The sequence below is a fragment of the Oryx dammah genome, unplaced genomic scaffold (genome assembly GCF_014754425.2).
Source record: "Oryx dammah isolate SB20612 unplaced genomic scaffold, SCBI_Odam_1.1 HiC_scaffold_17, whole genome shotgun sequence".
In the NCBI taxonomy this organism is placed as follows: domain Eukaryota; kingdom Metazoa; phylum Chordata; class Mammalia; order Artiodactyla; family Bovidae; genus Oryx; species Oryx dammah.
In genome coordinates this window covers 47,928,250-48,000,338 of record NW_024070201.1, presented here as the reverse complement: position 1 = coordinate 48,000,338, position 72,089 = coordinate 47,928,250, and the positions used below count along the sequence as shown (strand labels likewise).

Here is a 72,089-nt window from a genome sequence, read left to right as displayed (position 1 = left end):
TAGAAAAATGATACTGATGAACCTATTTACAGGGAAGAAATGGAGACACACATGTAGAAAATGGGCTTGTGGGTACAGTAGGGGAAGAAGAGAGTGGGACAAATGGAGGAAAGCACTGACGTATATACACTACGTATGTAAAACAGATACCCAGTGAGAAGTTGCTGTATAACACAAGGCAGCCTCCAGCCTGGAGCTCTGTGATGATCTAAAATGGTGGGGGAGGGGGAAGGGAGGAAGGCTCAATAGAGAGGGGGTAAGGAACAAGAGACTTTATTGACCTCTCTCCCCTTCCCTTTCTCTTTCCTCTCCTTAACCCTTCCTATCCTTCCCTGTTTTTCTAGTCCCCCGGTCCTGGACACAGGAATCTGGTCGAAGGGCCCTCAGCCTGAGCTGAGGATTGGAGACTGATCACTTCCTCTTGGCAGAGAACTCGAATTCTGGTTCTGGTCTGGTCTGATTTCTGGTAGGGCCGAGTTCCAGTCCTCCCTTCTCTGGAGGCCCAGGGAAAAGTCCCATAATGCCTGGGCATCTGCAGGTGGCAGGAGACGTCTGTAAGGCCACCCCTTTCCCCACCCCCCGCCTCCTCCCCCTTCTTCTTTCAACCTGGCTTCCTTTCCTCCCTTGAAATCTTTGATGTTAGTACTTGGATCTGAAGTTCTGTGTCTCTATAGGAGGTTTTCTGAGAGACTGTATTCTTATATTTAAGGGCTTCCCTGGTGGTGCAGAGGTTAAAGTGTCTGCCTGCAATGTGGGAGACCTGGGTTCAATCCCTGGGTCGGGAAGATCCCCTGGAGAAGGAAATGGCAACCCACTCCAGAATTCTTGCCTGGAGAATCCCATGGACAGAGGAGCTTGATGGGCTACAGTCCACGGGCACAAACAGTCAGACACGACTGAGTGACTTCACTTTCACTGTATGTATGGTTACAGCTGATTTGCATTGTTGCACAGGAGAAACCAACACAACATTGAAAAGCAATTTTTCACCAATTAAAACATAAATTTGAAAAAATAAAATAAAATCTTATACTACCCCATAGGTAATGTAAGAAACTTTTAATAATATAATTTGTTTATCTCACTTTGACCTGGATGTGATTATTGCTGAGTACATATTTCTACCTTTGTTACAAATCTCTCAATGTAGTGTTTTTTTTTTTACTTTAAAAAGTAAATCATCTTTCCTAGCAATTTTTTTTTACCTTAAAAAGTAAATCATCTTTCTCAGCAAATGAGAAAGGAAAAAAATATTTTATGTTTACTCACATATTCACCCCTTTTAATATATGTCGTTCTTTTCTGTTTAATCTAAGTTTCCATCTTGTACTATTTTACATCAGCCTGGAGTGCAAATAATTTTGGAATACTTGGTTAGAAATCTAACAGGAAGTGGCAGAACATGTCTATTTCAAGGCTCGTCTAATCACATTTGCCAAAAATGGGTCAAATTAGTCAAAATCACTGATAAACTATCCTATAGTTTATAAAGTGCCTTCTTAAACATTTGATATTTTGTGTATTATTTTTCCATTTTGTCGATGATTAAATTGAAGTAAAAGGTAGGTGGTATGATCTCAAATTAGAACTCAAATATTTTGATAACAAATAGCCTATTCTTTTGCCTATATTGCTGAGTCTCTGTGACTGACACATATCAAGCATCCTTCATCAGTATGACTTCCAGCATACTTTTAACTTGAGTAGTTTTCTAATTGTGTTTTGCCTCAATTGGTCTCTAGCTCCTATTGGAGTTCCTGGGTACCAAAGACTTAATGTACTATGTCAAACCCTTTCTACTTAAGTTTCCTGGGAGATTACAGAGAGCTGGCTACTTTTTTATTCCACCCAAGGGGCTGCATCCCAGAGGGAAATAGAAGTAGGTGCATCTAGATAAATTAAATGTTAAAGTTGAAATTTGTTGCTCTTGTCATTCAGGGATATACTGAGCATCCAGTATTGGTATGTGCAAGTAGTTAAAACTCTGCTTGAAAACCCTAAGCTAAGGCTTTGTGAAACACTTCATATCTGAAGAATTGACTATGGGGTGGAAGAAGTAGCTTGAGAGAGAGAGAGAGAGAGAGAGAGAGAGACTGTGTGTGTTCGTGTGTGTGTGTGTTTATGTGTGTAAAGGGAGTATGGATGGGGTTGTGTGGTCTGAAGGTTAAAAATAATTTTATTAAATCTGATATTAGCAGGATCCCATTTATTGGATAATATGAAAAGTAATAACAAGCCTTAATGTCAACTGAAAAAATAAAAAAAAACCTTCTTTGGCCAGTCTAGGACTTGATGTGAAGAAGAAATGGTTAGGAAATTTTTGTTGAAATATATAATAGTAGCTGATACTTACTAATATATTCAGTATGCAAAAACTATATCAGACTTTCTAAGATAACTATGTTAGATAGACATGATTGTTTACAATATTTAACAGCAGAGTAAACACCAGAAGCTTACCCAAGTTCACACAGCTGGTAATCTGCAAAGATGAGACATATATCCAGATGTTTCTGTATCAGATTTGAGGATTTATTTACCTTAAAGAATGGAAATTCTAAGAAATCTAGGCAATGTTTGAACTGATGACCATCTCCTTGAAATATTCCATGGGAATATACTATATCTCACTCTCTTAATTTTTCTTCCTGATGTCCGGATATTCTTGAGCAAGACGCTCTCAACAATCTTGCTACTCTTCAGGGTTCAATCTGAGATTTCAATTTTGTATTTTGCACAGTTTCCTAGGGGATCTCATCTACTCCAATGACCGTAGATATCAACTACCAGTTCCATATTTCGGAATTGATGACCAATATTTATGCTGAGCTGTTTTTCCTGACGTTCAGACTCTGTATTCAAAAGCATATTGTATAAGAACAAGTTTACCACTGAAAATGTACATGAATGGACTGAGCATAAATATCCCTTGTTTACCACTACAAAAGAAAGGGAGATGGCACGAAGAAATGCTTCTATGTCTTATATTTCATAATCTAGAAACTATGTTGATGGCAGATATATGAAGACAAATAAAATCCCATCTATACAGTATTTAGCAGTCTGTGTATATGATGGGGGTTTGGTTGGGTAGGTATGCATGAAAATAGTACATTATAAAAGTATAGAAGAGACTATAGTAAAAACTGCACAGCAGAAATATTCCCTGGAAGAGCAAAAGCAACACCTCTTAGCCAAAAACAGCAAAAAAGGAAAGGGTTATGTGCTTTTGGGAAATGAGGACTTCCTCCTGGGGTGGAAGGATCAACATAAAATTTGCTAAATAGGCAAAGTTTGACAGATTACATACAGAATGAGGTTTACAACATTTGAAAATCTACTACCATCTCCAAAATGCACTTTCTTTGGACTTGGCAGGAGGCTTGATGCCATGGTGGGAGATAAATAAGATCTGTCCGACTGCTTAGGGGCTCCAAGTTGGCAGGTGAGGCTCGTTTACAAGCTGACAAAACAGAACTGCATAGAAAATACCCCAAAATGTTGACATATAATATGAACCAAAGGCTGCTGGCTATTTATTACATTTTCTTGGTTATACTCTAAAGAATTACAAAATAAAATATCAATTCACAATCAAACTTCAATTTAGTCAAATTATTTCCAATGTCCCCTATAGTTTCCCTTGGAGACTGATGATTTTTCATCTGTTGCAATTTGAACTTTAAAATAAATTCTCTAATGAAGTTAATGCCTCACATGAACTCTTGACTTCCTTTGTCTCTCTCTTTATTTTTGTGTTTTGCCATTATTTTTGTGCAATTGAAATTATTACTTTAATAAGTTGTATTTACATATGCATGTATTCTTTATGTTTACCAAATACAAATGGGATTTATGATGGTTAGCTTAAACATGTGTATTTCTCTGGTAATTTATATCAATTATCTAACACTGGGATATCTTAAAGCTCAAAAATTTCATAAGCTGCAAGACTATATATTTTACCTTTGAAAACATAATCTGTGAACTCTTTAATGACATTGTTCAGCTGATAAGTTGGGTCTGATTCTTTGCAGTTAGGCTCCCCTGGTATTCACGGTCTCCCAGTCTGTTCAGATTCATGTAAGAGACTTTAACAATAAAATCAAATTTATTTTTTATTTTTTAAAATTTAAATTTATGTATTTTAATTGGAGGCCAATTACTTTATAATATTGTATTTAGTTTAATGCATAGGCGGACTTAAAATTTTTACCTTACATAGGTAAATGTAATGTTTGGGGTATTTTTCATTTTGAATTTCTTTGACTAATTCAGTCATAGAATTTCTTCGACTAATTCAGTCATAGATAAAAATATAAGATAATTGATCAAGAGAAACAACATGAATATGATACTAACGTATGGCTTCAACATTTTCTCTTGAAATAATAATAACTTGAAGTGTGGCCCAAAGGTGTTTGAGCTAGAAACTATCATATTTTGTGTAGGAAAATGAAGGTATTATGGATACATAACTCCCAAGGGAGTATCCATGTTCCATTTTTCCTAGCTTTTCATTTGAAAACCACTATATCATCAATATTAATATATTACAGATACTTGTTCATGATTTTTTGAGCCTAGAGTGGTGTTTATGCTCATGTATAAAATAGAGTAATAAATACCAAGATCACAAATTTAAGAATTAAATTAGTTTATAAATTTACTTTCTAGCATTTGATATTCACCATAGTGTAAATATCTACAGGGATCTCTGTGTAGGAGAACTACTGAAGATCATGTGGAAAAGCTGTAGAAAAGATTCTGAGTATCTGTCAGTAACTCAATCAAAGCAGCTCTGCTTTGACATGAGTTTCATATTTGGCTAGAAATGTTGGAAAACCACCACCTTAGGATAAATTACTGTAAGTAAAATTCCTATGTTAGAGGACACGAACATGTTTAAGGCTTTTTGATAAATGTTGGCAGTTCCTTTTTATTAAATTATGTCAAATATGTGCTTCTGTATATAGTATAAGAAAAACTGCTCATCTTCCTCTGCTCCTCCCCATTCCTGTCCAGCACTGATTTTTATCCAAAAGCGTTACTGCTTTTTGTTTATGTGATTTCAGATCTGGCTAAAGAGTTCATATTTTTACTTCTCATGGCTGTTCTCAATAACTCTGAGGTCCAGCTTTTCCTTCTGATTGGAATTCCAGGATTGGAACATGCCCACGAGTGGATCTCCATTCCCATATGCCTCCTATATCTGGTTGCCATCATGGGCAACAGTACCATTCTCTTTATCATAAAGACAGAGCCCTCACTTCATGAACCCATGTATTATTTTCTTGCCATGTTGGCTATCTCTGACCTGGGCCTGTCCTTCTCCTCTCTCCCTACCATGCTGAGAATCTTCTTGTTCAATGCCATGGAAATTTCACCCAATGCCTGCTTTGCTCAAGAATTTTTCATCCATGGATTCACAGGCATGGAGTCCTCAGTACTGCTGGTCATGTCTTTGGATCGCTTTCTTGCCATTCACAATCCCCTAAGATATAATTCTCTCCTCACTAGCAACAGAGTTGCTAAAATGGGACTGATTTTAGCCACCAGGAGCCTTCTCTTAGTGCTTCCATTTCCTTTCACGCTAAGGAGATTGAAATATTGTCAGAAGAATGTCCTTTCTCACTCATACTGTCTTCATCAGGATACCATGAAGCTGGCCTGCTCTGACAACAAGGTCAATGTTATCTATGGTTTCTTTGTTGCTCTCTGTACTATGCTGGACTTGGCTCTCATTATTCTTTCTTATACACTGATCCTGAAGACTGTACTCAGCATTGCATCTTTGGCAGAGAGACTTAAGACACTTAACACCTGTGTCTCCCATTTCTGTGCTGTACTCATTTTCTATGTGCCCATTATTACACTGGCTGTCATGCACCGCTTTGCCAAGCACAAAAGCCCCCTTGCTATAATCCTTATTGCAGACATATTCTTGTTGTTGCCACCCCTAAGGAACCCCATTGTGTATTGTGTAAAGACTCAACAAATCCGGGAGAAGGTCTTGGGGAAGATATCTAACATATGTAGGAGATAAGATGAGGATGAGATGGTTGGATGGCATCACCAATTCAATGGACATGAACTTAGGCAAACTCCCGGAGATAGTCAGGGAGAGGGAGGCCTGGCGTGCTGCAGTCCGTGTGGTTGCAAAGAGTTGGACACAATTTAGCAACTGACCGACAACAACAAGAGACAAGAACTGAATATTTAGACAATAAACTGTTGACCAGTATTTATTGGCATCTACAATATATTCAGGACTTTCCCTGATGGCTCAACAGGTAAAAGAATTCACCTTCAATGCAGGAGACACAGGAGATGCAAGTTCAATCCCTGGGTCAGGAAGATCCCCTGGAGAAGAAAATGGCAATCCACTCCAGTATTCTTGCCTGAAAAATCCCATGGACAGAGGAGCCGGGCAGGGTAGTGTCTACGGTGTACAAAGAGTTGGACATGGATGAGCAACTAAGCACGCAGAGTGTATTCAATGCCACAGCACTTACTACTTAATGGAAGACTGGGGGCAGAGTGAAAAGCTGTGCAGTATGGAATTTATGATAAAGTCAAGAATACATCATGAATAGAGCACTTAATTTGACAAATAGTGATGGAATATTTATAAGCAGTATGAGTGAACCAGATTTTGGTACTTTTAAATGTCTTCAAAGGAGTCTGAGCCTCAGAATTCTCACAGGAAGGTGCAGTCCATTTCTTCCCTTTTCCCATCATTTCTGGGTTACATACGTTGCAAAGTTTAACAATTACAATATTAGATACAAAGGACTTCATCCTAGGTCCCTCAGAGCATTTTAAACTCTCACAGTTGCCTAAATCAAGGAATCTTTTCTGACAGTGACCTTAAAACATCAGCTTTGCCTAGCATTCCTGTCCCCTGTATTCAATATCAAATTATTGCTTTCTAATTTTCCACTGGTTAATGTTTACTCACTTAGCTTTAGCCATACTGGCACTGGTCTTTTTGGTTTTCCTACAACCTTTCAGTTTTGGGTTTTTTTCCTTTGTCTTTGTTTTTTTTCCCCACCCCAGACCATTGACATTTATTCTGCATTTTTGGAATGCTTTTCCTTTCAATCATTTCATATCTCACATAATTTAGAATTTTATTGAACACCCCCCAACCCCATTTGGTTTCCTTCAGAGCACTTGGTGCTGTCTGAAATGGTTACTCATTGATTTTTCTATTGTCTGTGTCTCTCAGCTCTGTAACAACCTAGAGGGGAGTGATGGGGAAGGAGGTGGAGGGATAGTCAAGAGGGAGGGGACATAGGTATACCTGTGGCTGATTCATGATGATGTTTGGCAGAAACCAACACAAAGCTGTAAAGCAATTATCCTCCAATTAAAAATAAAACAAAAAATTAAATAAACCAAGAACAAAGTCTTTCTTTAATATTTTGCCCACTGTGTTTCTAGGATGCAGACTCTGCCTAGAAAAAAAAACCCACACTCAACAAATACTTGTGGACTGAGGGAATATTCCTTCACACACAGTTTGCGCTTCCCTGGTAGCTCAGCTGGTAAAGAATCCGCTTGCAATGCAGGAGACGCCAGTTCAATTCCCCGGTTGGGAAGATCCTCTGGAGAAGGAAATGGAAACCCACTCCAGTATTCTTACCTGGGAAATCCCATGGGCAGAGGAGCCTGGTGGGGTACAGACCATACGGTCGTGAAGAGTTGGACCCGACTGAATGACTAAGCAAAGCACAGTAAAGCACAGAGTTTTGTCTATTTAAATTCTGCTTGTTCTTTAAGAATCAGCTAGAACATTCCCCTTGGAGATTTTTTCCTTTTTTTTTGGAAGAAAGTGGTTCTCCTTCTCCTCAGGGCTGTTTCAGAGCTTCTTCTCTGACTGATTACACATTTTCCATGGTATGTTTTTTTCTGGGTCATTAGGCTTTGTTTTAGGAATGAAAGTAACTAAAATTTATTTGAAGCTAAAAAACATGCTAAGATTTGTTTTGAAACTTTCATATATATATATATGATACTTGGACTCTACTGACTAGTATATCACAGTAACTCTTTAATTCATTATAAGATATAAGAGAACATGACTCCCACTGAAGGACTGCAATTGCCTGTAGATGGCATACATATTGTTTCCAGATGTGGAGTTGTAATGTATGCTTCAGTATTTGCAGTGGCTTTGTGGTTGTTTTGAAGTTTTGTGGGGGCTTCCTGAGTGAAACTAGTGATAAAGAACCTGCCTGACAATGAGAGAAACACATGAGCAATGGGTTCAATCCATAAACCACTCATGATACTCAAGGACATATTCTATCTGCTGTCTATAAGTGATCTTGGATCTCTCAAGTGATATCATCTAAGGTTCCCACATAGCTGTCATTGAAAACAGGTTTCTTATGCCAGACTGGATGGAGCACTGGTTGGCAGTGGGACATGGTGCATCAAATGTTAAATGCCAAATGTGATAGGTAGCCTTGAATGAGACTAACTTTCAGTGGGAGAGAACAGGCTCCACATAAAGGTCCTAGTAGAGAATTCTATCCTTGGCCCTCTGTCACTCTCTTTCTAGACCCTGAACTAAAACTATGCAGGAACACATCCTCATGCTTCCCTCTAGATGTTCAAAACTACCCTTGGTTGTATCTTATCCAGGCCTGCTGTCCTTGCAAATACCTCCAAGTCAAAATTACAAATACCGTTCTGACAAGTATTATTCAAAAATCCATTTAAAAAAAATACGGAGCAATGTAGTAGCGCTGCAGTGCACAAATAGGAGGGTGTAAGGAATTCTCTCCTTTTAGTTCATTGGCTTATCATGGTAGGGTGACTGCCTCCACCTCAGTCCACTTACCACCACCACCCCCACGTTATCTATTCTACTCTGACTTGCTAGGGAAGAATGATGGCAATAAGAACAACTTCAGATGTTTTCCTGAAGACAGTGTCCTCTCTCTCACCTCTGTGTCAGGTTAGCAAATGCTGTTCTCTCAAGCTGGACCATCACCTTCCAGTTTGCCTGTCTAACTTCAATACATCCCTGAAGGCTGCCTTCTATGCCAACTCAAGGAAACCTTTCATTCCACTTCTTTCCCTAGCTGGAAGAAGATATCTTTCTCTTAGCTTCTATATCAACATTTTTCACTTTAACACAGTTAACATATGGAACACAGTTAACATATGGTTAACAAAGAATCCCAAAAGGTAGTGTCTTAAAAACATACAAACAAACAAACAAACAAACAGGTATTCATTTAACTTACAAATCTGCAATTTGGGCTGGGCTCAGAGTACATTGGTTGTTTCACCAGGTGCAAGTGGGAAAGACAGGAAGGCTGGGTGTTAGAATAATTTGAAGATTCATTGACACTAGTAGTTGATAATGATCCAACCAAGTCTGAGGCCTCAGCTGGGTCTATTGGCTAAAACATCTAAATGTGACCTCTCCATGTGGTTTGAGCTTCTGCTCAGTATGATGGCCAGGTTTCAAAAGCAAGCACTGAGTGAGAGCTATAGATACATATCAAAAGAGAGACAGAAAAAGAGGGAGAGAGAAAGAGAGTGAATATCAATGAGTAACATATCACCTCTTATCACTCAGCCTCAAAAGTCTTATAGCATTGCTACCTCAACAGCCAATCCATTGAGCTGCTGAGTCTGACCCAGTTACGAGGGGAGAAGCTACATACATCCCCTGATGGAAGACTCAAGCATTTCTGGAAGAGAACTGGGGATGAGATGTAACTCTGTGGCCTTATTTGGAAAATACAAGCCACCATGCTATATTGCCATGTATTTCCTTGAAACCACAGTGAAGATTCCATGACAGCTGTGACTTCTTATTTGTTCAGTAAATAAATAACAATCTCTTCCACTTCATGCACATTAGATATTATAAAGAATAGAAGAGTAAGGGTACTTTAACAAAAAACAGTGCCTCCAAGATTAGACCCAGCTAGGAACAAAAGGCGTGGGTCACACGATCACGGATCTGTTTGGTCTTCACACCGTAGACGATTGGATTCATCAGAGGAGGGAAGAGAAGATACACAAAGCCCAGAATCACCTGGACCAGATGAGGTGCCTGCTTCCCAAAGCGGTGGATGACAGACAGGCCAATCATGGGAGTGTAGAAAAGGAGCACAGCACAGATGTGGGAAACACAGGTGTTAAGAGCTTTGAGCCTCTCGGCCCTGGATGCGATGGACAGCACGGTGCACAGGATCAGGGCATAGGAGAAGAGAATGAGCAGTAAGTCTATACCCACTGTAGAAATGATGACAAACATGCCGTAAATGCTGTTGGCTCTGATGTCTGCACAGGCCAACTTCATCACTTCCTGGTGGAGGCAGTAGGAATGTGAGAGGACTGGGGAGCCACAATATGGGAATCTTTTGAGCATAAAAGGTAAAGGAATAATGAGCGCTACACTGCGACCCAAAGAAGCCAGGCCGATCCTGCCAATGACTGTGTTGGTGAGAACGGAAGCATAGTGCAAGGGGCGGCAAATGGCCACAAAGCGGTCAAAGGCCATAGACAGTAGTACAGAGGACTCCAGGAAGGACAAGCAGTGAATGAAAAAGAGCTGGGCAAAACAGGCATCATGGCCAATGTCTCGTGCCCCAACCCAAAAGATGCCTAGCACTGTAGGGAGGGTGCAAAGAGACAGACCCAGGTCAGTCAGAGCCAGCATGGACAGGAAGAGGTACATGGGCTCCTGGAGCGAGGGCTCTGTTTTAATGATAAAGATGATAGTGCAGTTGCCCAGGATGGAGACTATGTATATGAAGCACAGTGGGATGGAGATCCAGGCGTGCATGTGCTCCAGGCCAGGAATGCCACTCAGCAGGAAGGTGGAGGACATGCTGCTGCTGTTCTCCAGGGACCTCAATGGCATTGTGTGTGGAGGGAAGGGGAAGGTTGGGGTTCCTTCAAATTCCTAAAGCTAGTGACTGCACCTAGGAAGATATATATTTTTTTTTTTAAAAAAGAAAGGTTAGAATCAAATAGATTTAACTCCTTTAGAGGTCATTTCCTTCTGGTCCCTGGTTTCCTCTCAACTTTTTTTTTTTTTTTGAAGAGAAAATCTTTTCTTTGAAATTGTTTTGCCTTGCTTCTTCAGGCTAAGAGTTGTGAAACACCTTCACTACAGTGCATATAATTCACTGTAGCAGATATCTAAATTGGTTATACTTAATTTCATTTACCTCTTATGAGTAGGTCTTTAAAGAAACACTTCCTCATATGCCTCTTTCCTGCTGGGGCTCTCACTAATGTTTCAACCTTTCTTCCAACTTCTCTTCTTTTCCTTCTTAGTTCCTTTCCTATTGCATTATCTTTTTTCTTCCTTCCTTCCCTCACTTCCTCCTTCTTTCCTTTTTTCTTCCCTTCTTTCCCTCTTTTTTCCTTCCTTCTTTCTGTTTAATTTCCAGTTGTGTATAATTGGTAAACTTAGATACCTTCTCACTTTCTCCTTTGATCTTCCTACTTTGGAAGCCTAGCCTGATCCAGAAAACACATAAATGATACTCAGCTCACAGAATTCCAGAGAAAACTGGAGGGTACAGGAATGGCTGTCCGTAAAGTTACTCTTGGCTGCTGGGATAAGAAATCAAAGCTCTGATGCTCAAAATAGTCAGAAACTGCCATTCCTTAAAAGTCTATGAATTCAACTACTGTGAACCTAGGTGGGAGGAGACCCTGGCGCACCATCAACCATGGCCATGACCCCAATCACAAGGCAGAGTCCAAGTGCATCCAGAGAACAAAAGGCAACAATGCTAGGGCTTATTCTGTCAATGAGAAGATGAAGAGTTAAAAGAGGATATTACTGGGTGGAAACCATGTGTTAATTTTAGCCTCCCAACTTCCAGGGCATTGATCTTTCCACTACTAATCCCACTACAATGTGAACTCAAAATGAGTGAGGGTTTTGCTTTGTTGACTTCTGTCAAGACAGTGCTTAGAAGGTACCTTAGTACACAGAAAGTGCCCAGCAATTTTTTTTATGAAAGAATAAGAGTTCAATTTTATTTAGCTAGCTGTTACTAACTTCATGCATGTTTTATCTCCTTAAAAAAATCTGTGAATAAAGTTCTATTAACAGTACCATGTTATGGATGAAGAAACAGAGGCTTAGAAAAATCTGACATTTCTAAGATCAAACTAAAAGTAAAATGGCAAAAATGGGATTTGAATCAAGATCTGATTTTCTCTAGATTTCAAGCTCTAAATAATGGCTACATACAACACTGTCAACCATCAGCAACTAGCATGAAATCAAGGCTTAATGGACCTTCAAAAAAAAGTTCTGACTCTTTAGTTGAATTAATAAATAAACTTCCTGGAGAAATACACACAATTGTATACACAGACATTTTCTTTCTTGCTACAAATACCAATGAGCTGAATAGTCAGTGCCATAAACTCACTGTTCACTTGAAGATCAGGTTGACTTTCAGTGTTCCTCAGTTTCTTCTTTGGCCATGATCAGTGCCCAGCACATTATTTATCAAAGTAAATTCAGAAAAGCTGTGGTAAATTTACATGTCATGTAAGCTATGTGGTAACTTACATGGTGGTTAACCATGAAATTCATAAAAGCTAAGGCAGAAAATATTTTGACATGAAAATGAGGTAGGATGGTGAAGAAGAAAGAACACTTTTTTTGGACATCTGCTATATGCCAGCCACTGCACAAAGAACATGGCAAGTGAAATAGCATTTAGACCTTAGAAAAGCTTTGCAAGTTAATATTGTCACCTTGATTGGCAAATAAGGCAAGAGAAGCTTAGAGAATTTGTAATGTGCCTCAAGTCTTATAGCCAATCAGCAGCAGAAATGGGATTCAAGCTTACACGTCTGGAACTCCAAGGCACAGTCTGGAAATTCAGAGGTGTTTAGGTTAACAAATCCAGCCTGAGACAGCCTGGAATGGGTACAGATTAAATGAAAAATGAGAAAGAGAAATATCAAAGGTCTGGGTGCCTACTTCCATTTAGTCAAGACGGACTCTGGAATCAATGCTTGTACTTCAGAATTTAAGGGAGCAGAGCAGAACAGGAATCAGAAAGAGGATTTATGAGGAAAAAAAGGAGCAGGGAACTTGGACACAAAAGAAAATTCAGAATAGTGAAGCCAGGAGATCTCTGCTTGGAAAAGATTGGCTGAAGAGATTTCAATAAGATACCTATGCTAAGTTCTTCTTAAAGTATCTTTAGAGTATTCATCCTCAGGTTTGCTGAGAATTTCATTGTTCCTGACAGGACAAAAGTCAGTTGTCCAGGGTAGAGGTGGGTGGCAGATTCAACAGATGGCCTTTCTGCCCCAGTTGCTCTGCTTGGAGATCATTCCTGGAGGGACTTAAACAATTGTGGTGATTGCTTCTAATTCCATTAGTCATACACTGTGGTCATTCCAGGAAATGTCCTTTTATATCACAGTCTAGCTTTTCTCCAGAGGATCACATTACTTCCTACCACTCTTTGCTTCTTGGAAATAACCTCTGACTCTTGTAACCTTGTGTTGAGGCTAAGAGGTAGATATGGAATCTATAGTAACTTAAACACAGACCTGAGGTTGCCTACTAAATCAGCAAGATCTGATGGCAACAGTCACCCACCTTGGGCAGGAACCCTTGACAGCCTTTCCTGTCACTTTCAGTCCCTTCTTTCCTCTCTATCTCCAAAGCTCAGGCTGAGACTTTGGTGGCCTCTTCTTGGTTCTACAGTTTGGCACCAAACACCTGCTCACTATAATGACTCCTTACCTACCAGAAGCTCCAGGTCTTACAATAGAGCACAAAGCTCTGGGGACATGGTGACATGTCCCCAGGTGGATGCTTAACTTCCTGATTTTTATGAAACTGCCTGAGAGACCCATTGCAAACTTTTTAAGGATATTTAATCTATTTCCTACTAGGACTTGTTCCCTAGCACTCATTATCACATACCCTGGAGATAGAGAGAGAGAGAAGAGTGTGTCCCCTTGAGCTATCTGGATGGGAAGCCCAGAGGATCTTATGCACTGTAACTAATTTTAAAGACCTGGTGAAAATTTTGAACAACCCTCACAACTTCACAGAAGCACAGTGTGTGTAGATGATGGTGCTTTGTTAATGACATATCCTAACTATAGTTTATGCACAACAAATGTGAAGGGTGCGTCTTTAGTTTATTTCAGTCACTCAGTCATGTCATGGACTGCAGCACACCAGACCTCCCTGTCCATCACCAACTCCCAGAGCTTACTCAAACTCACGTCCCGATCCAGTTGGTGATGCCATCCAACTGTCTCATCCTCTGCCATCCCCTTCTCCTCCTGCTTTCAATCTTTCCCAGATCTGGGTCTTTTCAAATGAGTCGGCTCTTCGCATCAGGTGGCTAAAGTATTGGAGCTTCAGCTTCAGCATCAGTCCTTCCAATGAATATTCAGAGTTGGTTTCCTTTAGGATGGACTGGTTGGATTTCCTTGCAGTCGAAGGGACTCTCAAGAGTCTTCTCCAACACCACAGTTCAAAAGCATCAATTCTTCAGCACTCAGCTTTCTTTATAGTTCAACTCTCACATCCATACATGACTACTGGAAAAACCATAGCTTTGACTAGATGGACCTTTGTTGGGAAAGTAATGGCTCTGCTTTTTAATATGCTGTCTAGGTTGCTCATAGCTTTTCTTCCAAGGAGCAAGAGTCTTTTAATTTCATGGTTGCAGTCATCATCTGCAGTGATTTTGGAGCTCAAGAAAATAAAGTCTCTCACTGTTTCCATTGTTTACCCATATATATGCCATGAAGTGATGGGACCAGATGCCATGATCTTTGTTTTCTGAATGCTGAGCTTTAAGCCAACTTTTTCACTCTCCTCTTTCACTTTCATCTAGAGGATCTTTAGTTCTTAAATTTCTGCTGTAAGGGTGGTGGTCATCTGCATATCTGAGGTTATTGATATTTCTCCCAGCAATCTTGATTCCAGCTTGTGTTTCATCCAGCCTGGCATTTTGCATGATGTACTCTGCATACAAGTTAAATAAGCAGGGTGACAATGTACAGCCTTGACATACTCTTTTCCCTATTTGGAACCAGTCTATTGTTCCATGTCCAGTTCTAAAGTATTGCTTCCTAACCTGCCTACAGATTTCTCAAGAGGCAGGTTAGGTGGTCTGGTATTCCCATCTCTTTCAGAATTTTCCACAGTATGTTGTGATCCACGCAGTCAAAGGCTTTGGCATAGTCAATAAAGCAGAAGTAGATGTTTTTCTGGAACTCTCTTGTTTTTTCGATGATCCAACTGTTGTTGGCAATTTGATCTCTGGTTCCTCTGCATTTTCTGTATTCAGCTTGAATATCTGGAAGTTTACAGTTCACATACTGTTGAAGCCTGGCTTAGAGGATTTTGAGTATTACTTTGCTAGCATGAGAGGAGTGCAATTATGTGGTAGTTTGAGCATTCTTTGGCATTGCCTTTCTTTGGGGTTGGAATGAAAACTGACCTTTTCCAGTCCTGTGGCCACTGCTGAGTTTTCCAAATTTGCTGGCATATTGAGTGCAGTACTTTCACAGCATCATCTTTTATTTTATTTTTTTAATTTCATTATCTCATAGTTTATTGGTGGACTTGGTGTGTGAATGTGAACATCAGGTTAATTATACAGTGAATATGTATTATACAGTTCCATGTATTTTATAACTACATGTAAATAATATAGAGAAACTTACAGAAAAAGGACTGATGAACATAGTGGAGCAAGGTTAGATTCACAACACTAACCTATGGTAACAGTTCTACATTTACCCAGGGAAGTTCCATGTCATCTAATTTAAATGAAATATATCTATATTCCCCCAAATTGTGTGTTATATAGAAAGATAACACTGATCTTAAGATTCAAAACTTCCCCAAATTAAATATGCATATAATATACATAATATCACCCTTAATATGGATATCCAGTTCTTTTATTTTTAAACATCTTATGAAAACATTTTTTAAGAATACTATTGAACTGTGAATTATATTCATGATAGAATTTGTTTCTATTGCCCTGAGATAGTTCAGTTCAGTCACTCAGTTGTGTCCGACTCTTTGCAACCCCATGGGCAGCACACTAGGCTTCCCTGTCCATCACCAACTCTTGAAATAGTTCAACTAGAGTTCCATCACCTCTGCTAGCTTTGTTCCTAGTGATGCTTCCTAAGGCCCACTTGACTTTGCATTTCAGGATGTCTGGCTCTAGGTGAGTGATCACACATATCGTGGTTATCTGGGTCATGAAAATTTTTTTTGTATATGTGTGTGCATGTGGGTAAATATAAAACCATATGTAACACTAAATGGGGCTTTTTATTTTAATTTATTCTATTTTTTAGTTAATTTTTATTGGAGTATTGTGTTAGTTTCTGATGTACAGCACAGTGAATCAGCTATACACACACACACACATATCCCACTATTTTTTTTTTTTTAATTTTGTTCCTATTTAAGTCACCACAGAGCATTGAGTAGAGTTCCCTGTGCTAAACAGTGGTTTCTCACTAGGTATCTATTTTATACAGAGCAGTGTAGAGTTATCAATTCCAATTTCCCATTTCATCCCACCTTCTCCTTCCCCTCATTGGTATCCATATGCTTGTTTTCTATGTCTGCGTCTCTATTTCTTTTTTGCAAATAAGTTCATCTGTATCATTTTTCTAGATTCCTCATATAAGTGATAATATACAATATCTGTTTCTCTCCTTCTGACTGACTTTACTCTACTCTGTGTCAGTCCCTAGGTCATCCATGTCTATTCAAATAACACTATTTCATCCCTTTTATTGTTCAGTAATATTCCATTGTATATATGTATCACAGGTTTTTTATCCATTCTTCTGTTGATGGACATTATGTTGCTTCCATGTGCTGATATTGTAAATAGTGCTGCAGTGGATATGTGGGTGCATGTATCTTTCAATTGAATGCTTTTCCTATCACCAAAGGGGAAGAAAGAAGTCTGGGCAAGCAAGTTCTTAGAAATATTACAATTGTGTTGATGCTTATTCTTGGGGTCCCAGGTAACCACATATGCTCCTGACTCCTGCTCACGCTCAGGGACTCCATCTCCTCTTCCTGCCTCTGAATCATCAGTTCTCTCTTGTTCCTAGACATCAAGGAGCTAATTGTAGAAACTAGTCCAGCCTGGTACCTTTGTGGGAACATGAGTTTCTGCAAAGGGTGGTTAAGCTTAAAGAGGAGTTTTATGTGTTAGCATAGGGTTGTAAAGAGTTAATCATCTATTTGGGACTTTTAAAAGCTGATAGAGAAGACATTTAGAGAGAAGAATGGAGGTCATTTCAGTGTTTTTATTACCCACCTAATTAGCATCCACCACATTGGATCTCTTTGGGGACTACAAAGCTATAAACATTAAGGATTGCCCCAGAATCCCCAAACCAATCATTGTGCATTATTCCAATTCATTGGCCTGTCAAGTCCTCTTGGAATATGATGAGATTTTTCTTGTGGCCACATTCCATTAACTTTTCATCAACTACATTGTTGACACATTTTGAGTGTCATGAAGCAGTGTTTTTCAAATTATAATCTCCAGATAATCAGAATCTGAATTACATGTGATGCTTGCTAAAATTCAGATTTCTGGGCTTCCTCTCTGTTTTACAGTTAGAAATGGACATTTATGACAACCAGAGAGGTTTAGGAATTTCATATAGCCATGTCTTTATGATTTGATTTCAACACTGATTCCAATTTTTTCTATTCTTTCTGTAGTTCAAAATCCATCTTCACTTTTAACATTGAATTTATTCCAAAACACAGTTATACCTCTTGTTTTAGTTTTCCAAACTGCCATATCAAAAGACCAGACTGAGTGGTTTTAAAATCAACAATTCATATTGTCACAATTCTGGAGGTTAAAAATCCAAGATCAAGGTGGCAGCAGGTCTGGTTTTTTCTTATTCTTTCCATTTGCAAGTGACATTTCTGTCTGTGTCCTCACTTGACTTCTCCTGCGGACATGAAAATCCTTTGTGTCTCTTTCTTTTCTTGTAAGGGTACCAGGTGTATTGGGTTAAGGACTACCATGAAGGTCTTATTTTAACTTAATTACTTCTTTAAAGGCCTTACCCTTGAATACAATTACATTTTGAGGTACCAGGGATTGGGACTTTAATATGTAAATTATTGGCAGAGGATACAGTTAATTCCATATAGTACTTGTTTGGGCATACATCCCACCGCTCATTTTTTTCATCTAGTTAATAAATATTTTAGAACAGAGATAATGCTCCCCTATACACAAGTAATATTTGTTTATAGCCTCTGAGTCCAAGCACTGAGAAGAGAGAGATAGTATTATTAATGGATGTATATTGGCATAAAATTGGTCTGCATCTCAGGTGTTATGGAGAGAAAGAAAGAGCTAAAGGGAAAGAGAGGGAGAGAGAAGGACTAGATTAATCTTTCAATAGCTTTGATTAGAAGGAACATAGAGTTTGATTATAGTATAGGGAAGACAATACTGTCTGCTGTAAAATCTCAGTTATTCAGCTTCTGCAAAGGAAACACAGGACATGATGTGTTGAGAGACAAAACAAAAGCTCATATTTTCTAGCCCAGAAAAGTGTGTGGAGTTGGGGGAGGTAGAGAGAAAAGAGAAGAGTCAGGTGAACATTTTGTATCCAAAGATCTATCTTAAGGAGAGACAGAACTTAGAGAGATTTCAGGGTACCTAAAGAAGGCAATGGCACCCCACTCCAGTACTCTTGCCTGGAAAATCCCATGGATGGAGGAGCCTGGTTGGCTGCCATCTATGGGGTCGCACAGAGTCGGACATGACTGAAGCGACTTAGCAGCAGCAGCAGCAGCAAAGGGAATGTTATTGGACTGAGACAAACTCATGCTAAATGAGTGCTTTTTAAAATAATTTTTTTAGTTGTTATTGAACAATGAGAAAATAAACAATGAGATTAAAAAATGGGTCAAAGATCTTAATAGGCACTTCACTAAAGAAAACATTTAGAAAGCCAATTAGCATATGATAAAGGTCTCCGTATCATATGTTATCAGGGAAATTCAAGTTAAAACAATGATACACCACTGGGTACCTATTTCAATGGCCAAATCAGAAACAGTGACAACACTAAATTCTGGTAAGGATGCAGAGCAACAAGAACTTTCCTATATCATTGATGGGAATGCAAAAATGGTACAATGACTTCGGAATATAGTTTGACTAAACTGCTCTTAGCATAAGATCCAAAACTTGAAAGCAATCAAAATGTTGCTGAGGAGGTAAATGGATAAACTGTGGTACATGCAGAAAATGTAGGAATAGTTATGCAGATACAGAGAACAGACATGTGAATACAGCAGGTGGGGGGAGGGGAGTGAGGTGAATTGGGAGATTGGCATGTATACACTACTATGTGTAAAATAGACAGCTAGCAGGAACCTGAGCATAACATAGGGGACTCAGCTCTGGGCTCTGTGGTGACCAAGATGGAGGGGATGGGGGAGGAGGGAGGTCCAAGAAGGAGGGGATATATGTATACATATAGCTGATTCACTATTGTACAGCAGAAGCTAACACAGCATTGTAAAGTAACTATACTCCAATTAAAAAAATAAAGTACAACTCCAAAAAAACCTAAACAAACAGGAAAAGACCTGTCAAATCATGAAAACATGTAGAATATTTAAATGCACAATATTATGTGAAAGAAGTCAATCTGGAAAGGCTACATGCTATATGATTCCAAATATATAATGTTCTGGATAAGGCAAAGCTAGAGACAGTAAAAAGCTCAGTGGTTTCCAGAGGATGGGTTGGGGAGAGGGATGAATAGGCAGAGTACAGGGGAATTTTTGAACAGTGAAAATACTTTGTATGATACAATAATAATGGATACATGTCATTACACACTTGTCTAAAGCACAGAATGTGCAACACCAAGAATGATCACTGAGGTACTGTCATGCTGACCACCATATGCAAGATGAGGGTGTAGGAGGTGAGAGGTGGACAATATCCATGCTCAAACCTGAATCCAGTGCCTTTAGGCCATAAATGTAGGTGACAGTTATACCAGAACAGGTCAGGTTTGTGTTATCCTGGTGGATACAGCATCTTAGGAAGAAGGGCAGGGAAAGGATGAGAGTCAGTTTCCTGGCTCCAGGGTCTACCTTTTGGGCTTTGGAAACAATAAACAAAGAGGTCTATCTCAGTGAATGAGAAATTACATCCAGTAGCTAAGGTTGTGGTAAGAACTGAAGACTCCCAAAGGAGAAATTATAAATGAAGAATTGCTGAGTGAAGTGGGCATCTATAACAACATAACAGAGATTAAATCATAATAGCCAGGGCACTAAGGAGGGTAGAAAAGGCCAAACCAAATTCCAGGAATGCCAACAGAGTCAATAATTTATACATGGGTTCACAAAAGTGATAGTCGTACTTAAAAATGCATAACATCATTGAATTGCTTAGGGAAAAGAAAAGATGGGGATGACAAGTTGCTGGTGTTATTCAGTTACTAAGTCAAGTCTGCCTCTGACACTGCATGGACTGCAGCATGCTGGGTTCCTCTGTCCTTCACTATCTCCTGGAGTTTGCTCAAGTTCCTGTCCAGGCATATAATTGCTCTGGAATGACCATTAAAATAGAGGCTATGGGTTATGTGCTGCCAGTCATGGAAGACTCCATGGTTTTGGCTCTGTAGAGAAATCTCAGATCCATTAGCTTATATACATACGCAATATTCTGTCATTACTATCATGAACATTATTAGATACTCCTTCAGAACACATTTTCTGCCCCATTCTGACCACCCTAATTACTCTGATGTTTGTTTTTCTCATCATCTCTTGGTGTGTATTACTATGTGATTATTATCTCCTTTGTAGTCCTAGAATTTGGACTCAGTCTATTTGGGCTGTTGTAACAGACTGGGTTTGAAAAACATTTATTTTTCAAAATTCAGGAGGCTGAGAAGTCCGAGACCAAGGTGCGGGCTGACTGGGTTCTTGCTAAGGGTCCTTGTTCTGGGTGTGTAGAGAGCTTTCGTCTCTCTGTGCCTTCACATGGTGGAGAGAGATCATCTCTCTCATGTCTCTTCTTGTAAGGGCGCTAATCTTATTCATGAGAGCTCCACTCTCATGAGCAAACTTCCTTCCAAAGACCCCATCTCAAAATACCATCACATTGGAGAATAGCCTTCAAAATATGAATTTTGAGGGTTGGGGGTGGGATCACAAAAGGGGCCTCCAAGGTAGCACTGGTGGTGAAGGACCTGCTTGCCAGTGCAGGAGACATAAGAGACATGGGTTCAGTTCCTGGGTTGGGAAGATCATCTGAAGGAGGTCCCTGGCAACCCACTCCAGTATTCTTGTCTAGAGAATCCCATGGACAGAGGAACCTGGAGGGCTACAGTCCATGGGTTGCAAAAAGTGTGACTCAGCATGCACGCATGGGAGCACAAATATTAAGTTCAAAGCACAGACTTTTTTTGAATTATTTCTTTTTAATTGGAGGATAATTGTTTTACAATATTGTGTTGGTTTCTGCCATACACCAACCTGAATTTTCTTGTTTTCTGGCAGTTGATTGTCTTACATCTTTCCCAATATTACAGGAAAGAGAGAAAAATTGAACTGAAGCATACAAAATGAAGAAAAACAATTTCTTTAAGAAATAATCATATCTAGAAAGATGAAGCTGTTTTGATTAATTCACTCATTGGTTCCTTCATGTGTTGATGTATTAAATCCATATATATTAAACCTCTTTTGCAATTCCATGTGTGTATGTGTGTGTGTGTTGTTTGTTAAGGCTAGACATCGACATGAGAAAAGCATCTTGCAAAAAACATAAAATATGCATGTGTTTCTCTCACTTTTCATCTCTGTAATAACAAGATAACTGAAGAAAGAAATTAAATCCCTTGACTAGTTATTCAGATGATGGATGATTACCCTAAACCTTAACTACTTTCTAAAAGGCTCAACTATGATTATTGTTTTGCTGTTGTTCTAACTGGAGAACTTACCTCAAGCTCCTAGAGTGTCTTCTTTTTCTTAACTTTGTGGTGTGCTTAGGAAGAAGCCTCATGAAAAGTTATTAACTGAGGCATAGGTATGTGTATCTGCAAGTCTGTTGCAAATGAATAAAAGTGATACTTATGATAAAACAACATAAATTAACCAAAATGCAAATTTAAATATATAAATCTCTGATCAAAGTCCACTGACTAGAGGAATAAAAGATGAAATTTGTGTACTCTTTTGGATTTTTTTCCAAGCAACAATAGGCAATATTTGTTGAGACTTGATAACACTTCAGGCACTGTGTTACAGAGTTATATAAATGCTCTCATTTAATCTTCACAATATTCCTATAAGGAAGGTAATATAATTACTTACATTTTCATTCTGCAATTGAGGAAACTAAAGAACAGAGAAATTGGGTAATTTTCCCAAGGTCACACATGCTGTATATTGCATAATTTATTTCCTTTTTATTGATAATTGGGAGATTGTTACTTTTCCCTAGTAGTAGTAGTGTTAGCCACTCAGTCGTGTCCAAGGACTTTGCGACCCCAAGGACTATAGCCTGCCAGGATCCTCAGTCCATGGGATTCTCCAGGCAAGAATACTAGAGTGGATTGTCATTCCCTTCTCCAGGGCATCTTCCTGACTCAGGTATCAAACTCAGGTCTCCTGCATTGCAGGCAGATCCTTTACTGTCTGAGCAATAGGGACAGCTAAAATAAAAAATATCTATGGGTTTTATGCCCCAAACTTCTCTTTCTCTAAACTAATCCTGCTGAAAAACCCCTGAGTGATTTTATAAACTCAAACTTCTTAACAATGCGTTGGCGGATTTGCTTGGTCTTGATGCTGTAGACAATGGGGTTCATGAGTGGTGGGACCAGCAGATACACATATGACATGAGGAGGTGTACAGTGCGGGGCAGATGTTCACCGAAACGGTGCACAAGAGACAAGCCAATCATGGGGATGTAGAAGAGGAGCACAGCACAGATATGGGAGACACAGGTGTTAAGGGCCCGAAGTCGCTCGTGGTGGGAGGCAATGCTTAACACAGTGCGGAGGATAAGGGCATACGAGAGGAAGATGAGCAGTGAGTCCACACCAACAGTGCAGGCCACGACAAAGAGCCCATAGATGTGATTGACGATAATGCTAGAGCAGGCCAGCTTCATGATCTCTAGGTGTAGACAATAGGCGTGGGCCAGCACATGGGAGTGGCAGTACTGGAAGCGCTGAAGGAGGAATGGCAGGGGAAGGATGAGCAGCGCGCTTCTGAACACTGAGCTCAGCCCCATCCTGATGATACGTGCAGGTGTCAAGACTGTGGAATAACGCAGTGGGCTGCAGATGGCCACATAGCGGTCAACGGACATGGCTAACAGGACTGAAGACTCCACCAGGGACAAAGTATGGATGAAGAAGAGCTGAGTGAAGCAGGCAGGGATACCAATTTCTCTGGCATCAAACCAGAAGATACCCATCACAGTGGGCAGTGTAGAAAGGCAAAGGCCCAGGTCTGTGAGAGCAAGCATGGCCAAGAAATAGTACATGGGTTCATGCAGGCTGACATCAGTACGGATGACATGGATGATGGTAAGGTTGCCTATGATGACTGTCAAATAGATGAAGCAGAAGGGAATAGAGATCCAGCCGTGGAGATCTTCCAGACCTTGGAAGCCCGTCAGGAAGAAAGTGGCTTTCTGGAGGCTGCTATTATGTAGGATTCTCATGACTTTATAACCTTGAATTCACCAACCTGCAATATAGAATGGGATTTCTGGAGAATGACAGGGCTGAATGCTCACTCACCTGTCCTGGGGTCAGTGATCCAGGAAGGATCTGCAGATGAATTGGCAAAGAATTGGGGCACCTGATCTATTAGCCTTTTCTGGAAGGTCTAGGAAGGTGATTGTCATAGGTGATTTCCATAGCTCATGGAGGCTGTGTGATTTAGGCTTATGGTGATGTGTCCATCTGTATTGGACTCTCAGTAGTTTAATGAGGTCACCTCAGATGGCACCTTTTCCATATGTTCCTCCCTGAAAAAAAAAATCTCCAATTCAATCAGCAAAGCGCTTAAAGCTGCACCATCTGTATGTGGAACTGGCACTATACACAACATTCTGCATAATTGTCTTCTAGAATCAGCTGCATATCAAGAGCCTTCAAACGTATTTGTAACCTGGCTGGGGATTGTCTTTCATTCCACAGTACCTGGCCTGCAGCGGAATGCAGGGGAAGCATTGAGTAAATATTTGTTGGACTACTTAAGCTTGTAACTTGTGACCAGCGTGATCCCTTTCCTGAATTTACATAAAAAGCCTTTGATGGCTGAGGAGGCAAATGTCGATGTGCAAATTTGAAGTCTGGAACTGAGAAATGTCTGATAAGGCAGTCTTCAAAAAAAAAAAAAAAAGAAAAACTTCTAAGACAGGGTGCTTCAGGGCTTAGTTCTGAGAGATATTGGGAGAGATGTGTGTTTCTGTCATCACGGTGGTTAAGCTGAGGCTAGATGTAGTAATGGAGATACGGAGGTAGGAAACATTAGCTCTAAAACAGTGATAACAAAGAAAAACCTGAAATAGTCAGGAAAAACCTGTAATCTCTAGTCTAAGGAAAGTATATCTTAAGGCTCTCAGAGTGAGCTGTGCCTCTGGGGTTTGGATAATATGACACAGAGGTATAGGTCTGTCCTATAATACCTGAAACCAGGCTCTCCTTTACTTCTGCCTTCTGAACTTTTATTCAGTTATGTTTATTGTAAGCCACACTCTAATGGGTTCTATGTATATTAATGTAGTGTGACTAGTATATTATTTATGACATGCATGCTGCTGCTGCTGCTGCTGCTGCTAAGTCGCTTCAGTCGTGTCCGACTCTGTGCGACCCCATGGACGGCAGCCTGCCAGGCTCCCCCGTCCCTGGGATTCTCCAGGCAAGAACACTGGAGTGGGTTGCCATTTCCTTCTCCAATGCATGAAAGTGAAAAGTGAAAGTGAAGTCGCTCAGTCGTGTCTGACTAGTAGCAACCCCATGGACTGCAGCCCACCAGGCTCCTCCGTCCATGGGATTTTCCAGGCAAGAGTACAGGAGTGGGGTGCCATCGCCTTCTCCATTACATGCATAAAAAGCTTAAAATAGCTAATGTTTAATATGTTATCTTTCTGTCACCTTCCTTAGAGTTTATTATGCCATTCAACTCTCACAATGATCACATTATCAATAGATAGATTCTATTTTAAGCAGCATATTACAGGTGAGAAAACCATAGCCCAGAAAGATGAAGTGACCTGGGTAAATTTACGGAGCAAGTAAGGGTTGAGTATGGAATCAAACTCTGATAGGGTATTCCAGAGTCTACATTATTGTCTTACATCATATTTCCTACTACTGTTCTGTACTAGTACTGTAGCCTACTACTACATAGCACTTTAGGTCTTACAAAAGTCAGATAATTTTTAAAAACATCAAAAACCAAAACAAAACTATACCAAGATATATGTATCGACAACCATTTCAACTATGTACATGACAGATGAGAGGAAATGTGTTCTGGGGACTAAGCTCAGTTGGGACATGCTGAATGTTAACTTAAAAAGAAAATTTTGGGGAGATTGTCTAGAGGGTATTATAGGTAGTGATCTTTGCATTGAGTGGAGGCTTGAGTTATAGGATATCTCCCAAGAATATGCAGAAAATTGCTAGGAGATGCAGTGTGGAAGAAAAGACAAGGCTCTGTTCATAATACTGGAAGCTATTTTACATGAGAGTAGAACATAAAATTAGAACTAGAAAAGAGACAGAGATCGGAGTAAAGAAATAGGATAAAAATAGTAGAGTATAATGTTACTGAAGTCAAATCACTATTGTTGACTAAGAAAAACAGATGGTGTAAGATGTGGGTTTTTTGAAAGGCATTGCACTTATGATGGTGAGTTCATTATTGATTTTTCAGAGAATATTTCCATAGATTGGAGAAAGACTATATAGGCTTACTCTATCAGTGAATGGGCAGGAATATGTAAGAAGTGTATGTTACTTGTAATTTTCCTCCAGGAAAAAATCTACATGATAGGTGAAGATGGGATATTTTAAGGAAGAGAGATGGAAAGTTGAGGGTACTCTTTCAAAAAAGCTTCTTTTATTAATCAGTAAAGTGAAGAAGCATTGAATGGCTGAGAATAAAGAAAGACAAAATGTCCATGCCAAGATTTTGCCATTCAAACTACAAATCAAAACAAGTAGTAAAACAGATAATAATGCAATAATTAATATAATACTGAAATTAATGTTGTTTTATGATCCCAAAGGAGAAACAAACAAACAAAAAGATATAAAGAGGCACTTCTAGCAAACAAGAGAAATGCAGGAGAAAAGTGGAGACTTGGAGAGAAGATGGGCTGTGAAGGAAGAAGGGAATATCATAAGATTTGAATAGCATGCTGTTGGTGGCACAGACAACAATGCAATCTGACTCCAACACTGTGAACAGTGATGGAAGAAAAAAAGTTTCAACAAAACCTTAAAAATGAATGATAATAAAGAAGGAAAATTTTTCCATATGGTAAGTGGAGATACAAATAAGAGTTTAAACATATATATGACTTTTCAGCCAGCAGACTCAGTCAAGCTGGTTTCCATCCATTCCACATGGAGAGATTTCAGAGAGTTTGAGAAATAGAAGAGGTAGAGACCATCTATTTCATCATATATCTCCAGACAGAGAAGTTTCACTCTGCCTGCTTAATGAAAAGTTGCATCCATAGTATCCCACACCAATTATTATCTCCACTTCCTCCAGATTAATGGATCAGAGAAGTGTCAGCTGACACTAGACAACATCATACACCCTTGAACCACCCTTCAGCTCTAATTTATTGGTGTAAAGGGATGTCATCCTAGAGTCTGCAGCAGAAATAGAGAAGAGATGGGCTAAACAGATTTCAATGACATCTGACTCCCTCTGTCTCTTATTCTTCATATAATTGCACACAATGGTATTCACAATTATCAACATCTATGTTGGTGACAGTCTGCAAAATTACTCCAAAGGACAATTATGACCTCATATTAGTGTAAAGTGTTACACTAAATATTGGTGTTACAGAGCATGATCAAATTCATTTTAATATTTCATTATCATAATACAGTTTTAAGGTAAGCAAAGTAGAGATCACAATTTTAATTTTAAAGGTAGAGGAACTATTAATAATATTCCTAATGAGGAGGAAAGAGATGAAAGGCAGCAAGAATTAAAATGGATGATGAAGATGACTTTTACAGGGTCACAGACAATGACAAAGTGAGGACTGACTATCCCCAGGCCATCTGCTTCTCAAAACTTCTTTGACTAATTTTATGATTTGATGTGGAGATTCAGAAGTAACCAAGATTGAGAGTTTAGTGTCTGATTCTATGTGCCCCAGTAATTTTTTTTTTTGCATTACATACCTGAGCAGCAACAGCTGGAGAGAAAAGTGAGTTGGGTGCATTACTTCCAGTCAGAACTCAGGAAAAATGATAGCTCAACTATAAGAAGATTTCCTGCTTGAAACACAGGGTTCTTTTGAAGAGCCCAGCAGCTTCTCCCTTGGGGCCTCAGCTGAGGTTGAAAATTCCCTGAAGAATTCTCAAAGCACTTGGCTAGAGAAGGAGGCTGTGAAAGGCTGTGAAACCCCAATCTTGTATGTAGGCAAGGGATATATTCAAAAGGATGTTTGTACTAACAGATTTCATTTTCTGAAATTGTGTAAGAAAGCTCAGATTGAAGAGAAGTATTACACAAGAAAATGTTTCGATTCAGATTCAGATAAAACATATAGTTGATCCTAACCTTATCTCTGATACTTTATATCCAGCAACCTAGGACATATGACTTAATGGCCAGAGAAATTACCTCCTTAGGTTAGGAAGCAACAGTTAGAACTGGACATGGAACAACAGACTGGTTCCAAATAGGAAAGGGAGTACGTCAAGGCTGTATATTGTCACCCTGCTTATTTAATGAAGAGTACATCATGAGAAATGCTGGACTGGAAGAAACACAAGCTGGAATCAAGATTGCCAGGAGAAATATCAATAACCTCAGATATGCAGATGACACCACCCTTATGGCAGAAAGTGAAGAGGAACTCAAAAGCCTCTTGATGAAAGTGAAAGTGGAGAGTGAAAAAGTTGGCTTAAAGCTCAACATTCAGAAAACGAAGATCATGGCATCTGGTCGCATCACTTCATGGGAAATACATGGGGAAACAGTGGAAATAGTGTCAGACTTTATTTTGGGGGGATCCAAAATCACTGCAGATGGTGATTGCAGCCATGAAATTAAAAGACACTTACTCCTTGGAAGGAAAGTTAGGACCAACCTAGATAGTATATTCCAAAGCAGAGACATTACTTTGCCAACTAAGGTCCGTCTAGTCAAGGCTATGGTTTTTCCAGTGATCATGTATGAATGTGAGGGTTGGACTGTGAAGAAGGCTGAGTGCCGAAGAATTGATGCTTCTGAACTGTGATGTTGGAGAAGACTCTTGAGAGTGCCTTGGACTGCAAGGAGATCCAACCAGTCCATTCTGAAGAAGATCAACCCTGGGATTTCTTTGGAAGGAATGATGCTAAAGCTGAAACTCCAGTACTTTGGCCACCTCATGAGAAGAGCTGACTCATTGGAAAAGACTCTGATGCTGGGAGGGATTAGGGGCAGGAGGAGAAGGGGACGACTGAGGATGAGATGACTGGATGGCATCACGGACTTGATGGACTCAAGGCCTGATGTGCTGCGATTCATGGGGTCACAAAGAGTCAGGCATGACTGAGCGACTGAACTGAACTGAACTGATATCTAAAAAAAGGAACCTCTTCTCTCTTTTTTTTAAAACACAGACCCTGATACTATTAAGCATTCTGACATGTTTTAGAGTGAACTGCTAATGTACTTTGGTTTGCATTTAGGGAAAAGGATAGTCCTTATCAGCCTTCAGTCTTTTTAACATTTTAAAAAAATTTTATATTGAAGTATAGTTGATTTAACAATTTTGTGTTAGTTTCAGGTGTATAGCAAAGTGACTTAGTTATACATATATATGTATCTGGGCTTCCCTGGTGACTCAGATGGTAAAGAATCCACCTGCAATGCATGAGACCTAGGTTCAACCCCTGGGTTGGGAAAATCCCCTGGAGAAGGGCATGGCAACCCACTCCAGTGTTCTTGCCTGGTGAATCCCACAGACAAGGAACCTGGAAGGCTACAGTCCATGGGGTCACATGGACAGAGGAACCTGGCAGGCTACAGTCCATGGGGGTCACGAAGAGTCAGACACGACTGCAACTAAGACACACACACATACATGTATCTAGTCTTTTTCAAATTCTTTTCCCATTTAGGTTGTTGTATGATATTAAACAACAGCTTTCAGTCTTTTTTTTTTTTCTTCAGTTTTTTAAAAGATCTGCCTACATCCACTTCTTTTTAAAAATTATCTATTTATTTAATTTTGGCTGCGCTGGATCTTTGTAGCTGCACGGGCTTTCTCTAGTTACAGCAAGCGGAGGCTACTTTCTAGTTGCGGTGGGCGGGGCTTCTCATTGCAGTGGCTTCTTTTGTCGTGGAGCATGAGCTCTAGGCACTGGGACTTGAGTATTTGCAGCATGTAGTCTCAGTAGTTGTGGCTCCCGGGCTGTGAAGCACAGGCTCAGCAGTTGCAGCTCACAGGCTTAGTGGCTCCAGGGCACATGGGATCTTTCCAGATCAGGGATTGAGTCTGTGTCCCTTACACATTGGCCGGTGGATTCTTTACCACTGAGCCACCAGTGAAGTCCCCAGTCTTCACTCTTAAACTATAGGTTTCTTAATTATGATTGACCAGCTTCTTTTAGACTGATTTAAACAATTGGAGGAAAGACCTCAACAGGATGGCTGGGCAGAATCCACACAATGGATTCTTGGTAAGCATCATTATTAAAACAACTGGTAGAGTGATTCTAGTTTGCCAAAAATGGGCCTAGTGTATAGTTATTATCTTTGTTTCCCAACCAATTTGGATTTGCATTTCCCTGATGATTAGTGATGTTGAACATTCTTTCCTATACCCTCTGGCCATTTGCATATTTTCTTGGAGAAATATTTATTTAGTTCTTTTTAATCAGGTTGATTGTTTTATTATTATTATTGAGTGGTGTGTTCTTTATATATTTTGGAGATTATCACTTATTAGATATATGTTTTGCAAATATATTCTCCCACTATGTAGGCTGCCTTTTCATCTTGTTGATTGTTTATTTCGCTATGCAAAAGTGTTTTAACCTGTCCTTCCACCTCTTGATTTTTGTTTTTTTTTGCCAGTTGGGAAGATCTTCAGGTGATACTTTGCCTTTGGCTCATAGACAGACTTCCTAATGGAGTTCACTACATAGTCATCAGGGATCACAGCCCTTTAATAACCTCTGAGAATTTTATCTGCCCTTCTGCTGATATTTTTCCTCTTTTCAGTCTTGGAGATGAAAAGAGGAAATGATTTAGTACTTTGGATGCTACATGAGAAATAAGTCACTTTTGTAGTTTCCTGCACAGCTGAGGAAGCTGGGTGTCAAGCTGGGTGTCCAGTCAACCATGCTCCCTTTCCCTTGCAGGGGAAATCAAGGGAGTGAGAAGGTCTCACCTTGCTCTAAACTTAGCTGTCTTAGGAAGGGGTGATTCATAGAAAGTAACTGTTCTTCTCATACACTCTAGGACATTGAACCTCATATATTTTTTGTTCCAATGGCATGCTGGAACTTTTCTGGAAATCTGGACTTCCACAAAGCTCTCTCATTCATGGGGTGTCTACCCCATGAAGTGTTTTCCAAGTGCTAAAGGACCAAGACCCAGAGAGACTGGAACTAGTTCATAGCTCTCTTGGAGACCACACCATATAGCAAGGTCTGTTTGCCTATTACGAATGCATGGCTGTGTGTGACCCGTCTAGGTTCCTTGAAATGTGGTACCGGATTCCACAGAAGCACTTTGCTGTTCATGGTTAATTTTCATTTTTGTTGCTGGAGGGAGGACAAATAAGAGATGCCTTATCCCACCATGATTTTAAAGTCACTCTAAAAATCAATCAGTTATATAAGTTGATGCTAAAGTCACTCTAAAAATCAATCAGTTATATAAGTTGTTTAAATAATGTTATTCCAAGTCATGATTCAAAGATTTTGAACATGTTTTGGGTTCACATTTTATTCTATAAAACATGTGGTCCCATTGCAAATGCTATTTTGAATTCAATTAAGGAGCTCAACATTAGATATACATTAAAAAAATTTAGATATAAGTTCATATTTGTTAGGACAATAGTGTGGTAAAAACAATGCTCTTGTGAAATTAGGAAACTTTGTTCACAATGTTCTTGGGATAGTTGTTGTGCAGACATAATTCATGACTATATCCAGGCAATTCTTCCAGCCTATTTTCTTTTTACATATACATTTAGAATAACTGAATTAAGAAAATTGAATTCTGATATTCAATTTAAAAAGAAAGAAAATCTTTAGCATTATAGTGAAAGAATAATCAGCATTCTCTTTTATTGACTAATCACTTTCAATCAGATTTTAAAGCTAGGTGAGCCTCTGAAGGAGTGTTTGGTAAACCAGACTAACTTGGTACTGAGTTCAGTTCAGTTGCTCAGTTGTGTCCGACTCTTTGTGACCCCATGGACTGCAGCACACCAGGCTTCCCTGTCCATCACCAACTCCCAGAGCTTACTCAAACTCGTGTCCATTGCATCATGATGCCATCGAACAATCTCATCCTCTGTCATCCCCTTCTCCTCCCGCTTTCAATCTTTTCCAGCATCAGGGTCTTTTCAAATGAGTCAGTTCACATCAGGTGGCCAAAGTACTGGAGTTTCAGCTTCAATATCAGTCCTTCCAATGAATATTTAGAACTGATTTCCTGTAGGATGGACTGGTTTGATCTCCTTGTAGTCCAAGCAACTCTCAAGAGTCTTCTCCAACACTACAGTTCAAAAGCCTAAATTTGTCAGCACTCAGCTTTCTTTATAGATCATCCATGAATGACTAATGGAGAAACCATAGCTTTGATTAGACAGGACTTTGTTGACAAAATAATGTCTCAGCTTTTCAATATGCTGTCTACGTTGATCTTCCCAGAGAACTCATCCTTTAAACAATTTTTATATTTTTGTTCAAAGTAGGTTAGACATCTTTAACCAAAGCATTGAAAAATTAGAGTATCAAAATTTTATTTTTGGTTTCTTTTAGCCAGCATAAACCATTGTCTAATTCAAAGCTTGCAAACAGAGCTTGTACAAGGATAGAAATTTATTTACTTTCAGAGAAAAGTTCATGTTTGAAATCACTTTTGTTTAAAATGATTTGATTGGCCAACCAATATTCTAAAAGTATTTGCTAATGAATATATTTTAATGTGTATTATGTATGAGATTTCATATGAAATATGTATATAAAATTATAAACAATACAAAATATGTATATATGACATTCTACATACAATTCCATTTTTGTTTATTCTCAAAAGTGTCTGATTATTAACTCCAAATGTTTTAGTTATTAAACAAAATATGTTTCAAGAAATTTTTAAAAACTAACAGAAAATATGTGCAGACAAAATTAGAGGTAATTATCTGATAAAGTTGAAGGCGATTAATATTATTTAGAAAAATACGTACCAGAAAGGTAAATGCATACATATTACATACATGCCAAAAAAAAAAAGAGACTATTGCAAATAGTTATTTGAGAAATGCAAATCATGTTCAATAGTGGTAATCCCATCAACGTACATGTCAGTTTATGTTGTATGAAAGAAAGGATTCACAACCATTGCTAAAAGTCTGAGTGAACTAATGGCAGTTAGTTCCTGAGTTTTTAAACATCCTTCAGTAAGCACATCATTCCCATCTGGCATTTTCCTGACTCAAAGGTAGGTAGTACAGTCTTTACAGAAATATGTTTACCTACTAATACTAGTCGCCTGAAGGACTAGAGTGATTTACACATGTCTGATAGATAGAAGAGAAGAGGAAAAGAAGAGCTAAGAAACAAACAAAAAAAAAATTGTATGCATTTAAATATACATGGACACAGATTCTTAAATTAGAGAACATGTATACGGAGCTTTGGAGTTCAGGAATTAGATATATAAACTGCATTATTATGAACTAAAAAAGGAAGAAACACTCAGTCTTTCCTCTAGTATACTTTTATTAGCTAGGAAAGTGAAAGTATGGAAACTATATATTTTTCTTTTAACATAGGCATTGTCATAGGTAAGTTCTCCTATTTTATTGGCATGCATTTTAAAATTCAAGAAGTAGAGGCTTCCAGTCATCATTGAAGTCTTGAATTTTTAGATGTTCAATCTGAGAAAAAGAATGGAAGTAATTTTCTCAAGATCTCAGGGACACTGAGGGTACTAAGTAAACTCAGTATTAAAGCCATTTACTCTATGAGTTCTAACCATAAACCACAAGATGATTCCTCTAGATCATGCTTTCCCCTGGCTATATATTCAGTTTATTTACTTACGACTTATAAGTTTATTCTCTTTCTTAGTGCATTGATAAACTCCTTTTTGAACAAAATTTCCCCTTAACCTTTTCACAGATATGATGGGTCTTCACACAGGACACAGTGGGATTCATCAGGAGAGGCACCAGTAGGAAAACATCAGCCATGAGAATGCGGATCATAGGAGACACATCACTGGCAAATTGGTGGAGCATGGCTGCACTCAGCATGGGCACCTAGAAGATAAGCACAGCACAGATATGAGAGATGTGGGTGTTGAGGGCCTTAGGCTGTTCTCTGGAGGTTGCAATGCCCAGTACTGTCTTTAAGATCATCATGTAGGAGAAAGTAATAAACAGAAAACCCAAAATAGTAGAAAGGGCAGCACAGAGTCCATAGACAACATTGACTCTGTTGTCAGAGCAGGCCACCTTCATGACACCCTGGTGGAGACAGTAGGAGTGTAAGAGCAGGTTTTGATGACAGTATGTCAGCCTTTGCAACAGAAAGGGCAGTGGAAGAATCAACATAATATTCTTGGAAGTCAGCAAAACCCCTGTTTTGATGACTCGGGAGCTGGTTAAGATTGTGCTGTATCTAAGAGGGTTGTGGGTAGCCACATACTGGTCAAATGCCATTACCAATAGCACAGAGGCTTCAGTGACTGTGAATAGATGCATAAAGAATTCCTGGGCAAAGCATGCAGCTGCATGAATTCCACGGACACCAAACAGGAACAGTCCCAAAGTGGTGGGTAAGGAAGACAGGGACAACACTAGGTCAGAGATGGATAGCATGGAAAGGAAATAGTACATGGGTTCGTGGAGGCTTGGCTCTGTCTTAATAAAGAAAAGGATGGTGAAGTTACCCAGGAGAGAAAAAAAGAACATGGATGAGAAAGGGATGGATATCCAGAAGTGACTCTTCTCCAGTCCAGGGATCCCAATAAGGAAGAATCTAAGAACTTCAATGTTGGTGTTGTTAAGAGGAGCCATGACACGTAAAAAAGATACTTAACCAGGTGCTTGCCTCAATGGAGATGGAAATTTTCCTAAATAAAGAAGACTTTTTTTTTATATAAAATGTACGTCATAGAACTAAGACAACTCAGAAACTTCTTAAGGTAAATAGTCTATTTAAACTGTCAGTTGAGGCTGTAGAAAAGTCAAACAAAAAAACAAACTAACAACAACAACAACAACTAAAAACAATGAGAAGAATCTGACTTGCTTCTTCATTCAGTTATTTGTTTCATTTTGTGAAAGTCTCAGTCAATTTGGACTTTATATAACTAAAAATTCCAAACAACCTTTTGACCACATGAAGCTACTCATGGCTGAATTTCATAAAATCAGATCTCCAATTTTATGGTTCTCTTAACTTAGTTTTATAAAAACAAAATCTTGAAGGGAAGAGCAAACTTTTCTATGGGTAGGGGGATTCATAAATTAACTCATATATATAATCAAATCTACATATCTCTGATAGGATATAGATTTGAAGTAATGGTAGAACTGAAAATTCATAATTAAAGTTCCTTTAGAAAACACATAGTCATATTTTCCTGACTATATAGAACCGCTTTAACCATCAGTTCAGTTCAGTTCAGTTCAGTAGAGTCACTCAGTCAGATCCAACTATTTGTGACCCCATGGACTGCAGCAAGCTAGGCTTCCCTATTCATCACCAACTCCTGGAGTATAATCAAACTCATGTCCATTGAGTCAGTGATGCCATCCAGCCATCTCATCCTCTGTCATCCCCTTCTCCTCCAGCCTTCAGTCTTTCCTAGCATCAAGGTCTTTTCAAATGAGTTAGTTCTTCGCATCAGGTGGCCAAAGTATTGGAGTTTCAGCTTGAACATCAGTCCTTCCAATGAATATTCAGGATTGATTTCCTTTAGGATGCACTGGTTGGATCTCCTTGCTGTCCAATAACTCTCAAGAGTCTTATCCAACACCACAGTTCAGGGGCATCAATTCTTCGGCACTCAGCTTTCTTTATAGCTCAACTCTCACATCCATACATGACTACTGGAGAAAACATAGCTTTGACTAGATGGACCTTTGTTAGTAAAGTAATGTCCTTGCTTTATAATATGCTGTCTAGGTTGGTCATAGCTTTTCTTCCAAGGAACAAATGTCTTTTAATTTCATGGCTGCAGTCACCATCTGCAGTGATTTTGGAGCCCCCCAAAATAAAAGTCTCTCACTTTCCATTATTTCTCCATCTATTTGCCATGAAGTAACAGGACCTGATGCCATGATTTACTTTTCTGAATGTTGAGTTTAAGTCAACTTTTTCACTCTTTCACTTTCATCAAGAGGCTCTTTAGTTCTTTGCTTTCTGCCATAAGGGTGGTGTTATCTGCATATCTGACATTACTGATATTTCTGACAGCAATCTTGATTCCAGCCTGTGCTTCATCCACCTGGCATTTTGCAAGATGTACTCTGCATATAAGTGAAATGAGCAGGGTGAAAAAAATACAGCCTTGACATAGTCCTTTCCCTGTTTGGAACCAGTTTGTTGTTCCATGTCAAGTTCTAACTGTTGCTTCTTGACCTTCATAAAGATTTCTCGGGAGACAGGTCAGATGGTCTGGTATTCCCATCTCTTGAAGAATTTTCCTCAGTTTGTTGTGATCCACACAGTCAAAGGCTTTGGCATAGTCAATAAAGCAGAAGTAGATATTTTTCTGGAACTCTCTTGTTTTTTCGATGATCCAGTGGATATTGGCAATTTGATCTCTGGTTCCTCTGCCTTTTCTAAATCCATCTTGAACATCTGGAAGTTCACAGTTCATGTATTGTTGAGCCTGGTTTGGAGAATTGTGAACATTACTTTGCTAGCATGTGAGATGAGTGCAATTGTGTGGTAATTTGAGCATTCTTTGGCATTTCCTTTTGAAAGGTTGTTGCTGAACCACAAAAATGCCAGGATTCTTGGCCTCCAAAGGAGAAGAATTCAATCCAGGGCCAGATATGAGGCTTGATTGCTCAGAGTTTTTGTGTATTAAAGTTATATTAAAATATAAAAGAAATAGAGAAAGCTTCTCACAGGGACATCAGAAGGGGGCATAAAGAGTGCACCCTTGCTAGTGTTAGCAATGGAGTTATATGCTTTTTAATGTTATTACAATGAATCAAAATAATGTCTGGAGATTGTAAAGACCTTACTAGATTCACTCCCATAATTTACATTTTAAGATAACAGGATTAGCCAGAAGGATTTTTCCAGAAACTGTTCTCAACAGGATATATTTAGTCAGTTCAGTTCAGTCAATTAGTCATGTCCAACTCTTTGCGACCCCATGAGTCACAGCACGCCAGGCCTCCTTGTCCACCATCAACTCCCAGAGTTCACTCAAACTCAAGTCCATTGAGTAGGTGATGCCATCCAGCCATCTCATCCTCTGTCTTCCCCTTCTCCTCCTGCCCCCAATCCCTCCCAGCATCAGAGTCTTTTCCAATGAGGCAACTTTTCGCATCAGGTGGCCAAAGTATTCGAGTTTCAGCTTCAGCATCAGTCCTTCCAAACAAATGCCAGGGCTGATCTCCTTTAGGATGGACTGGTTGGATCTCCTTGCAGTCCAAGGGACTCTCAAGTGTCTTCTCCAACACCACAGTTCAAAAGCATCAATTCTTCAGTGCTCAGCTTTCTTCACAGTCCAGCTCTCATATCCATACATGACCACTGGAAAAACCATAGCCTTGAGTAGATGGACCTTTGTTGGCAAAGTAATGTCTCTGTTTTTTAATATGCTATCTAGGTTCGTCATAACTTTCCTTACAAGCAGTAAGAATCTTTTAATTACATGGCTGCAATCACTATCCACAGTGATTTTGGAGCCCCCAAAAATAAAGTCTGACACTCTTTCCACTGTTTCCCCATCTATTTCCCGTAAAGTGATGTGACCAGATGCCATGATCTTAGTTTTCTGAATGTTGAGATTTAAGCCAACTTTTTCACTCTCCACTTTCACTTTCATCAAGAGGCTTTTGAGTTCTTCCTCATTTTCTGCCATAAAGATGGTGTCATCTGCATATCTGAGGTTATTGATATTTCTCCTGGCAATCTTGATTCCAGCTTGGGCTTCTTCCAGCCCAGCATTTCTCATGCAGGGTGACAATATACAGCCTTGACATACTCCTTTTCCTATTTGGAACCAGTCTGTTCCATGTCCAGTTCTAACTGTTGCTTCCTGAGCTGCATATAGGTTTCTCAAGAGGCAGGTCAGGTGGTCTGGTATTCCCATCTCTTTCAGAATTTTCCACCGTTTATTGTGATCCACACAGTCAAAGGCTTTGGCATAGTCAATAAAGCAGAAATAGATGTTTTTTCTGGAACTCTCTTGCTTTTTCAATGATCCAGTGGATGTTGGCAATTTGATCTCTGGTTCCTCTGCCTTTTCTAAAACCAGCTTGAACATCTTGAAGTTCACGGTTCATGTATTGCTGAAGTCTGGCTTGGAGAATTTTGAGCATTACTTTACTAGCATGTGAGATGAGTGCCATTGTGTGGTAGTTTGAGCATTCTCTGGCATTGCCTTTCTTTGGGATTGGAATGAAAACTGACCTTTTCCAGTCCTGTGGCCACTGCTGAGTTTTCCAAATTTGCTGGCATATTGAGTGCAGCGCTTTCACAGCATCATCTTTCAGGATTTGAAAGAGCTCCACTGGAATTCCATCACTTCCACTAGCTTTGTTTGTAGTGATGCTTTCTAAGGCCCACTTGACTTCACATTCCAAGATGTCTGGCTCTAGGTGAGTGATCACACCACTGTGGTTGTCTGAGTCACGAAGATCTTTTTTGTATAGTTCTGTGTATTTTTGCCACCTCTTCTTAATATCTTCTGCTTCTGTTAGGTCCATACCATAGGTCATCATCAATGAACTTGTCCTACCTTATTCCCAGTATTAGTATATTAACTACTGCCTAAAGCTTTCTGCTTCATATAGTTAAATAGTCAGTTTTCCTTCATTGAATCAAACTGATAAATTTTTCTAAATTTTTCCATTCCTTTTTTCTGCAGGTACAGAATATAGTCCCATTTACACAAAATAGCTTCTTTATGAAAGTGAAAAGTGAAAGTGAAAGTTGCTCAGTCCTGTCCGACTGTCTGCAACCCCATGTACTATACAGCCCGTGGAATTCTCCAGGCCAGAAGACTTGAGTAGGTAGGTTCTCTTCTCCAGGGCATCTTCCCAATCCAGGGGTCAAACCCAGGTCTCCTGCATTGCAGGTGGATTCTTTACCTGCTGAGCCACAAGGGAAGCCCATATATACTAGACATGGCTAAAATTATGTTATGTCAATAGACTGTGGCCATTTGCATTCTGGCTTTTTTATCACTACTGCTTGAAGACTGCATTTTTTTAGAAATAGTCACTATTAGATTTAATTTAAATGCATAGAATAAGCACACATAGATTTAATTATTTTATTATGTATTTATCCTTATTTTAAATTTTATACGATAATATGCATGCCTATGTGATGTTCAGTCATGTCCAACTCTTTAAGATCCCATGGACTTTAGCCTGCCAGGTTCCTCTATCCATTCAATTTTCCTGGCAAGAATACTGGAGTGGGTTGCTATTTCCTCCTCCAAGGAATCTTCCTGACTCTGGATTGAACTCATGTCTCCTGTGACTCTTGCCTAGAAGGTGGATACTTTACCACTGAGCCACTGGGAAGCCCCTATATAGTAATATGACACCCTGCTAAATGGTTTATATATTTTTCCTCATTTATGTTATATACGATTATTTTATTCACCTTATAATTAATAAAACAGGTCTTAGAGAGGTACAATAATTTGTCTAAGGCCATGAATCTACCTATGAGACATAGAGAAAATGAATCGTGGTTTTTGAGACATACAGGCTTCCCCTTCCCCAGTGACTCAGACAGTAAAGAATCTGCCTGCAATGTAGCAGACCTGGGTTTGATCCCTGGGTAGGAAAGATCCTCTGGAGGAGGAAATGGCTACCCATTTCAGTATTCTTGCCTGGAAAATTCCAAGGACAGAGGAGCCTGGTGGATTACAGTTCATGGAGCTGCAAAGAGTTGGACATGACTGAGCAACTAACATTTTCTATTTCACCCTTCTCACACATATCATCCAGACTGGGCATTTCTAAGACATCTCTGGACACATACCCCTATCAACACATATATTCCATTTCTCCTTGGTTGTTCTATAAGATTTTCTATCTCCATGGGCATCTCCTGATTTGCTTTTAACATCTAGCATATCTATTGAGAATACAAATAGATAGAAAATGGAATGAAAATTATGTCAAATATCCTGAATGAATAGAATTATATCTTACCTTCTTTGAGATTTTTTTTTTACCAATGTGATATTAGAAGCTGGGAAGCCCCTTTTTCGCTTTGTAAGCCCTGTCTTATAAAGCCTAGAGGACCCTTGGAGTTGACTATAAGCAAGCACTGCCTGATGAATAACACCATATTTCATGGGAAATCTTAGGGGTTGACTCAAGGGAGATGAATCTAACACCTTATAACACAGGCTCAGACTAAGGAAATTAAGTATGATAAGATCTTGGAGACCATATTAAAACCCAATAGCCATTCATCAGCTCTTGCTCTTGACTCATCTGCCAAGATATTTCAGGATAAATTAACTAGGTGTTTAGAATATCAAGTTCTGAAAAAGATCAATCTATCAATTTTATATATTAATTTTATTTTAACATGAAAGTATACTTCTCTATTAATATGTTTACTGCTCATTTTTAATTACTCTTTTTGAAGCATCTACTGAATCCTTTTGTCCATTTTCTATTGGATTACCTGTCTTTCTCTAATTGATTTGCCAAAGTGTTTAAATAAATATAGTCTAAGCCCTTTGTTGGTGATGTATAGCATATCTCCCTTTACTGCTTGCCTCTTTAGTTTCTTACTCAATCCTATTTATTCAGTTGGTGGAGTTAGTCATGTTATGCTGTATAGATTTATTGTATACTTGTAGGCAGATACAGGGGATACTCTTTGGAACAAATATGAGTAAAATATAGGTCAGCAATAAAATTTAGCCAGCCTGTCTTTGCTGCATAATTCATATCTACTTTTTCAAATATCATAATCTTATGACATAATTAGAAATGTGGAAATTAGAGAGAAATGAATTCTCAGTGGCTTTACACTTCTTGTTTAAAATCCTTACAAGCCTCAAACCCCACTAATACACAATCACACTAAATTCTCACACTTTTGTCAATAAAGAAGTGCTTTACTAAAGTGCCTCTTAAACTTTAACGTGGAGATCAATCACCTGAAGATTTTGTTAAAATGAATATTTTGATTCAATATATCTTGAGTGGATCATAAGTTCCTGTACATTTAATAAACTCCTAGGTGATTTCATTAGTGGTCCAAGGACCACACTTTGAGAAATGCAACTTAATTCTAACACATGATTTTGGTAGATGGAAGAAACTCTGTCCATCATGTTGGATTTGCTTCTGAGTGATTAATTTTGTCTAAAGATAATAAGTAAATGTGATTGATGAAAATTGTCTATCTTCAATTAGGTTGACTAGCATTTCTATTGTATCAAAATCAATAGGCTAGTCTTACATTTTAAAGTGTATTATTATTTTCCTTTTGAATTATGCTACATTTATTCATTTTTCTATTTATCTACTTTTTTTTTCAAATACTGGATTATTTTCAGGAATTCTTGTATGTCTGTTCTACCTTCCATTTTGATTATTTTCTCATTGATCTTAGTGTTCTAAGACCTGAATCCAAATTGAATATAGATGATGATATGGGATATCTTGTCCTATTATTTAGTTTTAAAGCGATGCTTAAATATTTTGTCATTGATTTTTAGATTTACTCTTTATTTTGAGAGAGTGATTCATTTTAAAGTGAATCAGCTCTCTTCTACTCCTTACCTTTTAAGAATCTTCTAAAATCATCTTATTGCATTTTATTGATTTTTAAAAGCTTTTGTTGCAACAATATCTTTTTAGTTTATTTGTATTGCAAAATATTTACATGTATATTTTAAAAAATTCTGATAATGATCTAAGAAAACTGAAAGGAGAAGGAATTCAGGCCTGTATGTTTCAGAAGCTCTCACACTGGGAAAGCTCATGCACAGACACATAGAAGCATGTATACAGATACATTACACATGTTTGATCTATGGTATGTGCAGGATTTCAAATTACTAAGAAATAATAATGCATTCAATTATTATGTTTTGATTGCCCCAGCCTACCTATTACCAACGTTTGTGGCTGGACTGGCTCTTATGGTTCTTATTATGATTGTAAGATATCCTCAGAAATAGGAAACTTTGGAAAAAAAAAAAAGGTTTAATATTTACAAGCCCTAGAAATTGTATAGTATACTTGGGGCCACACAGTGAGGGCACTGGGGAGGCGGGAGGAGAGAGAGACACAGATCTGGAGTTCTGCTTTTATTGGCATTGGGAATTGGCCAACAACTTTGCAGACTAACTTTTTATTGGTGAATTTAAACAGAGAGAGCAGATTAAATTTCTGGAAAAGAAAAAAGCAAAACAAAACAAGGACTCAAAATGGACAGTTATGGAAATCAACCAAGATCTCTAAAACAGAGGAGCCAGATGGGGGTAGGGAGATGCTAGGGGTTTGGCCTGGCTCTTTTTCTAGTTATGTTGCAAATGTGCCCTTCAAAGAAGGGACATCCTTCTTTGAAAATGTCTCTTGGCAATCAAAGGTAAAAGTCAGGCACTGGCATTACATAAAGAAAAACCAACCGTCAGAGCTTACTCTACAGTTAAATTAACTGGGTTGATTGTACTCAGCTAAAATGTATTACACAAGATCTTCTCATGGGGTCAATCATTTTTTCATAAACATGTAGTAAAGTGGCTAGAGTAAAGTAGACATTTAACAAAGAGCATCTAAAGAAACTAATGCCACAAAATTAAATATGTGGCATTAAATACTCATGCTTTAAATGGGCACTCTAACAGGTGCTTATAACGAGAATCTCTGTACAGTTTCTGGGTTAAACAATTTGCCCAACAGCTTGAGATGTAAAACGGGAAACTGAAGGAAAACATTTCCAACTGAAAATTAAGAACACCAGGGAAAAACTGAGCAACAGTCATACATAAATAGAAATAGCATGTGTGGGGGGCAAAAAAGATAGAAAAAGGTGAAAGAACAATGCAAAGAAAATGTTTTCTAATTGTGTGCAAAAAATGGAGGCATTTATTTCTAAGTCTCTTGACATTGATGAACCCAAGATTCATAGGACTCTCATATTTATGAAAATGTCCTTGGACAAAATGACCAGAAGTAACTTCCATACATAAATAATACTGTGTCTTCTGTGTTCTAAGATGCACTTTTTTTCACATTTCAATATCTCTGAAAATGGCATGTGGGTTATAATCAATGTTATCTTTGATCTTTGATTTGATGCAACATGATATTTACATTTGGCACATTAGGATTGGATAGAAGTTTAGAAATCAGCAGATTTCCAACTTACCTGAGGCCTTATGCTTATGAGATCATTTCTATGGGATGATACTAAAGAAAGGGCCCCAGTACACTAAGATGTCCTGGCTATGTAGACTAGCAGTCATTCTACTCTGAAAATTATGCTCATGAGATGAATTCATGTAACTCCTATGCCATAAGGATATATTCCCTCTAATTCTCACCATTCTACATCTAGGATGTGGTGGTATTTTTTGCCCCTTTAATTTTACACAGTGTACCATCCCTTGTGATATTTTTTCCATAAAATTCCCACAAATGGCAATGTCTAAGAGAAAAGTAAAACAATAACAACAGAAAAAGAAAATAATTTTAAAAAATTATTGTCTCCTGATAAGGATTATATGCATTCCCATATGATTTTGTTGCTTTTCACTTACAATAAAAATTATTTTTAAAATATATTTTAAGTGAAATGTTTTTATTTTCCAAAGGTTTCTACCAGTCTTCCACTGAGTCCCTTTCTGAGGGATTTCCAGATATAGATTATTCCTGGGTGCTGGGCCGTCTTTTCCTCAAGGCAATGAGTAACCATGGGTGGTTAATCATTCATGTTTGACTATTACATTCAGATTAGCATTTCTAGTCCTTGAAATTACTGATATTTTTCTATATAACTTATTTTTGCAGGGGGCTATAGTCTGTAGGGAAGAACATATCCTGTAGGATGGTTAGCAGCATCCCTGGCCATTCCCCAGCAAGTAGCATACACCTCATCTTCCAGGTTTCTAGATATTGCCAAATGTCTCTTCATAGCAAAACTGTGCTAGTTGTGATCCATTATTTTAGAAGGTCCGGAGGCTAGGAACTTTGGTTCATATTTCAAGAACATGTGAAAATAGTCATGGTGATTACAAACTCCTGTCACCTCTATTGACGTTTTTGTAGCTTCATTTTGCTTTTTGTGTTATTTTACTGAGAAGATTAGTAAAGGAAAATCCAAATGGCAGACTCTTTTTGAGAGTGCTGAACATGATATCTCTGTACAACATGCTACAAGAACTAGATACCCATCAAATCCACTTAACTCTCCTTTCTTTTATTAGCATATGCTGCTGAAGGCTTCCCTTTGTGCTGCTTAATTTCCCACTGGAAAAATATGAGCTTCTTTTTCATTCAAATAATATGGTAATTGAAAGAAGATGACCAGTGTTTTGTTGTGGTACAGTCCTCGGTGTCCATGGCTACAGCTGTGAGGTTATGGAAAAGCCACAAGTGGTTATGTACCTCAGACACAGAAATACTTAGCACTTTGATCTGAAGATAAAATTTCCTATAAGAAGAAAGCATTATGGAAACAGATGAAATCTTTAATGTGAAAGCTAAAATTTAGCCAAGTTCTATCTTGGGATGTAAAGAAAAGGATTGAGTCTCAGCTTTTAATTTCCTGTCTGTGGAAATTCACTAAGTCAAATTCTCAGAGGCTCAATCTCTTCAACTGCAAAAACAGAAAGAATGCTTTATACAAACTAGATTACTATTTAGATTCAAAACAGAAAATACACCTCAAAATACCTAGAAGCATATCTTACATATATTAGACGTCCAAAACCAAAGCTTATATCTGGGAAAATTTTCCATTAATTGTGAGGTACTACCACACAATTCTGTTTGACCACTTCCAATGTGCCTTGATAGATGAATATTCCAGGTTCCACTGGATCATCGAAAAAGCAAGAGAGTTCCAGAAAAACATCTATTTCTGCTTTATTGACTATGCCAAAGCCTTTGACGGTGTGGATCACAATAAACTGTGGAAAATTCTGAAAGAGATGGGAATACCAGACCACCTGACTGGCCTCTTGAGAAACCTATATGTAGGTCAGGAAGCAACAGTTAGAACTGGACATGGAACAACAGACTAGTTCCAAATAGGAAAAGGAGTATGTCAAGGCTGTATATAGTCACCCTGCTTATTTAACTTATATGCAGAGTACATCATGAGAAATGCTGGGCTGGAAGAAGTACGAGCTGGAATCAAGATTGCCAGGAGAAATATTAATAATCTCAGATATGCAGATGACACCACTCTTATGGCAGAAAGTAAAGAAGAACTGAAAGCATCTTGATGAAAGTGAAAGAGGAAAGTGAAAAAGATGGCTTAAAGCTCAACATTCAGAAAACTAAGATCATGGCATCTGGTCACATCACTTTACGGGAAATAGATGGGGAAACAGTGGAAAGAGTGTCAGACTTTATTTTTGGGGGCTCCAAAATCACTGCAGATGGTGATTGCAGCCATGAAATTAAAAGACACTTACTCCTTGGAAGGAAAATTATGACCAATCTAGACAGCACATTAAAAAGCAGAGACATTACTTTGCCAACAAAGGTCCATGTAGCCAATGCTATGGTTTTTACAGTGGTCATGTATGGATGTGAGATTTGGACTATCGAGCTGAGCACAGAAGAATTGATGCCTTTGAACTGTGGTGTTGGAGAAGACTCTTGAGAGTCACGTGGTCTGCAAGCAGATCCAACAAGTCCATCCTAAAGAGATCAGTCCTGGGTGTTCATCGGAAGGACTGATGTTGAAGCTGAAACTCGAATACTTTGGCCACCTCATGCGAAGAGCTGACTCATTTGAAAAGACCCTGATGCTGGGAAAGATTGAGGGCAGGAGGGAAGGGGACGACAAAGGATGAGATGGTTGGATGGCATCACTGACTTGATGGACATGGGGTTGGGTGGACTCCAGGAGTTGATGATGGACAGCAAGGCCTGGTGTAATGTGGTTCATCGGGTTGCAAAGAGTCAGACATGACTGAGCGACTGAACTGAATTGAGCATTGAAACATACATTACCACATGTAGAACAGATAGTCAGTGGGAATTAATTGTATGATGCAGGGAGCTCAAGCCTGTGGTGTGTGACAACTTAGAGGGTTGGGATGAAGTGGGAGGTGGGAGGCAGTTCAAGTGGGAGAGGACATATGTATACCTATGAGTGATTCATGATGATGTATGGCAGAAACCAACACAATATTGTAAAGTGATTGTCCTCCAATTGAAAATAAATAAATAAATTGATGTGGTTTGTGGAGAGGACTTAGGTCAATGAATTGAAATAAGAAAAAGTTAGAAATTTATTTTACAATCTACAAAGATTTTAGGTCATATTAGTAAGGGAAGTTGGACTATTTGTCACACATAAAATATAAGACAGTAAATTCCTTCCTAGCCTCATATAATTTTTCTGTACTTTCAAAATCTTTGAGCATGTATGATATGCTTACTTTTGAAATACAGACTTAAGGAAGTTATATTCCATCTGAATGGAATATTGAAGAACTCTTCTGTAATCTCATTTACCTAAAACATAGTCTTATGTGAAAATAATATTATTTGTTAATAACTATTTACTGGAGATCTACTCTGTGTCAGAAATATCCTAGATATTAGGCAAACAGACATAAAAAAAATAGGTATGCTTTCTCCTTTCAATGATAGCACACTATATTTCAGTTCTGTTCTGTCTCTCAGTGGTGTCCAACTCTTTGCAACCCCATGAATTGAAGCATGCCTAGGCCTCCCTGTCCATCACCAACTCCCAGAGTTCACTCAAACTTACGTCCATCGAGTCGGTGATGCCATCCAGCCATCTCATCCTCTGTCGTCCCCTTTTCCTCCTGCCCCCAATCCCTCCCAGCATCAGAGTCTTTTCCAATGAGTCAACTTTTCGCATGAGGTGGCCAAAGTACTGGAGTTTCAGCTTTAGCATCATTCCTTCCCAAGCTTCCCTGGTGGCTCAGATGTTAAAGCGTCTGCCTGCAATGCAGGAGACCCAGGTTCAATCCTTGGCTTGAGAAGATCTCCTGGAAAAAGAAATGGCAACCTACTCCAGTATTCTTGCCTGGAGAATCCCACGGACGGAGGAGCATGGTAGACTACAGTCCATGGGGTCACAAAGAGTCAGACACGACCGAGCGAGCTTCACTTCACTTCCAAAGAACACCCAGGGCTGATCTTTAGAATGAACTGGTTGGATCTCCTTTCAGTCCAAGGGACTCTCAAGAGTCTTCTCCAACACCACAATTCAAAAGCATCAATACTTTGGCACTCAGCTTTCTTCACAGTCCAACTCTCACATCCATACATGACTACTGGAAAAACCATAGCCTTGACTAGATGGACCTTAGTCGGCAAGTAATGTCTCTGCTTTTTAATATGCTATCTAGGTTGGTCATAACTTTCCTTCCAAGGAGTAAGCGTCTTTTAATTTCATGGCTGCAGTCACCATCTGCAGTGATTTTGGATCCCAAAAAGATAAAGTCTGACACTGTTTCCACTGTTTGCCCATCTATTTCCCATGAAGTGATGGGACCAGATGCCATAATCTTCATTTTCTGAATGTTGAGCTTTAAGCCAACCTTTTCAATTTAAAAAAAATCAAAGAAATAAACTATGTATTTAATTACCTAATGTGAAGAGTTGGCACATTGGAAAAAGACCCTGATGGTGGGAAAGACTGAAGGCAAAAGGAGAAGGGGAAGCAGAGGATGAGATGGATAGATGGTATTACTAACTTAACGAACATGATTCTGAGGAAACTCCAGAAGAAAGTGGAGGAACGAGGAACCTGGTGTGCTGCAGTCAATAGGGTTGCAAAGGGTCACACACAACTTAGCTAATTAACAACAAAAATATATTTAATTACATATCATAATAGCAAGTATAATATAATAATGAAGAATAAGAAGCAATAAAAGAGGTTAAAAAGAGAAATCTGTGATTTGAACGGAGGGTTTAAGGTAATCTATAATAAAGTTAAGCTGAAACTTCTAAAAATTGAATAGAAATGAGTAAAACTGAAGCCAACAGCATCCTAAGGGAAGGGTTCAGATCTGAAAGTTTGTAAAAAACAGAAAAATTGGCAAATTCAACAAATTTTGAGAAGACCAATGTGACTAGAATTTCATTATTTGACAATACTGTAGAGTTAGAGAGGGTAAAGAACATGTATCAACTTATAGTAGGTACTTTATTTCTTTAATTCTATTCCCAAAGAAGTAATAGTTTATATTTAAAATAAAAATTACATCATCAAATTTGTCTTTTTTAAAAGATCACTGTTATCTTGCATAGAGAATCAGTTAGAAAGTAGCAAAAAGTAGATATTTAAAAACTAAAAAGGTTACTGGGGTATTTCATTAAAGAAGTCCTGGTGACATACTAAGATGATTAAAAGAGATAGTGAAGAGATATTTAGAATCAAAAGAATATAGTATGGATAAACTGAATGTGAAGATGAGGAATTCATTTTTGTTACAAGGATAGGAGCTACCATTTGTCTGTCTTGATTGGAATTTGGCTCTTTTATAAAAGATGATATCACTAGGCATCATTTTCTTTTTTGTTAATTTGGATGGAGACCCCCTCAAAATACACACCATTTCCTATTGTATGCCCATGGACAGTAATCAGTTTGAATGAAATAAATCTGATGATAATAACAAAAATATATTGATGATTATTTGTGACAAATATTAGGTTTTCTCAAACACATCTTTAATCTTTTATGCAAGACATTCCACCATATATTGCCTATTATCTATGACTGCTATTAATATATTTGTTTCTGACATAATTTCGCTACAACTTTTACTCTAATCTGCCTGGTTTTCACACAGTACACAATGGGATTCATCAGTGGAGGCACAAGTAAAAGAATATTTGCCATAAGGACATTGAAGAGGGGAGAGACATGCTGGACAAAACGATGAACAATGGCAAGGTTGATGATGGGCAGATAGAAGATGATCACTGCACAGATGTGTGAAACACAAGTATTGAGGGTCTTGAGCTGTTCCTTTTGGGATGCAATTCCAAGCACAGTCTTGAGGATTAGGATGTAAGACACAGCAATGAGCATAAAGTCTACCATAAGGCAGAGTGCTCCAAAAAAGCCATAAATGACATCAATTTGGTTGTCAGAGCAGGCCAGCTTCATGACATCCTGGTGGAGACAGTAGGAATGTGACAGTTGGCGTTTCTCACAATATTTCAACATTCTCAAAGTGAAGGGAAAGGGAAGAACCAGGAGAAAGCTCTTGAAAAAGCATACAATTCCAATTTGGACAACTCTGAGAGTTGTAAGAATGGAGCGGTATCTCAGAGGGTTGTGGATGGCTAGGAAGCGATCGAATGACATGATCAGGAGCACTGAGGATTCCAGTGCTGTGAATCCATGGATGAAGAATTGCTGAGCAAAGCAGGCATTTGCAGAGATTTCAGAAGCTTTAAAGAAGAAGATCCTCAACACAGTGGGAAGAGAGGAAAAGGATAGGCCCATGTCAGACAAAGTCAACATGGAAAGGAAATAGTACATGGGCTCATGCAAGGATGGTTCTGTCTTAATGATGAAAAGGATGGTGCAGTTTCCCAGAAGAGCAATAAGATACATGCTGGATATTGGAATAGAGATCCAGATGTGTGCATATTCCAGCCCCGGCATCCCAACCAAGATGAAGGTGGTGACTTCAGCATGTGATATGTTGATAATGGACATGATGCATTTAGGGGCTCTGCAATGATACATAGAGCTTTGAGTCAAAAAAAAAAAATGAATATCTGGAAATTTAGTTGAAAAAATGCAACTCTTAAGTTCTGACTGTTTAGTTGTCTTTTGACAGAACAAAGCATTTATATGACTATCATATTGTAAGAAGCAGTTTCCACTTTAGAACAGAATCTACCTGTATCACAGATTAACAAAATTACTTCTGGGCAAGTTTTTCCTAAATAGAGAAATTAGAAATATATTTTGCATTCAGATGAAAACTTGGTTTCTTTTTCCTTTGAAATATTAGTAAACCTGAGTCAATTAATCTAGAAACCTCTACAATTTCTTTCTTTCACATTCTAGATGAGATGTTGGGCAGAATATGTGATTTCTGGAATGACACTACACGAAGGCAAAGGAGTCTCACAAAACTTAATTTCTATGTACTTCTTGGAACTCCCAAAGAAATATGGTCTTAAAACAAAACTACCCTTAGTTTCATCCCTTGTTATCTGAAGATTGTTGGTTAAATACCCTTTTAAAACACCCCGTGGTTTTAAAATCATTTATATATTTGAAAGGGCAGTTACTACAGATTCCTGACAAATTACATCTCATTTTCTCCTGGCCCGGAATGTGTGATCAATTGTTTCATGTTTACAGGAGAACAATAATTGGAAGAGCTCAGTATCATGATTTAGGAGAGTTTGAATTTTGTTGAAGACTGATATCTTAAAAAGTGAATAGATCATTTACATAGTTTCTGAAATGAACGATTTTCCTAGATATATGACATTTGGAGATGTATTCTGCTCTATATAAAGTTCTAAATGGTTGATTTCCAAAGAAGAGAAGTAAAGTGAACACAAAGTAGATAAAGATAATCTGAGAGTTTACCAGAGAATGTGATATTTTGCAGAGGACTCTTGAGAGCCGCTGAAGGATTCTAGCATAAAATCTCAGAAGCCATCTGTCTCTTACCAAAGTCTCCTTCTTATATATGAGGATTTGCCTCTTCTTTCCAAGTCACCGTCTCTAGGGGCACTGAGTTCTCTGGGGATTTCAGCTAAGCTGGATCTATTCTGAGACTAAAAATAATCACTTGCAGACATAGTAAATCCACAGAGATGGTTAACAGTAAAGGAAGTAAATGAGGATCTAGACTTTGCTGCTGCTGCTGCTGTGAAGTCGCTTCAGTCGTGTCCTACTCTGTGTGACCCCATAGACGGCAGCCCACCAGGCTCCCCCATCCCTGGGATTCTCCAGGCAAGAACACTGGAGTGGGTTGCCATTTCTTTCTCCAATGCATGAAAATGAAAAGTGAAAGTGAAGTCGTTCAGTCGTGTCCTACTCTTAACGACCCCATGGGCTGCTGCTTACCAGGCTCCTCTGCCCATGGGATTTTCCAGGCAAGAATACTGGAGTGGGTTGCCATTGACTTCTCCATCTAGACTTTGAGCTAGGGTTTATTTCAGTCGGAGAGAGGTCTTTTATAAGCAAGCATGATAGGGACATGGTAAATCTTAAATTAAGTCTCCTGATATTTCTGTTGGGTGTTTGACTCAGATATTGCTTCTTGGCCATGGACAATGTCAAAGAAGAGATGCTATGAGTTGAACCTTAGCATTCAGGGAAGTGATGTAAGACTAACACCCTATGACATATATTTTAGCCTAGCCTTTACTCTCGAACCCTAGATCCATCCTTCTAAATGTTCCTGAACATTGTTAACTAAATATCCCTTAAAATCAACTTGTTTAAATTAGATGTAATCTTCTCCCTTTCCAAATCTGTCCTTTTTGTAGGGCATGTTAATCCTTTATTCTTAATATGTCACAAGTTCAAAATCTGAGCCCCTTAAACTCTTCTCTCTCACATTTTGCAGATAGTATTAGCCAAAATTTAAATTAAGAATCTCAATTGTTCCATTTATTGAGTTTCATTCATTGCTGGAAAATGATTTTGAATCTTTTGAACAATGGTAACTATAATTATCTTCATTTTATTGATCAAGAAAATGTTTCTCAAGGAGTTCAAGTAGTCTGTCCAAGGTCATATCAGGGCTGTACATTAGAGGTAAGGTAGGAGCTGAGGTCTGATTCCTGATATTTAAACATATATTAAGCAATTAGAATGGTCAATATTTAAGGAGTTAGGGATTGAATGGTTGTCTGGAACGCCATACTATTTTCAGCATCCTAAGTTGCCTACTAGTTAATTTGGGGAGTAACACAGAACATGTGACTTTATCTTTGTTGTACTTTTGCAAGGAAACAAAATGGTAGTTTGAGGATCCTAAGGAAAATGCTCTTGAAATTATACCTATACTCACTTCCATTAATACATAGCTTTCGGATAAGAGCAAATATTGAATTGACCAAAAAGAGGAAGCATAACAAAATTTTACCATAATTTTCTGGAATAAATTTTTTCTAAATTCTGTCAGAATAATTTTATTTTACCAATGTCCTATTGTTTTCATCCCCTCAAAGGAAATCCTCTTGGCTAGATAGTCAAGAATTTTTTAACTTCCACTCTTTCTTTATCTCTGAATGTTCTCTGGGTCCTTCTTATAAAAGAGATAGAAGGATTAACCTTGGTTCCTTGTTATTAGTGTGTGCATGTGCGTGTGTGTATGTGTGTGTGTATAATAATTGTGATGATGGTTATATGCGTCTATTTACTTATTGTCCAACTTTGGAGACTGATCCCATTTGTCCGAAGTGAAGTCACTCAGTCGTGTCCGACTCTTTGCAACCCCATGGATACCAGGCTCCTCCGTCTATGGGATTTTCTAGGCAAGAGTATTGGAGTCGGTTGCCATTTCCTTCTCCAGGGAATCTTCCCAACCCAGGGATCGAACCCAGGTCTCCTGTATTGTAGACAGACGCTTTACCATCTGAGCCACCAGGGAAGTCCTGATGATGATGCAATTAACCTACAACGGGGCACTTAGGGCGTTTGTCCTTTTTATTTTATATGTCCAGTCAATAGCACATTGAATAGCTTGTGGTAGCTTGTAAATGTTTCTTGAATGAATGAGGGGATTGCATTTTTTAAACTAGCATCATGTAACACATACCATTTTTATCTTTTTTATCTTTAGTATGGCTTCCATTTATTAATAGCTATGTCTGTCATAGAGTAAAAGCACAGATTTTGGTAAATGTAACATCTATTCATATGAATTTTTATTTTATAAACTGACACCTATTTTTGCATGTTTAATTTACATACTATTACAAAGTTTTACTTGTATATAAAGCATATTTAAAACATAACTATATTATAATAAATATGCATTATGAAGTATATCATAAATGTTTTGTGACAACTTTGATGTAATTTTCTTGTGATAAAACAAAACATTACAGTCTAGTTGAAGTTTTTCTTGGTCCTATGTACTAAATGTTAATAAAGATATGCATATCAAATAGATTGGATGCAGCTTAAGCAGTACCTCTATGGTAAAATACAGGTGAAGTTCATTTATTAGGAAAGAAGAATAGGTTAAAAACAAAAATATAACATCCATTTCAAGAAGATATTAAGGGAATGATATGTTAAATCCAAAGGAAAAAGGAAGGTAAGATCAGAAGTCAATGAAATGGAAATCTATCATAAAATAGAAAAAGTCAACAAAGCAGAAATGTGGTAATTTGAAAAGTTTAATAAAGAAAATCCATTTAAAAACTTAGGAAAATTGATCAAGAGAGAAAACAAAGTGCATATTAATAATGAAAATAGGAACATAATATACAGATCTTACAGATATAAAGTTAAATAAATATGATGAATATAATAAACAACTATTTTTACTGTACATAAGTTAACTTAAATGGAAAATACCTTTGAAAAACATTAGTGTCCAGAACTCAAACAGGAAAGAGAAAATCTGGATTGTTTCATATCTGTCAAAAATTTTTAATACTTTTTTTTTAAAAAAAAAAAGGTTTCAAAGAAAACTTAAAGTCAAGAGGATTTCATATGAATTCACTGCATGCATTTAAGAAAGAAATAATATCAATATTGTACCTGCTCTTTTAGAAAATAGACCAATTTCTAATTGGCTTCATGAGTGACATCTAAACAAGACAATTATAAGAAAAAGTAATAATGGCTAATATGGCTGTGAACATAGATCCATACATTTAACAAACAGCACATAGTATATAGTGACCCATAAAAAAGATAATATGTCATGGTAAAATACAGGTTATCCCAAGAAATTATACTTTAAAGAAATTATGAATGTGTCTTATTCTAATAGACAAAAGGGATAAAAACCATATGATTATCTCATTAAATAAAAGTAAAATGTTTTTAATTATACAACTCTGAGTAAATTAGAAGTAGAAGAGTAGTACTTTAATTTGAAAAAGACACATATAAAAATAGAAAAGCTGGTCTTCCCAGGTAGCTCAGTGATAAAGAATCCACATGCCAATGCAGGAGACACAAGTTCAATCCCTGGTCCAAGAAGATCCCACATGCCACAGAGCAACTAAGCCTGCATGCCACGACTATTGAACCTGTGATCTAGAGCCCAGGAATCACAACTACTGAAGCCCATGTCCCCTGGAGCCTGTACTCAGCAACAAGAGAAGCCACTGCAATGAGAAGCCCATGCACTGCAACTAGGGATAGCCCACGCTCTCCACAACTAGAGAAGAGACCACACAGTAGTGAAGACCCAGTACAGTCAATAAATACATAGGTATAATTATTTAAACAATCTAAAAATACCAAAAACTAACATTATTTTAATGAAAAAAATGTTGAACATTTACCCACTGATGTAGGGAAAAGTCAAAGATGCTTCTCAGTATTTTTGTCCAAAATTATATGAAATGTTCAAAAAAGAAATGAAAGTATAACAGTTTTAAAGGATAAAGCAAAAATATCTGTGTTTGCAAATGGTTAAATGGTAAACATAACATATATAAACATTAAACATAAGTGAAATTAGAAAAGATTGCCTGATATAAAAACCATATACAAAACTGAAATTCTGCATAATTGAAAAAATCTGAAATTAAAATTTAAAAAGTCATGTACAATAGACTTCAAAACATCAAATATATAAAAATAAATGTAATAAAATACTTCCAAGATTTTAAACTGAAAGCCAAAACAATGCAAACAATTTCTAGAAGATCTAAATAATAGATATATCTTATTTTTTGGAAAACTCTGTGATGTTAAGATGACAGTTCTTCCCAAAACGACATGTTGATTTAGTAAAATTCTAATCCAATTCTAGTAGATTTTATTGGGAAAACTGACCAGTTGATTGACAATTTTATATAAGATCACAAAGAGCCAGGATATGTAAAATAAGCCAGGATATGAAAAAAAGAGTTGGATGAATTAAGCATTACATTTTATGACTAACTGTTAAGCTGCATTTATTAAGCAGTGTGGTATTAATATGAGAATTAGACAAAGTAATGGAATAAAACATTTCAGATACTGACATTTAATATCACTTGATTTATGACAGTGCCATAATTCAAAAGGGAAAGGAAGGTTCAATTCAAGAAATCGACTAATGTATAAATAGTGAGAAAAAGCCTTAAACTTTATCAAAAATCAATTTAAGTTAGATAATAGATCTAAGTACTAAATACAAAAAGAAAAAGATTATAGAAGAAAAAATTATAATATTTTCATGAGCCTGATAAAAGCAAATACACAGAAAGGTTAATCCTGAAGCAAAAATAATTGATCATTTGCATTTAATTAAAATAAAGAACTATTCACTGAAAGACATTTTTATGAGACTGTAAAGGCAAACCATCCACTGAGATAAATACTCTCATTAAATATATCTGACAAGAATATATAGAATTCCTACCGATGAATAAGGAAAAGAGCATTAAAAATAGGCAGTGTACTTGAACTGGCACTTCCAATTTGCATTTAGAAAAATGCAAATTAATATTAAATGAGATACTATGATATACATACTAGAATAACTAACATTAAAAGAATTGAGAATCACAAATTTTGGTAAAAATATGAGACAACTGACACTCTAATACTTTACTGGTGACAGTGTAATTTGATACAAATTATTTGACAACAAAGAGTTTGGCATTATCTACCATAGCTAAATAAATATACAACTCAGTGGTGTAAAAACCCCATTTCTAAAGAAATTATTAAAGGATCCTTATTAAAACTTTATAGCCACAATTTGGATATAACTTTAATATTCATCAACAGGAGAACTGCTTAAAAACAATTTTGCATTCTGCTTTACTTGGCCTGTGATGTTATACTATGATCCAGCTTTTAAAAGCTTCCCATGTGGTTCTTGTGCTTTGCCAAGACTGAGAAGAGGGCTTTCAGTAGCTCCTGTATATGTGCCATGAGTTAAGATGACATATACTTGGGTGCCTGTCTCTATACTTAAGTATAGCCTTCTGAAAATGACTTTATTTCCATAATGATTCAAAAATTATTACTAATACATTGGTTTGTAATCAGTGGCTTAATGATGGCTGTATTTTCTAAGATCTAAAATAAAATCCCTACAGGCTACTGCATGAGTTAATTTCCTATGTATCTTTTACTAATCATTTTCCTTAAGTAAGGGTCTTGACATTATTTCTCACTTGTGTCAGTCTGCCATATTTGGCAGTTTTAGTAGGCAATTATTGGGTTTTCTTGGTCTATTTTAATTTATTTATTTTTATCTGGTTTATTCCTATCCAACATTTCACCAACTTTTCTGGAAATAGAATTTCCTTATTTTGTATATTGAAGGTGAAGGTGAAGTCGCTCAGTCGTGTCCGACTCTTTGCGATCCCGTGGACTGTAACCTACCAGGCTTCTCCGTCCATGGGATTTTCCAGGCCAGAATACTGGAATGGGTTACCATTTCCTTCTCCAGGGGATCTTCCCAACCCAGGGATCGAACCCGGGTCTCCCGCATTGGAGGCAGACACTTTAACCTCTGAGCACTGGTAAAGAATCTGCCTGAAATATGGGAGACCTGGCTTCAGTCCCTGGGATGGGAAGATCTGCTGGAGAAGGGAAAGGCTACCCACTCCAGTATTCTGGCCTGGAGAATTCCATGGACTATACAGTCTGAGTTGGACATGACTGAGAGACTCACTCACTTGTTTCATTTTATATGTTACTTATATATAAACTTACTCTATATGCTAAATCACAATGATTGAAATGGAGGATAGAGATTTGTACATGGCCAATTTTCCAAATCACATTAAATTTATATTCACTATATGGGTGTAGTGATCAGTTCTGCTTCAGGATATTAACAAAGCTACATTCAATATTTTCCCTAGATCTCTAAATGGAGCTGATAGTGAAAGTTTTCTTTCCTCTGTTAAGTGAAGTGAAAGTCACTCAGTTGCATCTGACTCTTTGTTGACCCCATAGACTATAAAGTCCATGGAATTATCCAGGCCAGAATACTGGAGTGGGTAGCCTTTCCCTTCACCAGGGGATCTCCCAACCCAGGGATTGAACCCTGGTCTCCCGCATTGCTGGCAGATTCTTTACCAGCTGAGCCACAAGGGAAGCCCAAGAATACTGGAGTGAGTAGCCTATCCCTTCTCCAGCAGATCTTCCCAACCCAGAATCGAACGAGGGTCTCCTGCATTATAGGCAGATTCTTTACTAGCTCAGCTATCAGGGAAGCCCAGTTAAACAAGGAGTAAAAAGTGTCCCTACTGCCTATTTATCCAATTTTTGTCTACTTAGCACACCATGTGGGTTAGCTCCATCCAGAACACTGATATAAGTAGGAAGACAGGAGGAAGAGAATGAGAGTTTTATGATGCTGATGACCTTTTCCTGCACTTAGTTATGCTAAGGCTCCCCAGGTTCCTACAAATTTCACATCTGTGAGCCATTGTAATATCTTACCTAAAGAAAATTTTATTAAGATAATATTGTATTTGTTGTCACTTGCAATAGAGTATATGTCTCATTTACTAAAGCAGGCTTTTTTTTGAGAGTGTGAATTAATGATATTAGTTCTGATTACAAGCAGATTTAAATTAATTCAGGAACTTTCAGTGAGGATCTGATTAGATCCTATATATACATGGTATTATTTCATTTTAAAATAATGTCCAAGTGCTACTTTCACTTGCTTTTATTTTCTTTTATGCCCCAAAAAATTGATTTGTAGAACAAGTGAGCTCTACATTAATGGGATTTCTCAGACATAGTTTACTTGATTCTTTGGCTTTACAATTATGCATTTTATTCATGTCTTTAAAACTGATTAAAATAATGAAGTTTTTAAATCCAACAAATAACTGGTAAGTAATGGGTACTTTGCTGGGTACTGACAAAGATTAAAATCTGCTTCTTAAGTCACTTGCACATTGATTTAGCTGATTTAGGATACAATTAAAAAATAATACTGCTTAAAAATAACAAATAGCATTGCACATACTTGGATAAAGAATAGATAACTCAATGTACATTTAAAGGAGATAATTTATGCTGCTGCTGCTGCTGCTAAGTCGCTTCAGTTGTGTCCAACTCTGTGTGACCCCAGAGATGGCAGCCCACCAGGCTCCCCCATCCCTGGGATTCTCCAGGCCAAGAACACTGGAGTGGGTTGCCATTTCCCTCTCCAATGCACGAAAGAGAAAAGTGAAAGGGAAGTTGTTCAGTAGTGTCCGACTCCTAGTGACCCCATGGACTGCAACCTACCAGGCTCCTATTGCAAACAATTGAAAATATAAATAAATATTTGCTTATCTATATTTTTTGCATTTCATTTAAATTATTTTATGTATATAAGCCTTTTGTCTCCAAACGCATTTCATAGCACTTTAGGAAAGGGGAATTTTTAATAGTTTCTTTGAATTGCTAATGACTGACATGCATACACACACAAGTAAGAGATGTTTTGTTTGGGTGGGGATATGTACAGTTAATCTCACAGCACACTTCAGATACTGCTAACCATGCTTGAGTTCATTAGAGCCATAAGTGGCTTCTTTTTTATTCTGCAAAGGAACATGTTATTTTACTGTTTTTGTCTTTTTGTTTAGAATAATACTTTGAAAATCTATTTAGTCTTAATTGAGACTATATTGCTGTGGTTAAGGTTGATATACAGTTGGCTGCCTGTAGAGATAAAAACCAGAGAAGAGGTGGAAAACTTAGCTATAAAAAGATTATAATTCCAAACCTTACTCCTAAAACATCTAATCTAGATTGTTGTTAATGCTTAGCTAAATAAACAACTTGATATTTGATGGGCCCACTAAGTATGTACCGTGTATCCTTGTATCCAGTTTCTATTCTTTCATTACCATCTTCAGATTTCTACAGTTGCTCAGGAATTGCCAAGTAGGGGAGCTTCCACTGCAGCTGTAATTGCCCATCAACTTTGTTTCTCACATAATTTTACCAGGATTCGATTTCTAATCTGCTGACTTTTTACAGAGTACACAATGGGATTCATTAGAGGGGGAACCAGAAGGAAGATACCAGCTATGGTGACCCTAATAATTGGAGAAGCATTTTTGGCAAAGTGGTGAAGGTCAGCCAAGGTGACAGTAGGCACCTAGAAGACGAGCACAGCACAGATATGATGTGGGAGATGCAAGTGCTGAGGACCTTGAGACTGCCTTTGTGTGAGGTGATGCTCAGAACAACTTTTAGGATTAGCATGTAAGATGCAGAAATATACAACAAATATAATAAAGAAGTAAGAGCCATAAACAATCTGAGGGGATATTGACCCTGTTCTCAGTACAGGTCAGCTTCATAACACCCTGGTGGACACAGTAGGAGTGGGATAGAAGGCTTTCCTTACAAATTTCTGCCTCTTTACAATAAAGGGGAAAACAATGACAAACAAAATCATAATGCTGTGAATACAAGGCCAACTTTAATGACTCTGGCACTGGTCAGAATTGAGAAGTATCTCAGAGGGTTGTGGATGGCCATAACGTGATCTATGGACATGATAAAAAGAACTGATGACTCCATAGCTGAGAATCTATGAATGAAAAACTCTTGGGCAAAACAGGCATCAGGGGAAATTCCAGTGGCATTGAACAAGATGATTCTCACCATGGTAGGAGGAGAGGAGATGGATAATCCTAAATCAGAGAAGGCCAACAAGGAGAGGAAAAAATACATGGGCTCATGCAGAGAGGTCTCTGTTTTTATTAGAAGGAAGATGGTACAGTTCCCCAGGATAGCAACAAGGTGTATAAGGCAGATGGGGGCAGAGACCCAAATGTGCACATTCTCTATCCCGGGGATCCCAATCAGGAAGAAGGCAGAGATTTCCCCTTCAGAAATGTTAAAGATGGACATTGCAGGAGTACAAAGGAATCACAATGTGAATCTTGCAAAGGTCTTCCTACAATGGAAGAAATAGATTAGTTCAAATGTACATGCTTCAGTCAACTGCTTGGTACAAATCTTGGGACTTCAGCTATTTTCCTGTAATTCACAGTATGAAGATAATATTTCATAATATATAAATAGAAATAGTATCAGGACCCATACATATAAATAGCATATCAAGAGAAACATAAACAAGTAACCACCAACAGTTAGCTATAATCTTTTTCCCCCTTAGATTTAGCATACATAAAAGAAGCAGTAAATTTCACAAGGTCTATTTCCTATACCGTTGTTTTTTAGATAGTGATGGCCTTTAGCTGGAACAATGTATGGATAAATATAGGATCATAGAGGGCATGACTTACCGCAATTGCATTGCATTTGTAGTTGCTGAAGAATATTTAACTTTAAGAAACAGTATTCTTTAAAAAAAAAAAAATAGGGCTAGGACAACTGGATATCCACACCCCAAATAATGACATTAGACCCCTATTTCACAGCTTATACAAAAATTCTCTTAAAATATATCATAGACATAAGTTCAAGAGCTAAAGCATTAAAGGTATTAGAAGGAAACATAGATAATGAATTTTTGTGACCTGGGATTAAACAATGTATATGACATCAAAGGCACAAACAGAAAGCTAACTATGAAATTCATTACAAAAATATGCACATATGTAAAAAAACAATTCATCAACATTAAGAAATATTCAAATGACATCAACAAGAAAGTGAGAAAAACAACCCACAGAATAAAAATGTTTGCAAATAATATATCTGGACTTGTATACAAAATATAGGAAGGACTATTACAACTCTACAATGAAGATAAGAAGATCCTTAAGATCATTAGTCATTAGGAAAATGCAAGTCAAAATCAAATCAGATAGCGATTCATGTACACAGATGAACTAAAATAAAAAAAGACAATTTTAACTGCTGGCACGAATGTGGAGAAAGTTAAAAGTGTTGTTGGCTGCTCAGTCATGTCTGACTCTTTGCAACCCTGTGGACTATAGCCTGCCAGGCTCCTCTGTCCATAGAATTCTCCAAGCAAGAATACTGGTGTGGGTTGCCATTCTCTTCTCCAGGAGCTCTTCCCGACCCAGGGATCAAACCCGGGTCTCCCACATTGCAAGCAGTTTCTTCACTGCCTGAGCCATGATTCCCCTCAGAAAGTTGAACTCTCCTACATTTCTAGAAGGATTTCAAAATGGTTCACCAACTTTGGAAATCATTTTAACAGTTTTTGAATGTTATGATATAACAACAGTATCTCAATGGAGCTGTTAATATAATAAAATGAAACTGCATCCCAAATACTTACCTTAATGTTTCTCTTATATAACATACTAAAATATGGACATTTTTTTTCCTCTTACCAAGAAAACCTACTCAAAACCCTTGATGCAGCTTTTGAATAGCTGAATACAGCGTACATTTGTCTGACTGCTACCCAGGAAATTTTGAGGATAACTGAAATGGCTAGCTAGCCTCTTTAGGCTAAAAGGCACATGGATTTAGGTACCAAATGTGGAGTAAAATTGGAGTGCCAACTTAGGGTCATTTTAAAAGAGATCCTGTCCAAGCAATGAGGATATGAGAGGAGGACTAAAAGAGAAGCACAGGTCACAGGAGAGCAGCACTGAAAACACTCAGCAGGGAAATCAGTGAAGACTGAACAGCTACCCTAAAGAGAAATAAGGAGCTTTAAACATCTACAACACCTGAAAAGCCTGAAGCTACTCTATGACAAGACTAGTCAGAGTTTCATGCCCCCACTGATTTTATGAATCAGCCAGATTAAAAAAAAATTAAGTTATAGCAGGACCACAGTTAATATTTTATATTTGTTTGATTGTATTTACTGTCAAAGTGCTAAATACAATGTGTTCCATAATCATTGTTAAGGGGGTCACAAATGGAAACTTAAAATTCATATTCAAACTATAGAACAGCCCTTATGATATGGTAAGGGCATCACCATTCTAGATCAAGAGAAATGTTACTTTTCCTGAAATGAATTGTTGAATTCCAGTAGGAAAATACATACTGTGAATATTTTTTTCATGTAGTGAACATAAGCAGATAAAGTATGAAATTAATCATCATAGTAGTGATCACAGTGTAATTCTGGCCACAAAAGGACATTAATTACCATCCTCCTCCCTCTCTGTGCTCAACTCCCCTGATTATGTTCCAGCTACCTTTTAATTTCTGCAATACTATGCTTTTTCAAGTCTCTTCCTTTTGCAAACAGTAAAAATGTTCTCCTTTGCCTTGACTTTTCGTTGTTCAAGTGCTTGGTTAGTTATGATGTCCTTTGCCATCCTTTTCTGAGACTTCTGTACACCTGCCATTCAAAATAAACTGGAAGCAGTGACAGGTTTTATTTTCTTGAGCTCCTAAAACATGCAGATGGTGACTGTAGCCACAAAATTAAAAGATGCTTGCTCCTTGGAAGGAAAGCTATGACAAATCTAGACAGCATATAAAAGCAGAGACATCACTTTGAAGGAAATGGTTCATATAATCAAAGCTATGATTTTTCCAATAGTCATGTATGGATGTGAGAGTTGGACTGTAAAGAAGACTGAGTGCTAAAGAATTGATGCTTTTGAATTATGGTGCTGGAAAAGACTCTTGAAAGTCCCTTGGACTGCAAGGAGATCAAATCAGTCAGTCCTAAAAATCAACCTTGAATATTCATTGGAAAGACTGATGCTGAAGCTGAAGCTCCAATTCTTTGGCAACTTGATGCAAAGAGCTGACTCACTGGAAAAGACCCTGATGCTGGGAAAGGTCAAAGGCAAAAGGAGAAGGGGGCGGCAGAAGATGAGGTGTCTAGATAGCATCATCCACTCAATGGACATGAACTTAGCAAACTCCGGGAGATAGTGATGGACAGAGGAGCCTGGCATGCTGCAGTTCATGGGGTTGCAAAGAGTCTGAGATGACTTAGTGACTGAACAATAACAATGGCAAAAAAAAAAAAAAAAATCTCTCTAGTAGTCACTCTTGCCTTCTCACTGATGTTCACTGCAGACTCAGTGGTCTCACATATCTACATCCAGAAACAATGCATAGTAATGTGTAAGTTGATAACTACCATTTAAAAATGTGTCATCCAAGAGTCAAGTCTGAGTACCTGGCTTTGAATTTCTTTCTGTGTTCACTCAGTGATTCTGGCCTAGATTTGTTTAACTCTGGTCTTCTACTGTGCATTTACAGAATTGTTGGACTTCTCAGAAGATCAGGGTAATGCCATTCATTTCTAATCACTTAGTGACTATAATCAGTCAAATACTATGTAAATTATTTTGCTTGAGATAGGACAAAGGCATGTGGTAGCTAGAACATCAGAAAACTTACAGTAAGTTGTTTAGTCTTTGGACCCACATGTCCGTGTAAAGGGAAATGGAGGTGGCAAGCAATCACCAGAATTTCACTGCTTTGTAGTCAGAACCATTTATCCAGAGCTGCAGAATCTAGTCCTGCCTCCCTGGTGCTTTCTTCTTTTTTTTTTTAAATTTTTATTTTTACTTTATTTTGCTTTACAATACTGTATTGGTTTTGCCATACATTGACATGAATCAGCCATAGGTGTACATGAGTTCCCAATCCCACCTCCCACCCCATATCATCTCTCTGGATCATCCCCATGCACCAGCCCCAAGCATCATGTATCCTGTACCCTGTATTGAACATAGACTGGTGATTCATTTCTTACATGATAGTATACATGTTTCAATGCCATTCTCCCAAATCATCCCACCCTCTCCCTCTCCCTCAGAGTCCAAAAGTCCATTCTATACATCTGTGTCTCTTTTGCTGTATCTCATACAGGGTTATCATTACCATCTTTCTAAATTCCATATATATGTGTTAGTATACTGTATTGGTGTTTTTTCTTTCTGGCTTACTTCACTCTGTATAATAGGCTCCAGTTTCATCCACCTCATTAGAACTGATTCAAATGTATTCTTTTTAATGGCTGAGTAATACTCCATTGTGTATATGTACCACGGCTTTCTTATCCATTCATCTGCTGATGGACATCTAGGTTGTTTCCATGTCCTGGCTATTATAAACAGTGCTGCAATGAACATTGGGGTACAGGTGTCTCTTTCAATTCTGGTTTCCTCGGTGTGTATGCCCAGCAGTGGGGTTGCTGGGTCATAAGGCAGTTCTATTTGCAAATTTTTAAGGAATCTCCACACTGTTCTCCATAGTGGCTGTACTAGTTTGTATTCCCACCAACAGTGTAAGAGGGTTCCCTTTTCTCCACACCCTCTCCAGCATTTATTGCTTGTAGACTTTTGGATTGCTGCTGTTCTGACTGGTGTGAAATGGTACCTCATTGTGGTTTTGATTTGCATTTCTCCGGTAATGAGTGATGTTGAGCATCTTTTCATGTGTTTGTTAACCATCCGTATGTCTTCTTACACCTTATCTTTGACAAAGGAGGCAAGAATATACAATGGATTAAAGACAATCTCTTTAACAAGTGGTGCTGGGAAAACTGGTCAACCACTTGTAAAAGAATGAAACTAGATCACTTTCTAACACCATACACAAAAATAAACTCAAAATGGATTAAAGATCTAAATGTAAGACCAGAAACTATAAAACTCCTAGAGGAGAACATAGGCAAAACACTCTAAGACATAAATACAGCAGGATCCTCTATGATCCACCTCCCAGAATACTGGAAATAAAAGCAAAAATAAACAAAAGGGATCTAATTAAACTTAAAAGCTTCTGCACAACAAATGAAACTATAAGCAAGGTGAAAAGACAACCTCCCTGGTGCTTTCTTAAGAACTGACCAAGAATACTTTGGGGATTGCAGATCAGCAGGCCACACTCAGAGAAAAAGAAAACTCCCTGTAGGTGAATCTCAATGGGACTGAAACCAAGGAGAGTCATCCAACTTCCTATAGGAAGAATTAATTCATTGAGGAAAATATCTCCTAAGCCTCCTCGGATCCCTCTGGCAGAATTAATGTTCCTCTTTACTTGGATTGACAGCATCATGTGAATAATCTTAGAGCAGTTTCAAAGGGTATGATAACCATGCCTTCTAAGTGAAGTAAGTCAGAAAGAGAAAGACAAATAACATATCACTTGTATGTAGAATCTAAAATATGACACAAATGAACTTGAAATATACTCACAGACATAGAGAACAGACTTGTGATTGCCAAGAGGGAGAGGTGAGGTGGTGGGGGAAGGAAGGATTGTGAGTTTGGGGTTAGCAAATGCAACATATTATATATATCCAATGGATAAACTAGTTAGTCCTACTGTATAGCACAGGGAACTACATTGACTATCCTGTGATAAACCATAGTGGAAAATAATATGAAAAAGAATACATATGTTTATAATGGAACCACTTTGTGGTGCAGCAGAGAGTAACACAATATTGTATATCAACTATCTTCAGTAAAAATTTAAAAAAAGAAAATATAAGTGTATGCATGTCTTTAAGTGTCTGTCTCCTCCACTAGAATTTAATCTTGTGTAGTTATATGTCTTCTAGAAATTCAGAAGGCCTTGAAAATTTAATTTTCATCCAACATCTTCAAGGGCAGTTTTCAACCTGGGATGTACATAAGAATTCCTTATGGAGTTTTATAAAAATGCAGTTATCTAGGCTTACTCTAGATTCACTTAATCTCTTTATTTGGTATTTTCTCTGTATATTATGTATATCATTTCCCATGATTATTATGTCATGTATCAATGTTATTTCCATGGTAAAAACTATGCTAATTATTTTTGTATATCATATATAACATTATTGCACTTAGATAGTCTATATAATTACCCTTAGAGACATTTTGCTTGAAATCTCTTTTTTTTGTAATAGCTTTATTATCTTGTTTTGCATGGCATGGAAATACCCAGTTCTACTTGTCAGTTGCATTTTTTGTGTTCTCAATTCTCATCTGACTTTTTACATTTGAAAGGATAAGTAATAAGTTAACAATGACCACTTAAAGATAAACTTAATCATCTTAAGTTAGCTCAACTCTCTCAAAATAATAGATAATTTTTTTAACTCTGATATGCATTCATGAAAGCTCTGTAATCAGCAATAGGGCTGGAGTTTTTTTCTTTAACACAAAAGGAACCTGCCAGAACAAATGAAAAAGGACTGAATCAATGACTTTAAACTCTTATGACTCAACTCCTGGGTAACTTTCAGGCTGTTCCAGTGGGCTGAATCATGATTTCCATAACTCTTTTTAGTCAATAGACAAATAAGTTCATGAGACTGCTAAAACAAGATCAAGTGGAACAAGAATAAATAGCATAGAACTGGATGAACTGATGAGTAACATTTTACTGTGTTTGTTTGGAGTACTGTTGATGTGATTTATGTTCTATTTTCTGAATATATAATGAGGCTGTATCTCATTCTCTTAAGTTATAATAATCTAATAGACTCTGCTTTTATGAATTGAATGAAACATTATGAAGTCATAGCTGATTCTCACTGAATCCTCTGAGTTCAAAAAACTTTTATTGAGGGTCTTTACTTTTCAGTACAATGTATTACTTTTATAGGTAATAATAAGAACCTGTCCTCTTTTTAAACATGATATAATTTGAAAAGTTGATTATGCAACATTGAAAATGTTACTCATTTAATCAGGTCTGACCAGTCATTTTTAGGGAACAAAGGTTGACTTTGCAAAGTCTATGCTGACAAAGCCCACCTAGGTAAATTAGTATGTTACTTGACTTATAGGTAGCCATAGAGATGGTAAAAGAGATCAGAAAGGCAGGTCAGAATGGTGGGATGTGTTGCAGAGTGCAAGAAAGTAAAATACTACCCATATGTTTGGATACCTGAGAAGTAATCTGATCAAGGATTTTTTTTTTAAAATTATAGCTTCCTCTCTTTCCTCTTTTGATAGAATACAATAGCAGTTTTTAAACATCCTATCTGAGATTCTATGTGGAAATTTCCAGCACTGCAGACTTAGGAAATCCTATCTGATAAATTAACATTCTTTCTTCATCTGTATAAATAATGAAGCCAAATCTAATGAGGAGAGCCTTTTCTTGGATCGAGAATGAATTTTCTTTAAAATAATATTTCACAAAAATGGAAAAGGCTATATGAAAAAAGGTATTCTTCAATGGAAAATTCTTCACTGTTCACAGTCCACTCTGATGGGTTATTTACTTCTCATCATGTGGGGACATAGAGTTTTCATTGTCTTTAATCTATTTTCCAACTCTGCAAGTTGTAATACTAATAGCAGTCAAAATAATTCATGTTGGTAGACATTCACATAAATTATCTGGTGGAGAGTCAATTGTCATGTGTCCTATAGGATGGAAGAAGTCATATTTCAACTCATTTGCAAATTAATATAATGTTTTTCATAAATGTATCTTTTATATTTGGTCTCCTTCGTATTAGGTGTATCATTTGCCTGGTCTTTCATTAAAATGAGTTAAATGATGTAATAGATGTTATTTTATTTCTTTGTGAGAGCTGTTATTTTATGAAAATTAATCCTTCCCAAGGTTTATATCCTTGCATAAGAGAAAAAACAAATTATATAATGTAAAATCAGCTATCAGTTCAGTTCAGTCGCTCAGTCACGTCCAACTCTTTGTGACCCCATGAATTGCAGCACTCCAGGCCTCCCTGTCCATCACCAATCCCCGGAGTTCACTCAAACTCACGTCCATCGAGTCGGTGATGCCATACAGACATCTCATCCTCTGTCATCCCCTTCTCCTCCTGCCCCCAATCCCTCCCAGCATCAGAGACTTTTCCAATGAGTCAACTTTTTGCATGAGGTAGCCAAAGTACTGGAGTTTCAGCTTTAGCATCATTCCTTCCAAAGAAATCTCAGGGACGATCTCCTTCAGAATGGACTGGTTGGATCTCCTTGCAGTCCAAGGGACTCTTGAGTCTTCTCCAACACCACAGTTCAAAAGCATAAATTTTTCAGTGCTCAGCTTTCTTCACAGTCCAACTCTCACATCCATACATGACTACTGGAAAAACCATAGCCTTGACTAGATGGACCTTCGTTGGCAAAGTAATATCTCTGCTTTTGAATATGCTATCTAGGTTGGTCCTAACTTTTCTTCCAAGGAGTAAGCATCTTTTAATTTCATGGCTGCAGTCACCATCTGCAGTGATTTTGGAGCCTAAACAAATAAAGTCACTCTTTCCACTGTTTGCCCATCTGTTTGCCCATCTATTTCCCATGAAGTGATGGGACCAGATGTCATGATCTTTGTTTTCTGAATGTTGAGCTTTAAGCCAACTTTTTCACTCTCCTCTTTCACTTTCATCAAGAGGCTTTTTAGTTCCTCTTCACTTTCTGCCATAAGGGTGGTGTCATCTGCATATCTGAGGTTATTGATATTTCTCCCAGCAATCTTGATTCCAGCTTGTGCTTCTTCCAGACCAGCGTTTCTCGTGATAGACTCGGCATAAAAGTTAAATAATCAGGGTGACAATATACAGCCTTGACATACTCCTTTTCCTCTTTGGAACCAGTCTGTTGTTCCATGTCCAATTCTAACTGTTGCCTCCTGACCTGCATATAGGTTTCTCAAGAGGCAGGTGAGGTGGTCTGGTATTCTCATCTCTTTCAGAATTTTCCACAGTTTATTGTGATCCACACATTCGAAGGCTTTAGCATAGTCAATAAAGCAGAAATTAATGTTTTTCTGGAACTCTCTTGCTTTGCCTTAGGTAAAACCTTGAATACAGAAAATTTTCTGCCTTATGTAACTTACAAAATGATATCTTAATGCTCATGGAAGAAATAGTACAACAAAATAAATGAACTAAATTAGTCTTGTATTTTTGCAAACTCTGCATACATGCGTACTTGTTTGTCTTATTTGCTCCATGTATGCACTGTCATTGCCCTTCTCAATTTCCGTTCCTGAGAACACAGGTAAACATCATAAAGTGAAAAACTATGTGTTGAAAAGAGATATTTTAAATGGACAATCAATCCTCTGTCACTTCTAATCACTAGACAGTTGTATACACATATAAAATATCACATTAAACATGATCAAAATGGCAAGTTTATATTGTGTTCAAAAGGCTAGTAAGGAAAGCTGAGTGAAAAGAGAGTTTAGAACATTTTATGTTTACATAAGAACTCTAATCCTAAATCCTTAACCAGGAAGGCTGAGTTTTCAATCTTAATAAACACATTGAGAGAAGATATTGTATATTGTAAAGTGGTTAATATATGGTGTGATTGATTAACTCTGCTGCTCCGTGTCTTGTACTAACTGGATTTACATTTTGGTTAAGAACCCCTGTCAGCTGTATTTTTGACACAGTTTCACTAAAATCAAATTTCTTATCTGCTGGTTCTTCACACAGTATATAATGGGGTTCATCAATGGAGGTACCAGCAGGAATACATTAGCCATGAGGATTTTAACAACTGGGGAGCTGTATTTGGCAAACCGGTAGATAACAGTTAGGGAGATAATGGGAACATAGAAGATAAGCACAGCAATGATGTGGGAAACACATGTACTGAGGATTTTGAGCCTTTCATTCTGTGATGCTATGCTCAACACTGATTTAAGTATCAGAATGTAGGACATGAAAATACACATTATGTCTAGGATGCCTGTGAGAGCCACAAACAAGCCATAAATGACATTAATCTTGTTGTCAGAGCAGGCCAGCTTCATGACATCCTGATGGAGGCAGTAAGAATGGGAAAGGAGGTTCTTCTTACAGTATCTTAGATGTTTCAGGGTGAAAGGGAAAGGAAGGATCAACAAAACATTTTTGAGAGAAAAGACAAGGCCTATTTTTATGACTCTGGTACTGGTTAGGATAGAAGCATATCTCAAAGGATTGCAGATGGCAATAAAGCGATCAAAAGACATGATGAGAAGTACTGATGATTCCATAGCTGAAAATCCATGAATGAAAAACTCTTGGGCAATACAGGCATTGGGGGAAATTCTTGGAGCATTGAACAAAAATATTCTTAGCATGGTAGGGAGAGAGGAGAAGGACAGTCCCAGGTCAGAGACAGCCAACATGGATAGAAAATAATACATGGGTTCATGCAGAGAAGGCTCCATTTTTATGAAAAAGAGGATAGTGCAGTTCCCCATGATGGCAACAATGTACATGAGACAAATGGGAATGGAGACCCAAATGTTGGCAGACTCCAGCCCTGGGATTCCAATCAGGAAGAAGGTAGTGATATCGGTTTCAGAGGTGTTGAAGATGGACATGCCAGAATATGAGGAAATCGAGATGAGAGGCCCAGGAAACACTTTCTGCAGCGATGAAAACAGATTAGCTCAAATGCCTGACTCTAGCCTATTGCAATCATTTAAGTTCCTGTCAATCCAACGGCTATTCATATAGTTCTTAAGTATAAACCTAAATGGATAAAAATAGATATATATAGAGTTAAATGTCAATATCCAACTAAAGATGAAAACTGAGAGAAAAGGAAAACAAATTGAAACCTACAAGAGATATAGTTTATAATAGACATACATTCAACACAAGGACTGACTGTTCAACTAAATAGTCAAAGAGACAATATCTTATACAAATGAATATAGTTACATATAATTATCTATTTTCCAAATAAAGAATTTGAGACTTTTGCTTTTCTTATGTAAATATAACACTCCATTGTTCAGGCAGAGAAGGTGATGGCACTCCACTCCAGTACTCTTGCCTGGGAATTCCCATGGACGGAGGAGCCTGGTAGGCTGCAGTCCATGGGGTCGTGAAGAGTCGGACACGACTGAGCGACTTCACTTTCGCTTTTCACTTTCATGCTTTGGAGAAGGAAATGGCAACCCACTCCAGTGTTCTGGCCTGGAGAATCCCATGGACAGAGGGGCCTGGTGAGCTGTGGTCTATGGGGTGGCAAAGAGTTGGACACGACTAAACAACTAACACACACACCAGTCATATAGAAAAATACCATAAATTGTTGTCATAGAAGCCTGTGATCAGACTATATTGATTATTTTATTTTTGCATATTCTTCTCCTACCACAGTTCTGAATGTTCCTTCATCATCTTTCTTCCCCTTGATCCTTTATGCGAGTGTGCAGGCTAAGTTACTTCAGCCGTGTCTGACTTTTTGCAGCCCTATGGACCGTAGCCTGCCAGGTTCCTCTGTTATGGAAGTTTCCCGGCAAGAATATTGGAGTGGGTGGCCATGCCCTCCTCCAGGGGCTCTTCCTGACGCAAGGATCAAACTGTCTCCTAAGCCTCCTACATTGGCAGATGGGTTCTTTACCACTAGTGCCACCCAAGAAGCTCCTACCTTGTGTACACCTCTGTAAAGAAATCCTTCAAAAAACATTCCTGAATTGATTCTTTATGGACATCTATTTCTTGCTGGCACATAGTCTTTTGTTCCTTTTAGTTGAAGTGTTCTTCCTCTTTTTAGTCCTTACAATGTTCTCTTTATCATTGATGTTCTGCAGTTCAATATGAAGCACATAGGTAGAGATTTACAATTAATATTTTCTACTTGGAGATTGATATTTTCAATCTGATTTTTCAGTTTTGAATGTCCTCTGCCATTATAACTTTTGAATGTCCTCTGCCATTATAACTTTCAACATTGTCTATTTAGTAATAACTTACTAGTTAGATTGTTTCATATTTTCAAACTCTTCCTTTATTTATGTTGCATTTTGGTGCATTCTTTAGTACTACCTTCTAATTTATTAATTCTGTCTTTATCTGTGTCTGGTCTCTAACAACTATTGAGTTTTATTTCATTTATTCTATTTTTCTTTTTAAATAAAAGTTATTTTAATAATCCTTAGTAATAATAATAACATTATTATTAATATTAAATAAATAGCTAATAATTTAAATATTTTATATTTCATAAATATAATCTATTTTATAAATTATAAAATTATAATTTATATAATTGTATAAATACAATTTCAATTTATAGCTACCAATTCCCCCAATAATTTTTCATTTATTTGTATTGTTATTATGGTCTTTAATTTTTTTGAGAATAGTAAGGTTGCCAAATTCCAAAATTCATCTCTAGTTTGATTTACTTCTTTTCTCATGGGTAAGTATCCTTATTATTGA

General features: G+C 37.8%; 6 protein-coding genes and 1 pseudogene across 6 annotated transcripts; 1 reads left to right on the top strand and 6 right to left on the bottom strand.

Annotated features, from left to right (window-relative positions):
- The first annotated feature begins 5,107 nt into the window (after window positions 1–5,107).
- LOC120876670 (olfactory receptor 51A7) lies at window positions 5,108–6,046 on the top strand. Its single transcript, XM_040258642.1, has one exon. The coding sequence runs from the start codon at window positions 5,108–5,110 to the stop codon at window positions 6,044–6,046; it is 939 nt and encodes a 312-aa protein (XP_040114576.1).
- Window positions 6,047–9,952: 3,906 nt separating this feature from the next.
- LOC120876669 (olfactory receptor 51G2) lies at window positions 9,953–10,894 on the bottom strand. The gene has a single exon (XM_040258641.1). The coding sequence runs from the start codon at window positions 10,892–10,894 to the stop codon at window positions 9,953–9,955; it is 942 nt and encodes a 313-aa protein (XP_040114575.1).
- An 11,906-nt stretch (window positions 10,895–22,800) lies between these two features.
- Window positions 22,801–23,772, bottom strand: LOC120875934 (olfactory receptor 51G1). Its single transcript, XM_040257679.1, has one exon. It carries the CDS (start codon window positions 23,770–23,772, stop codon window positions 22,801–22,803), a length of 972 nt encoding a protein of 323 aa, XP_040113613.1.
- A 9,843-nt stretch (window positions 23,773–33,615) lies between these two features.
- Window positions 33,616–34,569, bottom strand: LOC120875933 (olfactory receptor 51A4-like). The gene is given in 1 exon segment (XM_040257678.1): window positions 33,616–34,569. A coding segment is annotated over 1 exon segment (954 nt).
- A 14,104-nt stretch (window positions 34,570–48,673) lies between these two features.
- LOC120876668 (olfactory receptor 51A4) lies at window positions 48,674–49,618 on the bottom strand. Its single transcript, XM_040258640.1, has one exon. The coding sequence runs from the start codon at window positions 49,616–49,618 to the stop codon at window positions 48,674–48,676; it is 945 nt and encodes a 314-aa protein (XP_040114574.1).
- A 9,373-nt stretch (window positions 49,619–58,991) lies between these two features.
- LOC120875932 lies at window positions 58,992–59,935 on the bottom strand (annotated as a pseudogene).
- Window positions 59,936–69,295: 9,360 nt separating this feature from the next.
- Window positions 69,296–70,240, bottom strand: LOC120876667 (olfactory receptor 51A4-like). Its single transcript, XM_040258638.1, has one exon. It carries the CDS (start codon window positions 70,235–70,237, stop codon window positions 69,296–69,298), a length of 942 nt encoding a protein of 313 aa, XP_040114572.1. The 5' UTR covers window positions 70,238–70,240.
- Between the last annotated feature and the right edge of the window lie 1,849 nt (window positions 70,241–72,089).

Coding starts and splice junctions, on each gene's coding strand:
- LOC120876670 (XM_040258642.1), top strand. CDS start 5,108: ATGGCTGTTCTCAATAACTCTGAGGTCCAGCTTTTCCTTCTGATTGGA.
- LOC120876669 (XM_040258641.1), bottom strand. CDS start 10,894: ATGCCATTGAGGTCCCTGGAGAACAGCAGCAGCATGTCCTCCACCTTC.
- LOC120875934 (XM_040257679.1), bottom strand. CDS start 23,772: ATGAGAATCCTACATAATAGCAGCCTCCAGAAAGCCACTTTCTTCCTG.
- LOC120876668 (XM_040258640.1), bottom strand. CDS start 49,618: ATGTCCATTATCAACATATCACATGCTGAAGTCACCACCTTCATCTTG.
- LOC120876667 (XM_040258638.1), bottom strand. CDS start 70,237: ATGTCCATCTTCAACACCTCTGAAACCGATATCACTACCTTCTTCCTG.